Below are 64,503 nucleotides of genomic sequence, written 5' to 3' on the forward strand. Positions count from 1 at the left end.
ATACTTGGCTGACTATTTAAGAAAGCTATGTATGTCCGGATGGCTCAAGTGGTTAGAGCGCTGGGCTGTCGTAGCGGAAGGCCGCGGTTCAAATCTCACTGGCGGCGGTGGGATTTGTTATCGTGACTGGATGTCGGATACCAGTCGACTCAGCTGTGAATGATTACCTGAGTCATATCAGGGTAATAATCTCGGGAGAGCGCAATGCTGACCACATTGTCTCCTACAGAATACTGTAGTGTACCGTTTCGGTCTTGAATGAAGTGCTCTAACACACTTCCAGGCCCTGATCCAATATGGATTGTTGCGCCAACGATTATTGTTATTATGTGAAAAACGCAAAAACACATATCACGAAAAACGAAACCGTCTTCCCCTATCTAAGTATTTCCCTAAACCAGTTCACTTGTTGAAAAAAATTCTTATTGAATTAGGCTCACTGTCTGTCTTTTTTTTCCTTTTTTAAGGTTTTGTGTAAAACAAAACCTTATTAAAATCGATTCAATGTATGTCTGTCTGTCACACGCACTTTTCTCCAAAACGGCTAAACCGTTCCGAACGAAATTTGGTGGACAGATGGGACCTATGAAATCCCACGCATACAGCGAGTGGCATAAATTATAATAAGTAACAATAGCATTCTGGATAGGTGGAGTTTAAAGGGGGCTCCCCATATATTCAAAAAGGGATTCAAAAATTTTTTTCACCGGATATAGTCGTGTTTTAAAATCATCCTAGGACTTCCGAAGCATAGAGGATAATATTTCCTATACATGTGCTAAATTTCATGGAAATCTGTCCATTAACGCCAAAGTTATAGCGGTTCAAACTTGGCACTTTCGCGCGAATTAACTGCTTCCATTTACATGCAGCAAGTGGCGCCATTTTGCGTTAAGTTTAAGAGGGGCTCCCCATACATGTGAAAGGAGGGTGCAAATTTTTTTTTCATAAAATGTAGTCATGTGGGGTATCAAACGAAAGGACTCAATTAGTACTTTTCGAAACTGGTTCCATATTTGTATATGAATATCAATTACTCCAAACAGACATGTGTTTATGTAGGTATATAGTATATGCGTGACTAATTCAGATAGATATATTTGCACATTTAACCAGCCGTATCTAATATACGTACTATATATGTACATATGTATGCTTTTGTACACGAAGTAAATCGGAAATATGGATACGATCAATTTATATACGTACGTATATATGTAGAGTAATCGAAAATAGGCAGTTTGTTTCTTTATATAGAACAGAAAAATGTGCGTTGAAGTTTCTTACATAAGATGAACACAAAACCGTTATACCCGAAGCGCGAACTTCCGGTATTCCGACTTGTTTATACAGGGTGCGGCAGCATAACTTCCTTTTTTCTAAACTCAATAAGAACTATTGTATGCATCGGAAAATATTTATTTATTTTTTATAATGTAGGTACATGTCTAAAGTTTTTATTTATATTGTTTTGAAGATCAAATCTGTTAGGTGACGTCCCCCATTCTCCATACATTGCGTAAACCGATTTTTGGCGTTTGTCATGACTCTTGTTAGCATAGCAGGTGTTATGTTGGCAATTTCTTCTTGGATGTTGGTCTTCAAATCTTGTAGGGTTCTTGGACGGTTCACATAAACACGGGATTTCAAAAAACCCCATAGAAAAAAATCACAAGGGGACAGATCGGGAGAGCGTGCGGGCCATTCCAAATCGCCTCTAATTGAGATAAGGCGCTCTGGAAAGTGTTCCCTCAAAACAGCCATCGACGCTCTTGAAGTGTGTGCTGTTGCACCGTCTTGTTGGAACCAAGTGTCCCCCAAATTTTCTAGCCGTGGGAAAAAAAAATTCTGTAGCATACCGGTCCGAATTCACTGTCACTGTAACCTCATTTTCCTCAAAAAACCAGGGACCAATAATTCCAGCTGAGGAAATTGCACACCACACTGTGACTTTGGGTGAATGTGAAAGGCTTTTGATGCAATTCTCGAGGGTTGGTGTCAGCCCAGTAGAGCATGTTTTGTTTGTTAACCGACCCACACAAATGAAAATGGGCTTCATCGCTAAAAAAACAATAGCACCCTCGGGAACGACATCAAGAAGAAGCTCACACGCGTTCATCCGAGAATTGAACTCACGTTCTGAAAGTTCCTGCACTATCGCCACCTTATAGGGATGAAAATGAAGATCACGAAGAATTCTTCTCACAGAACGATCGGATAGTCCAAGGGCAGATGCGTGTTTGCGCGCAGAACGCCGTGGCGATCGCAACATTGACGCTCTCACTGCTTCAATGTTCTCAGGTGATCTAACGGGTCGAGGGACTCCAGTTCTTCCTTTTGTCGCACTTGCAGTTTGTCTGAATGTACTGACCCATGTAACAATTGTTTTGCGGTCTGGGACGGGAGCCAACGGGGCTAAATTAAAGCGATTCCGAAATGCACGCTGTGTTGCAATAACCGAACATCCGCTTGAAAAGTAAACCTCAACGGCGAAGGCACGCTCCTCACTATTCCAACGCATGATGGCGACTGAACCGTGTCGGTACAAAACTTTACAATATTCCCTCTTGAACGAGACCACTAGCGCTCCGCTATGACATCAACTAACTGAGTGGCGCGCATTTTAAAAAAGGAAGTTATGCTGCCGCACCCTGTATTTGGTTTTACACAGGTTTGGCCGTGACGACTCGTCAGCATACCCAACATGCCCAGATACAGAGCATGCAACATTCCCTGATCTTCTGGTGGAGCGCAAGGTTCAGTTGGAAGACAAATGGCAGGAATTAGTGTCATTCCTAACTAACCTGCAAAAAGAGCTCCGTATAGCGGAAAGGAAAAGGCGAGCGAAAAGCCAAATAGGAATGACAGCAAAATTGCTAATCGGCCCCGTGAAGTAATATCTAACGACAGTTCCGCAGTGTGAGCGGTTGAAGGATGCACTGGTGTGGTTTAGTACGTAGTCGGCATGTCAGTGGTTTCTGCTGATGTCTTTAGAAAATTTCACATTCTGCCTTGGCCAAAAAAAAGTTGTGCTTCCTTCCAGACTGGTGCCGCGTATAATTCTGTAAAGCAAACCCCTCATGTTAGGCATCATCCTGATATAGTTCAGATGCCCCTTGAAATTGATCTTCGCGTCAGTTATCAGCCCCAGGTATTTGATAACCGGCTTTGAGGTGATGATGCGGCAAGCAACATACATATTAATTGTATTATTTTTCCTCTTGTTCCGCCTCGTCAAGTTGAATCATCTTTAGCTATGCTTTTATGGCGCTAACAGTTTCGTTAGCTTACACTTCGACATCTTCAGGTTGTTGCGCGACGACAACTATGGCTAAATAATATACGAAATCTATTGTTGTGGCCTTCTTTGGCACGGGAATGACAAGGACCCCATTACACATAACGTTCCACAGGAGAAGACTCAACACTGAGTCCTGTGGAACTTCTGCTGTGACGGTGTACTGCTTACCTTTCCGTGGTTTGGTTTTTGCTCAGTGGTGGTGTACTTTCCGAGGCGTAACTTGTGAGGAGCTTACTCAAATAACTAGGGAAACTGGTTTTAGCCAATGAGCTCCCAGCTCGCTGAGTTGGACGGATTTCTGACGTCCAAATGCACAATTCCAATTGTCGCTCCGATACGCCATCTGTAGATTCTATGATAGGGAGAAGTCTATTGTAGATGACCTCCACCTTTCTTACCGTGTCGATAAGGCAAATCGGGCGGTGTGATGATGGATGTCCCGGTGGCAAAAGTATTTTGTGCTTCTTCCAACGTGTGGGGAAAACTCTTTCTACCATCCATGCTTCAAATATGCTGATAAACTACTTGGGTCTGGTTTTAACAACGAGTTTAATTGCTCTATTGGAAACCAAACCGTGAACTTTATTATCACCGATCCTCCGGCGAACAACATCTCCTCTTCGATAACGAAGGTATGGTGTAGACGTCCAACGCTTGTTTATATTTCTTGTGCTCCCATTTATTATATCGAGCAAAATATGTGAACAAGTCAGTTGTGGTGTCCGCCTTCCTTCCTTCCTGGATATAAACTCTCCAAGTGGTAAGAAGCCACAGACTTCGAATCCACCCGCGACCATGAGCCATCATGTCGCGGCCGAGGCGCGGATTTTGGAGGCCTCACCACGTTCATATTTGCCTATAGAGCAATCTATAGAAGGCATGCTTTCCGACTCAGTGGAAAGTTTGCATTTAGTGCCTACGGCGAAGTTAGCCAGAAAGGAAAGTACGGAAACTCTCAAATTGGGAGAAACTGGAAATCCGACTACGGCCGGCCCGTCCGCGGTACTACAGCCCAAATCTACCCGCAAGCGGAAGAGAAAGGCCTGGCAGAAGGGAACTTCGGCCACTAAGGAGGGGGGACTACAGGCTGAATCCTGCCTGTCAGAACCTTCTCCGCCATCCTTACTGGGAAGAGCGGAAGAACGGGAAGCTGGTGACGTGGACGCTACTGGTTCAACGCCAGTATGTGGAAATGGATCCAAGCGGTCCGAACACCGTGAACCTGGAAAGGCCCTAAGCCGACGGCAGAAGAGAGCACTGCGAAGGAAGATGAAGCACCTTGGGAATGAGGACATGGACGTGGCTGTACCATTAGGCGCGGTAACGCCCAGAGAAATCGGACGCAAGGTAGCGGAATCTCCGGCGGAAGGTGGGGATAAACTGGAAACCCCGGTAAGATCCACACTGGACGCACCAGACTCTTCAGTCAGCGGTAATGCGCGCAAGAAGCGTAAGACCAACACATCTGCTGTGGCCGACGCTTTATTGTGCTCCGCACCAGGGCTTACATCCACGCGTCTCGCGGGGATTAGGACCGGTGTGCCGGGAGGTGATCAAATCAGCGAGAGAGATCTCAATGAAGCTGGTCCCTCCCACAGGAATACGAACACGAAGGCGGGAAGGAAGAGGACGTATGCGCAAGCTGCGGCCTCTGTTCTGACTGCTGCCGTGGGAGTTTCCTCCAAGGATGGCAAAATGTCAGAGGGACAATTTACCATCCTCCAGGAATGCCTGTGGAAGAAAATGATGGAGCCTGGAACGAAGCCACGATTTAACGATCAAGGTTTTCGTGATGGGCTTCTACATTTGGAGTGCGCTGACGAGGCTGCCTTAAAGTGGCTCCAGCAGGTAATCCCAACTTTGAGTTCCGGCGGTCGGCCCAAGTTCACTATTGTGAACACTGAGCTACGCAGGACAGAACATGTCGGATGTTGGCTACCGGGCCCTCGAAGGAAGGCAGAGGACATCATCCGCTTGCTGGGTGAACAGAACCCGGGCATGGACTTTGGACACTGGAGGGTAAAGTTCATGAATGCCAGGAAGGACCAATCTGCAAACGTGGAGGGCTTCAACTTGGTATTCGAACTGGACCAACAGAGTCTAAATGTGCTCAGGGGAAGTCACCATATGGTGCTCCACTTTTTCCTATATAGACTGAAATTCAGTCATATCAGGAGACTGTAGGGCATCATCTCCATTTTTGAGAGCGAAGAACAATGATGGTCTTCGACTTACACAACATAGAGCAAATTGCAGCATCTTCGGTGCGCTCTCCCACAATGGAGACGTGCGCGGAGGATAGTGCATACAGGGGCGAAACCCCCGTATGGGGGCTCGCACTGGGGAAGGGACTACAGAGTGAATCCTACCTGCTAGTAACTTCTCCTACACCTTCCAAGGAACAGGCGGAAGGAAGGGTAGCCAGAGACGTGAACGAAACTGACTTGATGCCAGTTCGAGCGATCGAATCTATGCAACCCGGACACCGCAAACCAAGTAAGGTGCTAATTAGAAAACAGACGAATGCTCTGCGGGATGAGGTGAGATCTTTCGTGGATGAGAACATGGGAATTGCGGTACTCCCAAGTACGGCTTTTCTCAGAGAAATCAATCATGAGGGGATCGAGTCTCTGGCGGTACGGTGTGGGGGAAACCCCGTCATACGCGGACTGCCGCATACGCTTCTAACTGTTTTCTATAAGACAATAGACTAAGTTTATGTCGAAAAACATAAAGATTGGTCAAATCAACCTGCAGCATGCCAAAGCTCCCTCCTACCTGTTGGCAGCGAGAATGACAGAGCTACAGGATTTCCCCTATATCTTTCTGGTGCAAGAACCGTGGGTTCGATTTAACAGAATCTGTGGTATTGGATCAGTAAAGGGGGCTAGGATCTTCTACGACGAAAGATCCATAAGACCGAGAGCTTGCGTCCTGATGTCAAGACGGTTAGAGGCAACTATGCTGAGACAATATTGTTCCCAGGACTTAGCTACGGTCATCATACAATACCAGATAAATGGCGAGAGGAAAAACATCATAGTTGCCTCCGCTTATTTACCCTATGATTCTTTGTATCCTCCACCGACGCAAGAACTTAGGGATCTGGTGGCGTATGCAGAATCAAGTGGTCTCGAACTCTTAATAGGTTGCGATGCGAATGCTCAACATATTTGTTGGGGCAGTAGCAAATGCAATCCAAGAGGAGAGAAGCTATTTGATTTCATCACTTCAGCTGGTCTTATGACTGCAAACGTGGGGTGCGCCCCTACGTTCGTGGGACCGAGAAGAAGCGAAGTAATTGACCTAACAATCTGTTCCCCAAAATTGTTAGAGTTGATTACACACTGGCGAGTGCTAGACGAGGTCTCACTGTCAGATCACCGATATCTAGAATTCAATCTGATTATTGCGGGGGAACAGTCTGCAGTACAAAGACGGAACCCTAGGAAAACGGATTGGGCAAAGTTCAATGAACTTCTTGGTAATAAAGTACAGTTTCCTGGGCGACTAAGGACTCCTTTGGTGCTGGAAGATGAATTGAAAACTCTGAACTACACACTTTTAGAGTGTTATGAAGAGGCTTGTCCTATTTCCCGAGGCCAAAGCGGTAAAACGGTTCCTTGGTGGAACCGAGAACTGCAAAAACTCAGGAAATCAACCAGGCGACTTCTAAATCGTGCTTGCAAAAGTAACAAGAACGAAGACTGGTTAAATTTCAGGAACTCACAACGTGAATATAAGAGGCTCGTGAGGTGCTCGAAACGAGACTCCTTTAGAGCGTACTGTGAGGAACTGGAAGGCGAAAGGGAGACTTCAAGGCTGTGCAGAGTCCTCAAAAGGGATGAGTCGGCCAAGTTGGATTCTCTTAGAAAACCCGACGGTACTTTCACGAACTCCAGACTGGACTCAGTACAGACCCTCCTGGAAGTACACCACCCGGGGGAACGGGTGAGAGAGGTGGTAGGGGGAGAGTTGACGGTTCTTGCAACCCCTTCAACACGCAAGTGTTGCAAGAGGAACTGGAACACTGCGAAAGCGGTTGTTACCCTTGAAAAGGTGAGAGCTGCGATACTGTCCTTTGAACATTTCAAAGCACCTGGCATGGATGGCATCTATCCGGCAATGCTAAAGGAGGGTATGGAGCATTTAGAGCGACCTCTAAGAAATATTTTTCGAGGATGTCTTGCTCTGGGCTACGTGCCTTCTTCTTGGCAACAGGTTAAGGTAGTTTTCATACCGAAACCTGGGAAAGATGACTATTCTAATCCAAAGAACTTCAGACAGATCAGCTTGACTTCATTCTTGCTGAAAGGTTTGGAGAGACAGGTGGAGCGTCACATTCGTGGAAAGGCACTTAGGTCACACCCACTTAGTGAAAACCAACATGCTTACCAACGTGGAAAATCCTGTGAGTCTGCTCTTCATTCTTTGGTCACAAAGATAGAGGATGCAACTTTGAATGGTGAGTACGCGATGGGGGTGTTTGTGGACATTGAAGGGGCTTTTGACTGTGCGCCTTTTCAAAAACTTTGTGATGCCGCCAGAGCGCATGGTGTTGATGATGCTTTAATTAAGTGGATCCATGCTATGCTAACGCAAAGATTGCTGTGCGCTGAGGTAGGGGTCGATCGCTACCTGACTACGGAGGCAACGAAGGGCTGCCCCCAAGGAGGTGTGCTTTCGCCGCTTCTGTGGAGTATGCTGATCGACTCACTGCTATGCGAACTGCAAAATTTGCCAATACACGCTCAAGCTTATGCTGATGACGTGGCTGTACTTGCTGTTGATCGGGATCTTGGAACGGTGTGTAGGAATATACAGCGTGCCGTTGATTTGATAGACAGCTGGTGCCTTAGACATGGTTTGTCCGTTAATCCAAATAAAACCACAATGGTTTTATTCACAAAAAGGAGAAAACTGGATGGACTTTGCCTCCCTGAGATGAGGGGTACTACCCTTCAACTCTCCGAAGAAGTGAAATACCTGGGGGTTACTCTAGATAAAAAACTTCTTTGGAACAAACATGTAGAGGTAAAGATGAAACGAGCTCTCACAGCTTATGGGCTGTGCAGACGGACCTTTGCCTCGACATGGGGACTCAGACCTCATGTGGTAATGTGGATATACGTTGCCATCATTAGGCCGATGTTCGTATATGCATCCGTAGTGTGGTGGGTTAAAGTGAGACAAAAAGGTTTTCACCGTAAACTAGCTGCACTGCAAAGAACTGTTTGTCTGGGTATCACTGGTGCCATGAGCACGACATCCGGCGCAGCTCTGAATGCACTACTTAATTTGCAGCCCCTGGATATATTTATTCAAAGCACTGCAATGAGAGCAGCCCATAGGCTAATTCGATTAGATCTATGGGAAAACAACGGACGTGGGGGGCACAGAGCATTGGAAGAGTTACTGGGAGGACTGAATCCAGTTCTTACAATGCCTTCCGATTCTCGTGTCCCCATACATCTGTTTGGTAGAAGATATGTAGTTACCCTGAAGCGTAGAGAGGACTGGGAAGACCCAGAGGAATGCGTGGAGGGATATACGGAAGTCTTCTACACGGATGGCTCAAAAACAGAAGAGGGTTCTGGAGCCGGAGTCTACCTCTCGAATAAAAACGAGAAGTGGGCTTTTCCTTTGGGACAATATGCAACGGTTTTTAAAGCCGAAGTTTATGCGATCCTAAGGGTGGCAAACTGGGTGATTGACGAGCGGTTGAAGGGCAGGCGCATCGCAATCTGCAGTGACAGTCAAGCTGCACTGAGGGCATTGAGCAGTCCTTTGATCACCTCGAAAATCGTTCAGGAATGCAGAAACCGTTTGAATTCTATGTCTAGATTCAATACGGTGGAACTACTCTGGGTACCTGGTCACTGTGGCATAGAAGGAAATGAAATCTCGGACACTTTAGCGAAAGAGGGGTCAATCTCCCCTATGCCGGGACCGGAGCCTGCAATTGGGGTATCAGTAGCATTGGCTAAATCTGTTTTCAAAAACTGGGAACAGGTTTCCCATAATGACAGGTGGCAGAGCCTTAATGCTGCTCGACACACCAAACTTTTCCTGACAGAACCCAACATACGTACCGCAAAGTTTATCCTGTCGAAAAGCAGGAGGACTTGCAGGTGTATTGTGGGCATTCTGACAGGCCATAATTCACTAGCTGGGCATATGTTCAGAATAGGAATTACCGAAGATGATACGTGTCCCTCCTGTAATGAGGAAGCGGAATCCACGGAGCATTTCCTATGTCAATGCCCCGCCTATGGACGTATCAGGCATCGAATCTTTGGTGCCGATGTTCTCCAATTACGACGGGTAGCATCACATCCACTAACGGAAATCCTACGATACGTTAACGAATCCGGAATATTCCGTTAGACGGGGGACGCGAGTACAATGGGCCAACACGGCCTGAGTGCTCAGAAGCTGTAGCTTCTCCCCACCACACACACACACACACACACACACACTCCTGTCTCGTCGAAGCCGGCTCTTCCTCTTTCTAGTTGGAAAATCCTTCTTGCTCGAAAACAGGTTCTAATTATGCGTCTTATCATTTGCGCTACCTTGAAGCCGCACCACCGGGATTGTGGCCTCCCAATAGCATCTCTCTTCAAACTTTTTCACGGACCAGGCTTGATTTCCAGCTCCGCGGAAGCGTACATCGCCACGTGGCCCATTTTTGATCTTGAAGAAACTTGCCTGGTGTTCGCTTTGATTATAGCGCTCGCTGCCAAACCAGACCATTCTCGTCGCCAATATGGTGCTCACATTCATATGTCAAATCAACTATTGAGCACCAAGCATAGCTTCGCGAAAGCCTTGAGCAAAATGCGGCACAATCCACAGCTCCCATGTTGAAATCACCCGCTATGATTTTGGGGTGTCGACTTCTTGCACCCGAGACCAGCATATCTAGCATTTCCTCGAATTCTGCTATCGTGGCTCTTGGTGGAGGATATCAACTATATATGTAGATGCCAGCTATCTATTTTTGCCTTAATGAATCTAACTTCCGGAAACTCCATTGCTTCTTGGATGCCTTGATTTCCACACGCACATATTGCCGCCTTACCAGTTGCATTTATAGCCCAGGCACCGCTCTTATTGCCGCATCAAAGCCTGTTAATTATGCCCGCTTCTATTCTGCCTGGTAAGCTAATTGCGAGCTCTTTCAAGTCGACTAGTACAGACTGTTTTTCTGGGGCCTCGAGGAAGACCTCATTGGTCGTGACATTGAATTACAGTTTCCTGGTTTTTGGCCTGTACTTGTGTTTCTTTCCCTAAGAACTTCTCCACCTACCGGAGGAAACTCCCCGCAGCATCGAGCACGTATGCAGAATGGTGTACTTCTGCATGGTTTGAAGCAGAGCGTGCGAAAGTTCCAGGACATCAAGGGAAGCCGTAAGGGATTTAGGTACAATACCTGTAGCTGACAATATTATGGGAAATAATAAAAACTTGTTGTTTCTTTTTCGTTGGTGTGGGTATTTATTCTTGCAAATACCGATATTTCGGGAACCACTTGTTCCCTTCATCAGTGCAAACAAGTTTCTTGTTGTTATGGCGATCAGTTAGAACTTGCCGATCCCAATACATGCTGTAAGCAGAACTCTCAAGTATTGTTTGCGGCTAACATCGGTAAACCGGACATGTTCCCGTGATCAGCCGATGCTTGTATGCAAGGTTTTGATGGATCACCTTACACACAGCATTATGCCTGGTGATGTATTTCATCGGTGTCATAGCAGTACACCCAGAAATGAGATGATCCAACGCCGTACACACATTCTGCACTGGTCGCTCTCCACCCGTTCTTTCATGATGAGGTTTTTATAAGCTCGGGTGGCGACCACGCCGTCCTGAATGGCACACATGAACCCCTCCGTCTCAACAAAGAGATCCCCAGCACATAGCCCTCTGATCGACAAATGCAACTTGGTAAATGGTTGCCAAAGACAATTCACGTGTTTACCATCGAGTTCCATTCATCGATCCGCTCTTGGTCCGATTTCACCCCACTCAAAGAATTGAAAGATTGATCCTTCAAGTTAAATGGAGTCAGCCCACAGTCTGCCTTGTAGACAGCCGCATGCAAGGGACTTGCCTGCTCTTTGCTGTAAAAATAAATGCGCAGCGAGTCGACTTAGCGATGATGTTGTGCCGTCACGTCAACCACACCCTAACTCCGATGTCATGAGGCAGGTTAATCTGCTCCACAGTAGACTTTGGATGATGCATTCGGAATTTGGACATAGTTGTCTGGACGTTTTTCAGATCGGTCTTCGCACACGGCAATATTCCGAATGCATAAACCAGTGAATGCGCTTATTTTATTCTTCCCCGAGAGATGCGATTTCAGCACCAGCTTACACGTCGCAGGAATTCGGACAGCAGAAACAGCAGAAAAACGGCTAATTTTTACTCGATTTGGGCCATGTTATCCCATGCTGGGAAGCCATAGATCAGGATTGGTCGAATTAGTTTTGTATAGGAGGGTTTTGGTGGCAGGGAACATGGCCCGAGATGGGAGGAGGTTTTTAAGCCAGCTGGGGTCTTAGAAGCTTTGATGATAGCAGATTTGACGTGAGGGTTGGATCTAAGTTTGTTGTTGGCTGGGGAGAGAGGTTAGTGAGGGCCTGGGTCCGCTCGCATATAGGATGGTATAGTCAGCAAAGATGATCCCTCCTGATTGGGGGGAGAAGGTGTTAAAAATGTTGGGGCCTAGAATGGATCCCTGAAGGACTTCTGAGTTTACCGGGAAGTCGATGGAGCCAAGTCCACCAAAGCGCACGTGGCAAGTCCTGTTGGAGATAAAGTCTCCAAAGATTCTGAATAAGGGGAGGGGGGCAGTTGGTCTGAGTTAGTTTGTAGAGCAAGTCCTCTTTCCAAACTGAATCAGGTCTAAGGCGCAGGCTACGGTGCAATGCCTATTTTCCGGGTGATTGAGGAAGTAGTCTTGCAGGTAAAGGATTGCCTGTTGTGTGGTGATGGCGAGACGTTCGCTGATGGTGGGCGCACACTTCCGCAGGACAAAGTTTGAGATACTGTCGGGCGCCAATGATTTTTTATTTTTGGACCGGGTGGTTACAAATTCGACTTATTCTAGGGAGGTAAAGATCGATTGTGACTATATCAGCCGGGCGGCTGGGGGAAAAGGGACAAAAGTAAGACCCTTCCAAGCTCAACCTTTTATCGTTAACGGTAGTTGCGACCATCGAGTTCCAAACGGAGTCCGCGGGCGATTTGGGTCTGAATAAGTGGCTGAAGTAATCAAGACAGGCTGACATTTTTTCCGCAGGAGAGTGAAACTATGTGTATCGGGTAGTAGTTGACATTGAGAGAATATTTTCCCCTTCCAGCCGATTGATTAATTATTGAGAAAATTTGAGGGCCAGATTTGAGGGATTTGAGTTTATTGTAGGATGTATTCAGTCCAGACCGAATATCACCATTAATTTTGCTGGAAAGGTTTCTAATGATATCGAAGAGGAGAAGGCAGTCAGCGTGGCATCTGCTCCTAACTAGGTAAAATAATCGTTTCCTGCCCTGCAGTAGTCTGTTTCTATCGCAGACTATGAAGAGGGTTGAGGAAGAAAGGCACCCGTATTTGTAGAAACCAGGCTTTTTAACTGAAGCGTCTTTGTCTATTGTATTATAGCTTCGAAGGCAAAGTTGAGTTTCCATTTGTAAGTGTCTAGCTCATCGCGAATGCGCGATTTGTCCAGGGGAGGACCCAGTGCACTATGATAGATAAGTCGCGTTGAAAGTCGGCCCTGTTTGCCAGATTGAACGATCTGTATTTACACGGATGAAGGAGGGAAGGGAGAATTTGCTGTAGATGCAGAGAGAGGTCTACATCCGACTGTGGTCGGAATGGGCTGCCAAAAGAAGAGCAACTACTGACACTTGTCCGCGCTAAAGAATCGGAGTAATTGGAACCAATCGAAGAGCACTTTGTAGTTTTCGTTGTTAACTGAGTCGTCTCAAAATACGTACCTCGCGCTGAGGTCACCGCCGAAGATAAAGTCGTCGAAACTGGCGCGATTTACCAGAATTCAGATAGAATGGGTGTGAGGTGGCGGCCTGTGCCGCCCGGGTAGTAGAAAGAGAGCCGATTAGGACTCGGAGGACGTCTCTACCCCTAACAGGTAGTCTGACTACTGCTAACAGGCAGTTTGCTGACAGTGCAACCGATGGGATGCCGTTTGCCCTAAGTCCCGATCTCACTAGGATGGCTGGGCCTCTGCCCGCGTCATTGCGGAAAGAAATGTAACCGGGAGCATGTATTTTTACGTTGGAGACTTCCCCCAGTCTGGTTCCATTTGGGAAAGCGGGATTGGGATCGGAATCCTTGAGGAGCTTGTGGAGAGCAAAACGTTTGTAGTTAGAAATGAGCGAATTAGTGTTGAGCATGAACGCCTTCATTTTGGTTGTTTAGTAATTTGAAGAGGGATTGTAAGTACGCTTCGGGTTTGTCTTCAGGGGCAAGGTGGAGGTAGTTCTGGTAAAAGTCAGAGATTGAGTTTCACAGGGAGGAGAATGACATATTGAATAGGGATCTGGGAATGGAAAAATATGGGGGGCGATGAAGAGTTAAGGGTCTTACTGAGCCTCTAGTCACTGTGGCGAAAGAAGGTTTAAGTGAGATTGGGGTGGTCCGGTTGGAATGAGGCAAAGGGCTAGGCTGAGAGACACGATCAGGGGAGAGTCTGACAAGGGAGGGGGGGAGAACGGAGCAGAGCGGGAGTGCTGGATGCTTTCTTTTTACGTTGGATTGGTTCCAACCTACGGGGACATTTTGTGAATTTGGTTGGGTGACTCAATTGGCCACACTTTGGGTATTTGAGGGGCACCGCCGATTCCTTGTCGGCGTTGTTTTATACAGTCGAACGGGGGCAGTCCCTCGCGCACTTGACACATTTGAGGTTGCATCCGCTATTTGAGGAAACGTGGCCAAATTGTTGGCGGTTAAAACATTGGGTGATATCCCGTTTTCTGAATTTCTCCCAGCCGGTCCGCTGATGAAGTCTTTTGTTTAGTGACTACGAAAGAGGCTTAAGTTGGTGTCGTTGGCTCGTGCCCACGGGAAACGTGGACCGGCGTAACCTGTGGTAACTCCCTAATTTTCGTGTAAGCTGGTTCCGGGTTCTTAACTCACTGTGGGCACTGTGGCAAAAGCCCGATCCAAACGCAGGCAAGAGCAATCAGCTGATCGAACCATTCGCTTTAGCGAACACAAGCGAACTCAAAATATCAGTACCACTGAATATCAAGTATATTCAGCGCAGATACACTATGAGCTATGTATAAATGGGATCATTACGTATCAGCAAAGCTTAGATACTTGAAGCGCCAAGCTTCCAGTTCCCGACGTGTTATATTAAATTTCACTAAAATGGCTTTCAACGCGACTTGTGGAATAAGATGCATTATAATGTTGAAGTCAATTTATTTCAGGACTTTTTACGAGCAGCTGTCAGGGATTCTCGAGTCCAGTTTTCCAACAGCAGGTTGATAAAATTCCATTACACATTTGGTCGTTTTAACTTTGTATCTGATTCCTGCAACAACTTGTTGAGTTGCACATATGGGTTCAGCTTTTATCCTGAAATTAAAACAAACCGCATTCAAGTAAATCGTTTCGGCATCATTAAGAGCATCTCGAAAACTCACCTTTCTATCTCTGCCAAAATAACTGGCGGCAGTTTACCTATTGGAATTAATTGCGGTCCCCCCAATTTCCTTCCATGAGCCAGGTCGCAAAGGCGCACGGGCTGTAAAGAATTCCAGTTGAAGTATTTGAAAACAAGGTAATGGGAAAGAAGGTGAATGATTCCTCTCGTCTAATCCAAGGAAATGGAGGCCGTCAGGCTTGGTGATAGGTATTTCGAACTAAATTGTAAATAAGTTGCGGGATACACGGAACGAATGAGGCAAGGCAATTCAACATTTTGTGTGTGTGGTCGAGAGCATACGATATTCCCAGCTAACGGAATATCCCGGATTCGTTAACGTATCGAGGATTTCCATTAGTGGATGTGATTTTACCCGTCGCAACTGGAAAGATCGACACCAAAGATCTGATGTCTGATGCGTTCATAGGCGGAGCATAAACATAGAAAAGGCTCAGTGGATTTCGCCTCCTCCAGCTAGTGAACTCAGAATGCCTACAATACTCTTGCGAGTCGTCTTGGTTTTTGGACAGAACGAACTTTGCGGTACGCACAGGAAATGTTGGTGTATCTGGCAGCGTTTAGGCTCTGGCGCCTGTTGTTCTGGGAAGCCTGTTTTTGTAGACAGCCTTAGTCAAAACTGCTGATACTCCAATTGCTGGTTCCGTTCCTGGCATGGGGGGAGATTGAACACTCTTTTGTTGAAGCATCCGCGATTTCAGTTTGCTCAATGCCGCAGTAACTAGGTACCCAAAGTGGATCCGCCATACTGAATCCAGAGATAGAATTCCAACGGTTTCTGCACTCCTGAACGATTTTCGAGGTGATCAAAAGACTACTCAACGCCCTCAATACAGCCTGGCTATCAGTGCAGATTGTGATGTGCCTGCCCTTCAATTGCTCATTAGTCACCCAGTTTGTCGCCCTTAGGATCACATATACTTCAGCTTGAAAAACCGTCGCACATTATCCCAATGGAAAAGCCTACTTCTCATTTTATTCGAGAAGCAGACTCAGGCTCTAGAGCACTGTTCTGTTTTTGAGCCATCGGCGTAGAAGACTTCCACATATCCCACCATACATTCTTCTGGGACTTTCCAGTTCTCTCTACGTTTCAGGTACCGGTATGGAGGGTATTTCGGAGCCTAGGCACCATATAGTGACAGCCCCCTGATTTTTTTCAGATTTTTCGTTTGGGTAGTTTCTGAGAATGGGTTCGTTAAAAAAATGACCACTTTCAACCCCCCGTACTCGCCACTTTTCCAACAAATGTCGGAGCTAAGCCCGCCCTCGAAAAGTACTAATTTGATACCCCACGTGACAATATTTAATGAAAAAAAATGTACACCCCCCCCCCTTTGCATGTATGGGGGCCCCCCTTAAATTTAACGTAAAAGGATGTAACTCACTGTATGCATGAGCGTTCACAGTTCCCACCTTTCTACCAAATTTGGTGTCAATCGCTACAACCGTCTCTGAGAAAAATGCGTGTGACGGACAGACAGACAGACCGACTGGCTGGGTCTCCTGCCGACTACGAAAGCAGATAACTCTGAAAGGATGCTTCAGGTGTTTGGAATTTTGGCACGTGGCGAAAAAATGTACTAAAGTCCGACCTGTGTCGTAAATGCGGAAATAAAGGCCACATTGCAAAAGCCTGCGAAGAAAATCCCAATTGTCTGTTCTGCAGGCAAATAAACGACATTGACAGCGCCCATATCACAGGCAGCAGCACATGTCCGGTGTATAGGAAGGCGATCAACACTATGCGCAAATGAGGTTCCTACAGTTAAACCTGAACCATTGCCAAGCGGCTCAGGACCTGCTCTACCAGACGATATTGGAAGATAAAATCAACGTTGCTATTATCTGCGAGCAGTACAAAAATCTAGACAGTGGAGAATGGGTCGCGGATAAGAGCGGAAAGGCGGCGATATGGACATGCGGAAATCGGGCCATTGAAGGAACCACCAAGATCCTCGAGAATGGCTTCACTGGAGCAAAAATAGGCGGAATATCTATTTACAGCTGTTATGCGGCTCCAAGCCTTACGACAGAGGAGTTCCATTCTTTGGTGGAGAGGCTAGCAACAGACGCACACAACCATAGTCCTAAGATAGTGGCTGGAGATTTCAACGCATGGGCTGAAGAATGGGCAAGCCGAGAAACGAACGCAAGAGGACGTATATTACTCGAAGCTCTTTCTCATCTGAATCTTGTAGTGGCTAACACTGGATTTGTGAACACTTTCCGTAAGAGAGAAATGGGGTCCGTGATAGATGTCATTTTTGTTAGCGATGTTTTAGCTAAGGATCTGCAGTGGTATGTCAGTGACGAATATACACATAGCGACCACCAGGCCATCATTTTTTAAATCAGACATGGTAAAAGAAAGAAACGATCTCGGACGAGAGCTGAAAGGTGGGCAGCTAATAGGTTTGACGCGGAGATTTTCGGAGAAGTTCTGCAGCAAAATACAGCGCTTGAAGAAAGCGCAGAAATTAAAGCTTTGCAGATTGGTGAGAAGTTACGACGAGCATGTGACGCATTCATGCGAAGGTATGTTGTATCAAAGAAGCGAGTTCCGAACTTTTGGTGGAATTCTGAAATCGGAGAATGCCGCAAGGCCGGCCTCAAGGCCAGAAGGCGCAGTCAGCGAAATAGAAACCGATCTGGATACAAGCAATTACATGAAGAATATAAAAACGCTCGGAAGAAACTACATGTGGCCATCATGAAAAGTAAAAGCGAACACTTTAAGCGACTGTGTAATGAAGCTGACACGAACCCTTGGGGTGGCGACTATAAAACCGTAATATCAAAAGTTAAAGGCAAACGCTTCCCACCGATCTCTTCCCCTACTCTGCTTGATGAAATAGTAACGGATCTTTTCCCACAGAATGTGAGTATCGCTAACCTTCCCGCTGTCGGGGTAGACACCGATGAAGTTTCCATGGTAAGCGAAAAGGAAGTCCTCGAAGCTACGGATAAAATTGTTTGAAATAAAGCACCTGGCTTGGATAGCATCCCCAATAAAGCTCTGAAGGCAGCAGTCAAAATAGCTCCAAATATGTTTGCCGGGGCGTTCACTACATGCCTTAAAGAAGGACCATTTCCTACACAATGGAAGAAGCAGAAATTAATTTTAGTCCCCAAGCCAATCAACCCTTTGGGTGAAGTTTCGTCCTACAGGCCGATAGGCCTTCTAAATAATACAAACTGCAAACTATTCGAATGAGTAATCTATAACAGATTAATTCGAATTGCCGAAAAGGGTGGCAGGGTGGCGGTCTCTCCGAAAATCAGTTCGGTTTTCGAAAGGGGAGGTCTACAACGGATGCACTTGTCCTAGTAGCTAACACAGCTAAGACCACACTTGACGAGGGCAAATGTTATGCAGTGATTACACTTGATGTGAAGAATGCCTTCAATTCCGCTAGATGGAGCAAGATACTTGAGTCCCTAATTAACTTAGGCGTGGCGAAGTACCTAGTGCGTATCGTTGCCGACTTCCTAATCGATAGGATTCTTTGCTGCGAATCAGATGAAGGAATGAAATCCTACCAAATGACATGCGGAGTTCCACAAGGGTCTGTCCCTAGACCCTTGTGGATTATTATGTATAACGGGGTACTGATCCTAGACCTTCCTACTGATGTGGCCTCCATTGGTTTCGCGGACGATATTGGTGTGACGGTTGTTGCACGCCTTCTCGAGGAAGTCGAGCTCTATGCAAATGAAGCAGTCTACGAGATTAAATTCTGGTTAGAGAATGCTGGTTTACAGCTCTCAGAGCATAAGACGGAAGTAGTACTTATTACCAAGCGGAGAAAATGCACTTCTATGAAGATCAAAGTGGGAACGCAAACAATTTATTCCAAGCCTGCACTTAAGTACTTAGGCGTAATGATTGACCAGAGGTTGAATTTCAGATTGCATGTGGAGGGTGCAGCAACCAAGGCATATAGGTTGCAAGAATGCTACCAAATATAGATGGCCCAAGGCCGAGCCGTCGACTCCTTATTTCAAGGGTGGTCAGTTCGATCCTACTGTATGCAGCCCCAGTATGGGCAGATTCACTGGAAAATATAATAAATAAGAGAAAGATTTGGAGCTGCGGATCGCATAAGTGTACTCCGAACATGTTGCGCTTACAGAACAATTTCCAATGAAGCAGCTTGCGTGATAGCAGGAATGGTCCCGATTGAGATTCTGGCGAAAGAAATACAACGACTTTACGATCGAACGTACCGCTCCGGAGAATCTCCATCCCGTCGGCGACAGTTCGCACGAGCTGAAACTGTTGTGGAATGGCAAGAGAAGTGGGACGAGTCAGAAAAAAGCCGTTGGACTCACAAAATCATATGGGATATCCGGAAATGGATCGAGCGACCTCACGGCGAAGTAGGTTTCGACCTAACTCAATTCTTAAGCGGACACGGAGGCTATCGAGCATATCTGTATCGATTTGGGCGTGATAATTCACCATATTGCCCACAGTGTGCAAACATTCCAGAGGACGCAGAACACGTCTTTTTTCACTGCCCCAAATTCGAAACCCAAAGGGCTATATTAGAAGCTACAACCGGGGAGCACTTTACATCCGAAAATATCATGGAGCTTATGGTGAAAGCCAAGGGGATATGGATCGAAGTTGAAAAAGTGATTACAGCCATCGGAAAGAAGCTTAGGCAGAAGGAAGTCATCCGAAAGAATGAACGCGAGAGGAACACGAATGTTGACATGAGCGCATAATAAATTCTGATCCAGCCCCGCGACGTAATACTAAATGGGAGTCCCGTGGGGAGAGTTGAAGGAGAAGGAGGTGGTTTTAGTGGGTAAGAGTCCCACATGACTGTGTGGCAGGAGCCTGCGGTAGCTTTTGAAGCTTTCCATCTTCCATCGGAAAAAAAAGACAGACCGACAGACAGACAGACAGTAAACAGATTTTAATAAGGTTTTGTATTTACACAAAAAAGCTCTAAATGCACTGCGCAATTTATAGCGCTGGGATTTGTTCATTCAGAGCACTACAATGAGAGCAGCTCATAGATAAAATCGATCAGATCAGTTGGGAAACAATGGGCGCGGGGGGCATAATACGGTGGAACTTCTCTGGGTACCCGGTCATTGTGGTGTAGAGGGAAATGAGATCTCGGATGCTTTTGCCAAAGAGGGTTCAATTTCCCCCATACCCGGACTGGAACCAGTAATTGGGGTGTCAGTAGCATTGGCTAATGCTGTTACCAAAAATTGGGAACAATCTTCCTATAATGACAGTAGTAATAATCGTTGGCGCAACAATCCAATTGGATCAGGGCCTTGAGGTGTCTTAGAGCACTGCATTCAGGACCAAAACGGTACACTACGGGATAAGAGTACCCTATAGGAGGCAATGTGGCAAGCATTTCACACGCTTGAGATTATTACCCTGATTTTACTTGGGTACTCGAAATCACGGTACAAATTCCACTGCCACCTGTGAGATTTGAATTGCGATCTTCCGTACGACAGCTTTCTGCTCCAACAACTCAGCTATCCGGATACAGGGTGTATGATAGGTAGCGGAGCCCTCATGCTGCTAAGAACACCAACGTTTTTCTTTCAGAACCAAACAAACATACGTCGATTTTGTAGATATTCTGAGTGGCCATAATTTACCAGCTACGCATATGTTCCGAATAGGAATTCTACAAGATGATTCGTGTCCCTACTGTAATGAGGAAACGGAATCAATGGAGCATTTTCTACGTGAGTGTTCCATTTACAAAAAAAGACATAAGCTTAACGGAAATCCTGCGATACATTAACGAATTTAGGATATTACATTAGATGTAGTAATATGGATCACTAGGGTCTGAGTATTGGAGGACATTATCGGGTAAGGCAGTGTCCACCAGAACGCAGACCTCCGAAAAGCTACTAGAAAGGAGGTGCATAGGAGATGGGAGCAATGGTGGGATACTTCCGAAGAAGGCCGTTGAGCCATACGCTGATCTCGTATATTGAGAGATGCCCGAGCGGAAGCATGGGGTATTAAACTACCAAACACAATTGCTTACGAGTCATGGTGGTTACAGGAAGAATTTGCATGGCATAGCATTGAGCGAGTCCCTAGCCTGGCCTGAATGCGCCGTTACACTCGACTACCCAGGACATATTATGTTCCATTGTTCGAAATTTGCGGATGAAATAGGAAAGTTAAACGATGCTCTCGACGTAGTTATCGCACTTCACAGTCTTGTGGCAACCGTATTCTGGGCAAGATTGCGAAGAGTAAGGATGTCGGTACTGTATAGGAGCTGGAAGAGGCATCTTGTTAAATAACAGGTGATTTTCAAGAGATAGAACCACAGACGTAACCGATTTCAGGATGAAGTCAAGCTGGAAAGATGAGCAGCGTTTGGATGGATTCGGGGTTCAAGTAAGCCCTGCAAATAGCAAAGTTGCAACACCGGCGTCTGCCCTGGACGAAACCGTCAGTCTTTCTTTCTTTTTGTATACTTGGGTGCTATGTCCCAAATGAGAGATACGTGCACCAAACAACGAGGGACTAAGTTGCTCTCCATTTGATCCGGTGCAAGTGGATTTGGATTTAGGGTCCCTCATATCCCAAACCAAATACTAAAACTTTGTTAATAGTGGGATTTTCATCGGACTTTCCAGAATGGTGCTTCATGCTATGACCTAGATTATTGCAGGATGAATTGAAGGGAAGTTTACAATATGTTTAAAAAATGTGGTAATGCGAATAAGTGTGAACCGCGCGATTATTTACATTTTTAGAAGACCGGATTTGAAAGGAGTGCTCGAATTATTTCAAACTATTGCTTAAATTATCAGAAAAGGGAATGTGATTTAAACGAACCCGTATTGCTGGAGTGACAGTAGCAAACACTGCACATAGCACCAAAAAAGCCAATTTCATTTTTGAATGCAACTATTTTCGTCAACAGCAAAACTGAATAAAGACAGGCAAAAAGGTTAGACCCTTTATATGGTCCAGAATATTGATGGAAACTCTATTAGTTCGGCCGGTAATATATGCTACAATCTCATTCGGCACAGATGATCCGCAAAAATATGGTAAACTTAGGAGAAATGTGAATTTACCATATTCAATCTAATTAAATTTTTTCCGCTATTCAGTTCAGAATATAAGGTTCGCGAAAGTGCTGCAATAAGTCCTGGTGCAGTAATTGCTGGTTTGTTTCGGATTGACTTTGTGTTATCTCTAAATTCACGCTTTAAAATTAATTTCACCCCGCCCCCTCGTCTCTCTTCTCTCTGCATTATAATATATGTGCATACCATTTATCAAAAATCTTAACGATTCTTTATCCTTGCAAACGGAGTAGATTGGTGACCAATGAAAGATGAACTGCCGAAAACTTTCAATGACGACTACCAAAAGCGACAATGACAGTTGGGTTGGTTGAGCATAAGACTCTCAATCTCATTGAACAAGGTCCCAATCCCGGTTCAAGAAGGTGCACGGATGAGTCATTATAAGTTGTATAATACCCAAGGCAGACTTATTGGTTACGACGTTTGGCAATCGTACTAGGTAACCAATTGAGTGAGTGTTGCTGGATTTATGCTTACGGCAACCGGTCTGGACATTCCAGTCCAGAATGAAGCGATACGCAGTTAACAATCAATCTTCCATTGGCAAAGGAGTCCTTAGGTGCCTAGACAGCTGCACTTTATTCCCACAAAGCTCACTGGAATTTTTCCAATCTGTTCGCCTGCAATGGACAGAACAAATTCTAAGTAACGGGTTTCTAACAGTTAAACTTCGACTAGGACTCACTATTCTTTAATCAACTCTAATATTTTTACAAGGCAAATTGTTAAGCCAATTAATTCAATTCGTCTAGGCCCAATGAACGTAGGAGCATACTCCACGTTCGCAGTAATGAGACCAGCTGACGTAATGAAATCAAGTAGCTTCTCTCCCCGGGATTGCATTTACTACTCTCCAATACATATGTTGAGCGGTCGCATCAGAATCTGTTAAGAATTGATTCCTGAAGAATTGATACCTCCTTCACCAAGATGTTTGAAAACAAGGCCTCCATGTCGAATGACATTAGCCGTTCATTCGGTGTCGTAAACTCCGCATCCTTCAGTTTTCTGATGACGTCCTTTCCTGACAATAAAAATAATCGTTGGCGCAACAACCCATCAGGGTTTGAAGGGTGTTAGATCACTTCATTCGAGAACGTAACGGTACACCACAGTACATCGTAGGAGGCAATGTGGTCAGCATTGCGCTTGCCCGAGATTATTACCCTAATTTAACTCAGGTGGATTCTCTCAATAACTTACTACGGTCATCACCACCAGCACTCCTTTATCCTTTACGTAGCCGTCCGAGCCGAAATGCTTAGCACTTAGTGCTAGTATTAGGCAAAATCCGGCATTTGCAAGTGCAGGAATTTGCAGTCCTGCAGATTACTCACTGAGGAAGCTATCCCCACACCTGACAGTTAGGTATAAAATGAAAATCCAACTATGAGAAGAAGAAGGAATTTAAGGTCCGGTACGGATAACCGGCGGGAGTCGTCTGACTTGGTGACTGGGTCGGGTTCTCGTAATGGACAGCATGGCGTCGAAACCGCTAGTCGTGGGGCGGTTCGACGTCTAGGCGCCACGACGACCAGGAGCATTGCTCTGCCTGCTGCAGCAGTTTCGCCATAATCTGTGGCGGCCACTTCAGCAGGTTCGCATAGGCAGCGGATGGAGTGGACTGAAGAAATGAACCTCTTCATCATCCGCCCCTACTACGAAATAATGACGGGGCGGGTGCAACATCTTACCGCCCTTATGTCACCAGAGATTCGTCGAGCGTTTCCCGCAATTCGCGCACGTGACTGTGCAGCGAGTCGCAGACCAGTACCGCTTTATTACTCGCACACAAGCCCAGCTACCATTAGGGAGCGGATTCGACTTGAGGTCATCGGGGAAATTGGTGACCGAGAGTCGATGGGCGCAGAGACGGCGGCATCAACAACACCACGCCACACTGCAGGCAACAGCTTCAGTACTCGCCGAAGCACTCTTCTCCACCGTCCAGCTGTGATTTCCGGTGGGGGTCGGGACGAATTCCAAAAAGCGTGTATAGAATTCTTGGAAATGGATCTTTTGCATAGACCATGTATTCCCAGGTCCTATGCATCTTCAGCAACTTCGATAGTCCTACCTCAAATCAATCATGAAGTTTCAGCTCGGCTGTGTGTTGATATGTCGCTGCTGCAACTACAATGACTCGTGTATTGCGGTGCAGTTGCCGCTGTCAGATTGCACGGTCAGAAGATTCGCTTTCGCGTTATTGGTTCGAGTAACCGAAGAAATCCACTATGGAAAATTCATCTGCAAGGTTGGCGAGACTCACTAAAGCAGGACATTGCTAGGCTGACTCAACTTAGCCCTGAAAATACCAGCAGATGGGTGAAGAATAAAGTGCAGAGGGTTTACAGGAACTAAGCCATCCCCAGTGAAACCCATAGTTGAAATTCTGGACACACTAAAGGAGACACTTTCTGTAGTCGGTTACGAGGGTATGGCCAAAGTCATTCCAGACGTGTCTAGAATGCAACATACACGAGCACCCAAGCGGAATTTTTTCAGATCTCTGAAAGAATCCCAACAAAGGGTCCAGACAGTACAATTTTCGTTGACGGAAATGGGGTGGACTTTGGGGTTGCCCGCCCAGCATGCTGAGTGGATTATCGCCGAAGGCACCCGCTATGCCAATGCACATGAATTTTGCGGATGTTACGAAGTTCGACGAGCCATAAATAGCTCGAAGAACTGGATCGGGTGCAGAATTTCTGGTATAAGAAATTTACCAGCGTGCATCGTCTACAAATCTACAAATTCATAACATCCATCATTAGTGGAAGGGATGTGTGACAATCTCGGCGGATGCCGGATTTTACCTAATACTAGCACGAAGTGCCAAACGCTGCTGATAGTGGCCGGTGGTCGGTTAGTGGGAGAATTCGTCGAGAACTCCCCGTAACATCGAGCACGTATCCAGAATGGTGTTTTTTTGCAGGGTTTGAACCAGACTGTGTGAGAGTCCCTGGACATCAAGCGAGGCCGTGAGGAATTTAAGTGCAATACCTGCAGTTGACAATATTACGAGAACTACAACCACCCGCTCGAGGCAGTGGCTCATAGTTCACCTTCTTCTCCACGAATTTCCGTTCAATGTTGCTATTATGGGGAATGGCAACATCAATAATATACGCGGTGCGAGAACCCCGTTATATATCACATTCCGGAGCAGAAAGCCCGACACCGAACCTTGTGGTACCCTCGCTGTGAGTATTCATAGCTCTGTTCGACAGGTAATTCTCGATTAGATTAGCCAAGTCACCAGGTGCATTAATTCTAGCCCTTTAATGCAGCCCCAGTTGGCGGAGTTGAATGTATTTTTTACATCTACCGTCACCACGGAGCAAGCAAGGATTGGAGCAATTTATTGTAGATGATGCGCTCGAACATCTTTCCCATAGGGTCCAACAAACATATAGGCCGATGGGATGCTGGGTCCCCCGGTGGCTTGCCGGGTTTGGGCAACATCACCAGTTTTTGCGAAAATACGCCTTCCGCCCTGCATGCCTCAAAGGTATTTATGAAGCAATTAGGTTTGGTCCCCACCGCCAAATTCAGCGCTTTACCTAGAGTCTTGCCATCCCCGATTCTTCCACAGATAACCCGAAGTTCCTTTTCGGTAACGCGGGAAATTACATCCACCTTGAATTGGGCCTCCGTTTGATACCTGCTCCCTGTATGATATGGAAAGAGCGACTTTTGCCCCTGCAACTTCTTCTTAACCACCCTGTAGGCTATGCCTACATGCCAAATAGTGCAGCATCTCCTCGTATTGCGCACGTGTTGCGCTGGGAGGAGCGTAACAGCTGTAGACACGAATCCTGGCCAACTTTGCTCTGACGAAACTAGCTTCCGGAAGTTGCATAACTTCCTGAATGGCATGTCTGCCGCACGCCCATATTGCTACTTTACCGGTCTGGTCCCTGGTCCAAGCACCACCACCGTAGTTTCGATACAGTTCGCAAATAATGGCAAGGCCAATTCCCATCTCTCGGATGGTCTATAAGAGGACGTCTTGCGCCGCCTCACAGTTGTTGAGATTGGTTTAAATCAATCTCATTTTGGATCTCTCCTGAACACTGGACTGCTCTTGCCAGTAATATGTCGGTTGTCGATGCACTCTTTTCCTTCGCAAGGCATGCATTTCAGGTCAGCTGTACACTACTTGGCGATATGTCCCTCTTCTCTACACTTTCTACACCGCTTTGATCTATCATGGGCGCTGGTGCGTGCTGCAGCTATGTGTCCAAGGTCGAGACACCTGAAGCATGTCTTCATTTCCACTCGCTCTCGACCAGTCCATCTTCACTCTGCTCGCCGTTAGTATTGTAAACGCTATCTCTGCTGGCAGACTGATAACTGCAGTCTGTGTTTCCCCATAAGCCTTTCGCATCGATTTGACTGCCGACTCCTGTACTCCCGGAAGCTCGAACACCTTTTCCAGTGTTGTTTAGGATAATGAGGGATCCTAAGTCCACATCCACTTGATGTTGGACCGGACCAAATGGAGAGCAACTTGCTCTCACGTTTTTTGGTCCACGGATCCCTCGTTTGAGGCATGGCACGCAAGCATTTTAAAATAGGGACTAACAGTTTCATCCAGGGCAGAGGCAACTCATCAGACGCTAACTCATCTCTGCCCTGGGAGCAGCGCGACCGTAAGTCGCAACTATTCGCGGTTTCGCTTAGATATAATTCGCACCCTTGGCGTGTTTTTGCAAATATATACTTGACATGGCGTGACTTACGGTCACGTTGCTCCCAGGGCAGAGGTGAGGCAGCGTCTGATGAGTTGCCTCTGCCCTGGACGAAACCGATTGTCCCTACCTTTTCCCGTGCTTCATTGTCAGATTTAGCGCCCATGTTGCTCGGGAGGCTCGTGCGAATCCTATTGTTGTTTACTTTTCAGAATCCGGTGTGGACCCACGTACCGGCAAGGCCACGTGAATTTTGGTGTAATCGCACATGAGGCATCGAAGCGCTCAAAGGACTCCCCCACCCCCCACATTACCGGGCCTGGCTAGTACAGAAACGTGCACGCACGTGTCGACGCAGCACTTCGATTGAGCTTCAGTATTTGCTGGCGAACCTTCACGGTCTATTTCGCCATACTTTTAGGTTGTTGGGATAGTTCTCCTTTTGCGGTTGACTCCGGTCAGCCAAGATAGTCTTCTGACCACCGTCAATCTTATTTCTCATTACAAAATTTAAGAGGTTTTTATTTGCCATTTTCCTCTATTAATAGCTAAAATATCAGATTGTTCAATAAATTTTGCAGTTCGATAAAAAAAACACAATTTTATGGTTGGAAATACACTTTATTGTTCAGTGTAGTCTCCGTGAATATCAATACATAATCTACATGTTCCAACGAGAATCAAATTTATGAATTCCATCCCTGCAGTGAGAATCTGGAAGGACTGAAAAAACACGCTTTCACAGCTGTTATGACCTCATCATTTGATGAAAAACACTTTCCACGCATGATTATTTTAGGACTGGCAATAGATGGAAGCCGCTAGGGGTGAATATGTTGAATGCCATTGTCAAAACGTTCTTGTGACACGATGTATTGTCCTGATAAAAGAGAATTTTTTTCTTCTGCAAACCTGATCTTTTTTCATCCATGGTGATGAATCGTCATACAAAATCCACTTTATCCCTTCGAAAAAGCTCTAAATATTGCTGAGAAAGTCGCATTGTGTTTTTGTTCCATTTTTAACGAATGCGGCACCCATTGTGCACACTCCTTTCAGAAACTCAATACTTCAGCCAAAATATTGCTTACACTGCCCAATGAGATGCCTAGGTTTTGTGTTTCCCTATGTGCGGAGCATAACGTAGTTCTCCATTGGCTTATAGCATTGACCCGAGATATTGAAACCGCTCAGTTCTGGGCAGAACAGCTTAATGCCATTGCCAGAACTCAGCGATTTAAATATCTCGAGTCAATGCTATCAGCCAATGGAGAACTGCGTAATGAAATTGTTTCACGAATTAATGCAACCTGGTTGAAGTGGCATTCCTCAACTGGTGTTCTTTGTGATCGACGTATCAGCGCACGTCCCAAATCTAAAATTTACTGCAATGTCGTCCGTCTGCCGCTCTCTATAGTTCTCAGTGTTGGCCGACTATAAAGGACAATGAACGGCGTCTTGCGGTAATGGGGACGAAGATGTTGCATTGCACTGGTGACGTGACACGTTTTGATTACGTCTGAAATGAGCATATCCGCGATCGACATGGGTTTGCACCGATCGTGGAAAAACTGCAAGAGAGGCGTTTTCGATGGTGTGGTCACGTAAATCACGCTAACGAGAATTCTACAACCAGTATTGGTCAGAACATCGAAAGCGTCTTATTTGTCTGGCTTAGGCTGCTGTTAATTAGCACGAAATTGATAAGTTTGAACTTCTATAACATAACTCTGACACTAATAGCTAGATTTTCATGGAACTTGGCATGTGTATGCACGAGACTGTCCTCTATGTCGGTGCAAAATTTGCTGCACCTAGGATGAACTCAAGGGGAATTTTTTAGTCAATTCCTAAAAGTTGATAATATACTATTAGTAAGTTTATTTGAGCAGATACCGGAATGGGACATCTCTCGAAGATTAGATTTCATATAGGTGTTTTACACAAAACCTTAAAAGGGCTGCAGATAAATAGATTCTTCATAAATGCGACTTTAATATTTCACGCGAATGTCAATTATTTCGGGTAATTATGACGTGAGTATCTGATTTGCAAGGCTTTGGAAGCAATAAATTCGCGCGAAATTGCTAAGTTTGAACTGCTATAACTTTGGCGTTAATTGCCAGTTTTCGACCAAATTTAGCACTTATATACGAAAAATTGTTCTCTATGCTGGCACAAAATTCGGAAGTCCTAGGATGAATTCAAGGGGGGTTTTTCAGTAAATTTCTAAAAAGCAGTAATATACTATTAGTAAGTTTTTTTGAGCAGATATCGGAATGGGACATATTTTGAGGCCTAGATTTCATCTAGGTGCACCACCCTGATTTTTTTTCGGATTTTTAGGTTGGGTAGTTTGCGAAAATAAGTCCTGTCTCACTTCAAGTGCGTACATTTTGACTCCTTATTCACGCACTTTGCAATTCACACCCCAAACTAATGTCAGTTTCGGAAAGTATAAATCGAGACCTTTCATTTGATACCCTACACAACTATATCCGGTGAAAAAAAATTTTGAATCCTCCCTTTGCATGTATGGGGAGCCCCCGTTTAAGCTCCACCTAAATTTATATCGTTTTGGAGAAAAGTGCGGGTAACAGACAGACAGACAGACATTGAATCGATTTTAATAAGGTTTTGTTTTACACAAAACCTTAAAAATGATCAGAAGGTTCTTGGGCAAGGTGAACTACTATCTTCGTTTCCTGCCTAAAACCGCTCAATATCAGTCCCTGCTCAACGCCTTCCTGCCTGTACCTAAAACTAAGCAATCGCGAGCAAACAGCAACGCTACACTCCTGGCTTTGATTCAACAGGAAAACACTCCTAGTCGTGTTGTTTGATCCCTTGGACATCGCAGTAGGTGCTCTTTCCCAGAAGGTGAACCAAATTGGCAGTTCATCGAGCGTGAACTATTAGCCGCGTATCTGAGCATCGAACTTTTCTGTTTTTCCCCTGAGGACAGGCGGCTCACCTTGTTCACAGAATATGAGCCTTTCAGGTTCGCCTAACGGCAAAAAGTAACAAGACTTCTCGTTTACTTACGACATTCAACACTCGATGGATTAACGGACTCTGAGGGCGAACCTCACGCTATTTCATACTTGCCTGAATATTTAAGAAAGCTTCCTGAAAACGTTGCTGTGCTATTTTAATGCGGAACTTCGTGTTGCCTGTTATTAAGTACTCTAACTAAAAATTCTTCAAACTGTTATAGAGTTTTTGTGACCTCGTTAATTGCCATTATAACGTTTTTAATTAAAGTCCCACATATTTTTTCCAATGTTTTTCTTCACAAAAGACAAAACAGTCTTCCCCAAACAAAGTATTTCCCTAAACATGTTCACTGTCAGTATCTTGCTTGTAATTTAATAGCTGTACGACAGTTGTGATAGATTAGTTCCTTTGAGATACATATTCTTCTGAATTGATGTCTTTTGTAATGATACAGTAATGCGGTTGTAGTAAAACTATCACCCGAAATGGTTCTTTCAGCGTATGTGCTTCAGGACATATCTGGTTTTTATAGTATATTTCACTAAAATGGCTTTAAATGACTTGTGAAAGAAAGATATACTATATTACAACGGTTGTGAAGTCAATTTATTTCCTGGCTTTTTCCTCGCAGTTTTCAGGGATTAGCGATCTCATGACGCAAGCAAGTTCGACAAAATGCATTATACATTTGGTCGTTTGGACTTTGTATCTCAATCCTGAAACAACTTGCTTAGTTGCACATACGACTACAGCTTTAGTACTGAAATAGAAATAAATACTATTTAAGTAAATCATTTCGACAACATCAAGAGAAACTGGAAAACTCACCGTCTTATCTCTCCTAAAATATCAGATGGCAGTTGATCAAATCCAATTAAATGCGGTCCTCCCAATAGATTGTTATGAGGCAAGGAACAATGGAGGGGCTGGAAGGAAATCTCTTTAAAGTATTTGGAAACAAGTTGAAGGGAAGAAGAGGAATGATTCCTCCCGACCAATCAGAGAGAACAGGGGCCTTGCATCTCTTTACCGAACGAAAGGGCAAATGAATATGTTACAGTACAAGAAAAATATAATTACTTATATACGAGTAAACAAGCTGAAATTGGGATGTCTCAGGTGGAAAAGGTTTTATGGTTTTCTTTATTATCGCAGTCCTGACATCAACGCAGACTAATGGGTCTACGAATTTAATGTGATACATCATCAACGGTGCAACAACCAGTATCCGGTCTAAGCCTGCCTTAATAAGGAACTCAAGACATCTCGGTTTTGCGCCGAGATCTACCAATTTGATATCCCTAAAAGCTGTCTTGCGTCCTGATCTACGCCATCGTTCCATCTCAGGCAGGGTCTGACTCGTCTTCTTTTTCTACCATAGATATTGCCCTTATAGACTTTCCGGGCTGCATCATCCTCATCCATACTGATTAAGTGACCCACCCATCGTAACCTATTGAGCCAGATTTAATCCACAACCTGACGGTCATGGTATCGCTCATAGATTTCGTCGTTATGTAGGCTACGGAATCGTCCATCCTCATGTAGGGAGCCAAAAATTCTTCGCAATTTTTCTTGTTAAGAACCCAAGTCTTCGGGGAATATATGAGGACTGGCAAGATCATTGTCTTGTACAGTAAGAGCTTTGACCCTATGGTGAGACGTTTCTAGAGGAACAGTTTTTGTAAGCTGAAATAGGCCCTGTTGGTTGCCAAAAATCGTGCGCGGATTTCATCGTGTGTGCAGCCCAAGATCTCGCCACACGTGCCGCCTGCTCGATCTGGATGAAGGCAGTTTGTACGTCTCAGGTGGTTCTTCCACTTAGACCTGTAGTTAGATGGACTTGAAGAGGATCGTAACCTTTGCAATTACCTTAGCATCATGATTACTTTCTCCAGGGGCAGGTTGAAGAGGACGCATGATAGGGCATCCCTTTGTTGTGGACCGTTGTTGAGGTCGAATGGTCTTGAGAGTGATCCTGCTGCTTTTATCTGGCCTCGCACATTGGTTAGGGACAGCCTAGTCAGTCTTATCAATTTCATCGGGATACCGAATTCTCTCATGGCCGTGTACAGTTTTACCCTGGCTATGCTATCATAGGTAGCTTTAAAATGAAAAGATGGTGTAACTGATGTCCATATTCCAACTGTTTTCTCATCGCTTGCCGCACAGAGAAAATCTGATTTGTTACTGATTTTTCTGGAGTACGGGAGGGCGTATGGGGCTATCCGGCGTTGCAAGATAGCGGCGAATATCTTATAGATGGTATTCAACAACGTAATACCTCTATAGTTGCTGCACTGTGTGATATCTCCCTTTTTATGTATGAGGCAGATAATGCCTTTTGCCAGTCGTCAGGCGTTGATTCGCTGTCCCATACCTTGAGCACAAGTTGATGAACCACTTGGTGTATTTGGTCGCCTCCATATTTAACCAACTCGGCTGTAATTCCATCGGCTCCTGGCGACTTATGATTTTCAAGCAGATGAATTGCACGGACTGTTTCTTCTACACTTGGTGGTGGCAGTATTTGTCCGTCGTCTTCAGTTGGCGGGACCTCCAACTCGCCGATGCTCTGGTTGTTCAGTAGTTCATCAAAATACTCAACCCATCACTCCAATATGCTCTGTTGGAAATCAGATTTCCTTCTTTGTCTCGGCAGGATGAGCATCGAGGTGTATAAGGTTTCATCCTGCTGGCTTGTTGGTAAAAATTCCGCGCTTGGTATGGTTGCTCCCTGTAATTTTCGAGTTCACAGACTTGTTGGTTCTCCCAGGCTTCCTTTTACCGCGACTTTACACGCTTCTCCGCTCGCCGGAGTTCATGATAAGTCTCTGCGCGTGCCCGCTTTTATTGAGAATGCAACATTACTCGGTATGCGGCATTCTTCCGTTCCGTGGCTAGCTTACATTCATCGTCAAACCAGCCGTTCCGACTGTTTTTGCGGCTGGGGCCAAGTATGTTTAGTAATAAATTTTATTTTACAACTTGTATTTACAACTACTTTAATTAAAACATTTTATTTTACAACCTTGCTGCACCACATATGTTTGTGGCCGTATTTATGATAACATTCTTCAGGTGATTCATCATTTGAAGATCATTTGTTGATGCTTAATCTCCAGGATCTCTGCTGGCTACGGTTATTGCGGCATCCATTTCGCCCTTATAGGTGTCGCGGAGGGCTGTATTGTGGATGACTTCAGTGCTAACTCTCACCTGATTGTCAGAGGTGATTCTGGGTGGTGTTGTTATTCGAGCTCAGAGCACCATGCCAAAGAGATAATGGTCCTAGTCTATATTGGCCCCGCTATATGTTCTGACATTCATCAAGGCTGAGAGGTGGCGGCGTTCGTTCAACACGTGGTCAATTTGATTGAAACTGGTCCCGTCTGGAAAGGCCCACGTTTGTTTGTGGACCGCTTTCCGCGCAAACCAGGTACTTTCAACAACCATTTCGTGTGACACCGCTAATTGAATGATCCGCAGTCCGTTATCATTTGTATTTTGATGTAAACTGTGGGAGCCAACGTATCGCCTGAATACGGGCTCCGTCCCTACTTGGCTCTTAAAATCCCCAACTATGATTTTGATATCATATCTAGGACAGGCTCTGAGGGTTCTTTCTACTGCCTCGTAGAGGGTATCCTTCATCGAGTCTGCAGTCTCTTCTGTAGGGACGTGAACGTTAATGAGGCTTATGTTTCCAAATTTTCCTCGCAAGCGCAGAGTGTTTGCTTATATTTTCAAAGCCGATAACAGCAGGTTTCATTTTTTGGCGGACTGAGAAGCCTACTCCGAGTGCATGGTTTACTGAATGACCGCTATAATATATGGTGTAGCGACTCTTCTTCAGAAAACCGGTCCCTGTACAACGCATCTCCTGCAATGCTGTTACATCAGCCCTATATTGCGACAGGGTATCGGCTAGTTGCTTGGCAACTCCATCTCTGTACAGGGAGTGCACGTTTCATGAGAAAATGCGTAAATCATAAATCCTTTTCTGTTACCGCGTTTGTCATTGTAAAATTCATCCAGTCCGAGACTCCTGTTGTGTCTTCGTAGCTTTGGTTTTCCGTGTAGGGTTGTCAGTCCTACCCAAGCCCCAACCTGGAGGACCAGCTGGTACAATTTGTCCCGCTTTTAGGCACGGGAGACTCGCCTTCATCCGTCTGCAACTTTTCGTTAAAAAAGAGCTCCCAGCGGTCACCACTTGAAGGTGTAGATAGGGTTTGGCAGTAGAACTGTTGATGTTGGTTCAGCAGGTGTTTCCCAGGTTTTATGCTCCATCGTGGGTACTAATCCACGTTTCGCCCTGGGGCCAATACTACCCTTTGACCAATGTGATACAGATATTCTATAATAGCTCGGAGTGCAGCGAACTCATAGGAAAAATATGGCTTTGGTATACTTTATTAAGAATAGCCGGATTTGAATCAAACTTTTCAGTATTATATTGTCTATGATGACTTGAATCCCTGGATTTTTCAATTTTTAGAACGAACTTTTGGAACTGTAGTTTTTGTTTGCTTTCAATTCCGACTTAACACTATTTAGTGACCAAGCCAATGGGCGATGGTCAAGTTGGGGTGGCACGGATACTAGTGTGCGTTGTTGTGTGATCCCGCTTTTGTAGACATAAAATATCAATTGTCCACACTTAAGTGAGAAGCAAGAAATGGTCAATAGAATCGAGAGCTTTGGACGTCGTTTCTTATATTTAATGGCTTCTCAAGAAAGATGGTGAATTCCAACAAATTGGTCACAGTGGTGCGACCATCAACCCATGCTGCTCTTTCACCATGAGCTGACCGAATTGAGACGAAGGGCAGTCTTTTATGTATCTTTCAGAAATTTTGGAGAACGATGGATGCTAGTAGTTTTTGGCCGGGGTATTGTCACCTTTTTTGTGACAAGGTAGTGTACGAGCTTCCTTCCTCATGTCCGTAAAAATACCTTCGGACAAGCTCTTGTAATAAATTATAGTAAGGAGAAGGAAGATGTTCGATTTATATTTTTTAGAAAGAGATTCGGATTGCCAGCGGGATTGTAACCGCCACTAACGTCAATGTTTCCAAGAAGGAATTCGACAATAGAGGGATTCATAAGAGGAATGGAGGGTATACTAAAAGAGTAAAGACGGAGAAGAAATGATCTCGAAGCAGTTCATAAGCTGATTTATAGGAATAAGAAGTGTGATTATCCAACTTGACATTAACAGCGGGAGAAGTTGTCGAAGAGTATAATTTGCGGACATGTGACCATAAGAGTTTCAATTTCCGCCACTCAAGAGAGCGAACCTTCGATGCTATTTAAATATTGGGAATGTGCATTTTTGATCAGAACTTTCGCAGACGAACGTAGAATTATAAACTTTGTCCTGTCTTCGGCATTACCGAAACGTTTAAACGTCAGACGAGCTTTGCGTTTCTCACGAAGAGAATTACAGACCTCTACAGTGAAGCAGGCAGGGGTTTGTGTAAACTGGGGTTAGAGAGGGGAACGAAACAGGGAAGAAAATTTTCCAAAATGTCATGAAATACTAAAACAGCCTGGTTGGATGCAAGATTTTCTAATAATAGTGATGCTGAAATAGAGTAGAGGGGAAAAATGTCCAAGCGTTATGTAGGAAAGCTACGCGAGATACCCAAGTGATCCCTGCCCTACATAAGTCAGGTCAGAACATTTAGAACCAGAGTATGGACGGAATTCGTAAACCGCTTGGTGCCCAACAAGCAAAAGAAAAAGACTTCCTCAACGAAGACAGCTATTTGTTTTGAGAATGATGGGGTCCTAAGTCCGCATCAACTTGATGCTGGACCGGACCAAATGGGGAGCAACTTACACCCTCTAAGACAGCTAATTCTGCGAAATTCCGGGGAAGCCTGGTAGTTCCTAGATTACTACCTCAACATTAACAAAAGGCTAAGAATCGGCAATTCGTAAACACGAGCAATGGTAAGTTGGTAAAAAAAAAGATCCGTCCGTATCTACAATTATAACCCTCGTTCTAGTGCAACAGTAGCGCAATATGAGGAGAATCTTGACAGGTTGGCATTGGACGCTGGAAACCGCAACCGCAAAATTATTGCACATTTGTGACGAATTCGAGTGACGATCAACCTTAACCAAATTCAATTTAGGACTTTCGCGGAGTTGGGTATTGTCAGCCAATGTTGGATGGATGCCACCTTCCGAGGTAGGATTTGGGTTTGATCGTCCATTTGGCTTACTTGAGTACATGTTGGCGAGAGAAATATTCTGGCGGATTACACCTTCAGTAACCATCAGTCAATTTTTCTCGACATTAGAAATGGAAGAGGCCAGAGTCTAATAAGCAACAGAAGTGAAAAAAATAGTATAGCTGGTTGGTCCACCGGAGTTTTCGAGGAGAAGATATTCCTGATGACTTTAAAAGAAGGTCATAATTTGAAAGAAATGGTGCTGATGAAGGTGGGAGCTACACCAACGAAAATTGAGGCATTCCACTCTATAAAGCCGCAACGGCGTTTCCTCTACTGTAGAAAACTAAGCTACTAGTGAAACGAAGAAATCTCACTGTTGAGATCATCGTATCTCCGAGCGAGGAGGTTTTCCCAAAGGAAAAGAAATAAGCCGGAGGATGGCAAATTAAAGAGCTATCCTCGAAGGGGGTCATAAAAAACCAGGAGGGCGGTCCCTACAATGTATCGCCCCAAATGACGTGCCCGGGATTTTTGGTCAAAATAATTTGTAATTTTTTCCCTACAAAAGGAAGAAAGTGAAGCACCTTGAATAACCTGGGGCCCCTTGAATAAATTGCTTTGCTCGGATAATTGAGAGAGACTACTTAGCTCTGAATGAAACTGTTAACGGGAAGAATATACTGTGACACCAAGTGTTCCCCAAGGGTCAGTATTGAGGCGCCTGCTATGTATCATGAGCGTATTATGGAGTGCTTGTCCCTCATGTACCAGAGGAGGCAACGGGAGGGTGGCGGTAGTTGCTAAGCACCCCGGGGACCAATGGTTAAACTTGACCAGCCGGACGAAAAGACAGAAGCACTTCTTATTACCAATGGCAAAAACAAAAATATTATCAATTATGAGGTCGATTGAGAATCGACCTTAAGAGATGGGTCGGGCGAGAGAGTAGTTCCTTACGGGACCCAGTTGTTACAGAAAGTATTTGTATAGCTTCGTGTTGAACATTTCCCCTGAGTGTCCCGAATGCACTGCTATATTCGAGGACCAGAGCACAATATGTTCCATTGCCTGAGATAAAAGAGGGAGGGTAAATGACTCCCTCGACGTATATCAGTTATCGTATCACTTAGTCTTACGGAGGAGATGCTGAGTCCAGCAAAAGGGACCTTTCTTGATTGGAGACTGCTGTCATCGAACTAGACATAGCGAGTACAACCATATTACACCAATTTTGAAATGATCGACATCGGGATTCCCTCAGGCACGAAGAACAACAAAAATGTCGAGATGCTGAGCAAGGTTGGGAAGAGTAAGGATGCTAGTAGTGTCGACGAGAGGGAGGAAAAGAACCTTGCTAAATACCAGGGGATTGTCGACGAGTAGAATCACAAGCGCCTGGAAAACGAGCAGAAAATCAATCCTGCCGCATTCGAGCGCAAAGGATCTGAGGATGCGGTCAAGTAGAAAAACAAAAGGAGCAACGTTTAGGAGGAATTAACATCCAATTCCTTGTAAACGTAAGCAAAGCTGCAATAGCCGGCTGACGGAACACGCACTACGAAACTTTTCGGCGATGCGGCCAGGTGTCACCTACGGGTGAGCTTGGAGGATGGTAGTTCCGTCAGTGACAAATTGGCGCCACGGGTATGGATCAACGTTGAGGCCAGGCTGTCGGTTCCTCTTGGGTGGTCCATGGGTGTTATATCATAGTATGCACGCATCAGATCTCCTGGGATTTTCTCAGTTCATGCGTAGCTAACATCGCGGCGTAAACTTCAATATTTTCCCATACAACGAGATTCAGAGGAGACCGGATGCTCGCATCTAGTTTCCGAAGATTTTCCAATCCTTGAGTCTTTAAAATCCCTAGATTTCCCTTTTCATAGACGACGGGTTGGTGATCAGGAAGGAGGAACCTCAAGTGAAAAACCAAACTTCCTAACCTGCGTAAATGGATGACGACTTAGATCCAATCGACGCTGTGAACAAGGTGATGGGGAAGTTGATGATCGACGATCTGGCGATTGTGTAATGCCAACCATGTTTTCGAAACAGCCGAAAAGGATTGTTCTGTAGTTTGTAGGTATTTTTGGAGCTGTATTTCACTTAGGTATGGATTGCGCTGGTATGGACGTAAACACTTGCTTCTCATGCCAAAAGGTGCCAGGTGCAGCAGTCGGGCAAGGATTTTCACACGTAGAGATTTACCCTCCAGTGGACTATGCGGAGGCAAAACTTGAGTATTACAAGGAATAACCGAATCAGGCACGGAAGCTTCAACAACAAACCATTAGGAAGGAGTGTATACATGCGAATGCCCATCTTGTCGAAGTACAGAGGGGAATTTAATTGAAGCGATGTGTTGAATATCTTAATGAATCGCACAACAAATAAAATACCGGGGATTAGGGGATTCCAACACATGTAAGAATATCCTGATCTGCATGCATTGAATAATGCGATATGATGCGTGATATAATTTGAAACTACTAAAATTTTATTAATAGTGGGATTTTCACCGAACTTTCCAGCATGGTGCTTCATGTTATGACCTAGATTATTGCAGGATGAATTGATGGGAAATTTACAATCAATTCAAAAATGTGGTATTATGTATTAGTTTAGAATGAGTGTGCACCTTTGCGAGATTATTTAAATTTTTGGAAGACAGGATTTGGGAAGAGTGCTAGAGTTATTTCAAACTATTTCTCAAGATATTAGAATAAGAAATGCAATTTAAACGAACCCATAATATTTCAGGAGTGACAATACCAAATAAGGCACATAGCACAAAAACAGCCAATTTCATCTTTGAATGAAACTTATCTTCGTCAACAGTAAAAATGAATAATCACAGGCAAGTAGGTTAGAACCTTAGTATGGTCCAGAATATTAATAGAAACTCTCTATTAGTTCTGCCGGTAATGTATGCCACAATCTCATTCGGCACAGATCCGGAAAAATGTGTTAAACTTAGGAGAAATGTGAATTTACCATATTCAATCTGAATTAATTTTCTCCACTTTTTAGTTCAGAATATAACGTGCACCAAAGTATTGCATTAAGTCCTGATGTAGTAAATGCTGATTCGTTGCGGATTGACTTTGTGTTACCTCTAAATTGACGCTTCAAAGTCACCTATGTCATCTCTCTTCCTTCTGCTGTGTAACATAGGTATATATATATATATATCAAAAATTGACACAATGGTAGAGTTTATTGACCACTAGGCCCTCAATCTCAATGTAGAAGACGGTCCCGAACCTGATTGAGAAAGGTGGAGGGACGAGCCATTATAATTTGAATGGTGGCGCAATACTCAAGGCATTGGTTACGACCTTTGGCAATCATATCAAGTCACAAATTGGCTTTTGAAATGTTCCCAGAACGCCTATTTTTACCAACTTGACCAACATTTCAGTATTCCTGTCTGGGGATAAATAGGATAGATGGTGGGACTCCAGAGAGAGAAAGAGAGCACACACACACAGTTCTATTCCACTGTACTCCATTCCTGCAATAAGGCTGCAATAGCGCAGAGCAGTAGAGAAAGTGTGTGAGCGTCTCGGGAGGTCGTGGGTGGTGCTGAAGGACATTTCAGGTAACCTCGGGCATGTGGTTCATTTGATTGAACGTGGTCCCGTCTGAAGAAACTTTCTTTTGTTTGTGAATTCCTTTCCGCGGAAGTTAGGTACTTCAAATGGCCATTTCTAGTGACACTCCTAATTTGTCGCCAATTTATTTTCTGAATACGGGCTTCGTTCGGCTCATTCTTCGCAAAAGGTGTCCCTCTCCGACTCCGCGGTTTCTGCTGCAGTGGCGTCAATATTAATGAGAGAGTTCGTATCGGCTGCTCGATTTGGATAGACGCAGATTGTGCAGCATATTTATTAAGGGACCACAATTTAATGTAAAGAAATCTTAGAACAGTTTTATTATTTAATTATGGAAATGGAAAGTGATAATTTCATGTTTCCTTTTATGTTCAACTTTCTCGGCCAAAACCAACGAAATGGATAAGATCCCGCTACCCGGCCGTCCGCACGTCCTTTCTTAGTTACCGGTGTGTTTGCCTGGAGCACTTATTGTGCTTGGTGCTGACAGGAACGTGCAGAGGGTATCAAGTACCACTCCTCCACAGCACTCCAACCCTAGCTGAAACCAAAGGATTTCGCGAAAAACCCGGTGGCGTGGTGATTTGACTACAGAGGCTGATGTATGGACAAAAAAGACACGGCGGTCACTCTTTCTTCTAGTGACGTCTGCCTCCTAGAACAAAGCTTTCAACCTATCTAAGAAGACCGTCCGGGCATGTTTCCAATGTCCAGTTTGGTAACAGCATTCCGTAACAGGCACAATAATTCAAACGTAGTGATCACGAATTAAGCTCCTTTTTGCGAAATTCTCAATATTAACAGAGATATAAGCGTTTAAAGTTTTTCCCAAGATTCCTCCAAAAATTGACAATTTTCCTGGCACTCAGACCCCAACCTTTATATCATTTTGAAGCTCGGACCCTCCCCCGAAAGTAGTGATCACAAATTAAGCTCCTTTTTGCGAAATTCTCAATGTTAACTTGGATATCAGCGTTAAAAGTTTTTCCCGAGATTCCTCCAGAAATCAGCAATTGTCCTGCCACTTAGACCCCCCAACCTATATACCATTTTGAAGCTCAGACCCTTCCCCGAAAGTAGTGATCACGAATTAAGCTCCCTTTTGTGAAATTCTCAATATTAACGGAGATATAAGCGTTTAAAGTTTTTGCCAAGATTTCTCCTAATTTCGGCAATTTTCCCGGCACGCAGACCCCTATTTTCCTGGCAGTCGGATCCACCGACCTATATACCATTTGGATGCTCTGACCATTCCCCGGCAGAAGTGATCACGGATTAGGCTCCTGCTTTCAAAATTCTCAATAATAACGAAGGTATAACCTCAGTCCTTCCTCCGGTAGTAGTGATCACGAACTAAACTCTTTTTCTCAAAATTCTCAGTATTGACGGAGAAACGGATGTTCAGTGTCCGTCAAGAAATTCCTCCACCTTACGGCCATTTTCCCGGCACACAGACCTCTTCCCATATACCATTGAAAAGGTCTCTACACGAGGGATCACAGTTTAGCTCCTTTTCTTGAAATTCTCAATGATAAGGGATATACGGGCGTTTAAAGTTTTTCAGAAGATTCCTCCACTTTATGGCCATTTTCCCAGCACCTAGACCCCCTTGGAGCTGCTGGTTCAAACGCACTTTCCCTCCAGCGAGGAGGACTGTGAGTCAGAACCTTACTTGGAGGGTTTGCGGCAACCCCAGCTGTGCGAGACTATCAAATCGGTAATTACCGAGGATAGGATCGGCTGGGCTATAAACAGCTTCTCCGCATACAAATCTCCAGGCCCAGATGGCATAATGCCAGTCATGCTACAGAAGCAGCAGGAAAGGGTTGTGCCGTGGCTTGTTGAGATTTACCGAAGCAGCACGACTTTAGGATACGTACCGCAATCCTGGAGGCGCGCACGAGTGGTTTTCATACCGAAAGCTGGCAGGCGCGGTCATGAGTCCGCGAAGGACTTTCGACCAATCAGCCTGACCTCTTCCGTGCTGAAAACCCTAGAACGCGTCCTGTACATTCACTTAAGGACGATTATGGGGTGAACGCCTTTCTCTAAGTCCCAGCATACCTACCTCAAAGAAAAATCCACAGAAACCGCCCTCCACGAAGTAATTGGCACGGTTGAGCGGTCGCTGCAGTACAAGCAGTATACCCTTGCTGCCTTCTTGAATATAGGGAGCTTTCAACAACGTCAGTACCAACGCCATCAAGGAAGCCTTGACCGGTATTGGATTGGAGGGGTATCTCACGCATTGGATTATATCCATGCTGAGTACCAGGATAATCCAGTCCGATCTGGGAGGCAACCACTTGACCAGAGCTGTGAACAGAGGCACGCCCCAGGGTGGCGCCATCTCACCGGTTCCCTTGTTAATAGTAATGGACAAAATTTTACGTACATTGGACAGCAGCGGGGTGAAGGTGGTGGTGTATGCCGACGACTTGGTGATATTATTATCAGGGATGTTTCTGTCCATTATGAGCGACATCATGGAAGGAGCGTTGCGAAAGGTGTGCCTGTGGGCCGCACGATGTGGACTCAGCATAAACCCAACTAAAACGCAATTGATGCTATTCACCACCAAGACAAGGATACCTGACTTCCATCTACCACGGCTGAATGAACAAAGATTGGTTCTTTCCTCTAATGTAAAGTATCTGGGAGTAATCCTGGATCCTAAGCTAAATTGGATGTTGAACATAGAACTGAGGGTTAAGAAGGTCTGTAAGAGAACCTTTGCAAAGAAATGGGGTCTCCGGCCGAGGATGGTTCTCTGGATGTACACTGCTGTAGTGCGTCCGATCCTGACGTACGGCTCTATTGTATATTGGCAGGCTTTGTAGAAGAAATACACTAGAACGAAGCTTAATAGGATTCAAAGAACCGCGTGTCCAGGTGCTACCGGGTCTCTATAGTCCTGCCCGGCAGATACTTTCAATGCACTCCTGCATCTCCTCCCCCTAGACCTCTACATCAAATATGTTGCAGCGTGCAGTGCCGTCAGACTACGTGAGTCCGGATGCTGGACAGCGAAGTCCTACGGCCACAGCAACATTCTAGATGAAATACCTCGAGAAATCTGGGCATCCCCCACGAACTATGTCACACGCAAGCTGAACTTCACGGGAAACTTTGCTGTGGACCTTCCAACCAGGGCAAAGTGCAAGAACGGCGGTGTGTTGCAAGACTATGATACGGTATTCTTTACAGACGGATCAAAGATGGCCTGTGGAGTCAGCGCGGGGGTTTTCTCGAATACACAGACATCTGTCCGGCTGGTGGGGCAGTGCAGAGACACGCTCAACCATCTGGGCGGCATGGTCAAGGTCACTCTCCTCTGGGTTCCCGGGCATAAGAACATAGACGGAAATGAGTGGGCTAACGGATTGGCCAGGCAAGGCTCTGCTCTTGACAGTCCCTCGGCGAATACAATCGGTGTTCCGCTAACTTCTGTCGGGGGCGGAGTCTACCGCACTACCTAGCAGCCGCGGGCCTAAGATGGCGAAGGCTTACAAGCTATGCCAAGTCAAGGAGAATTTGGCACGCTTATAACATACCCCGATCACGAGAGCTCCTGTGCCAGACGCGTGCAAATGAATTCAAGATTACGGCGGTCTGCACGGGGCACTGGCCCAAAGGGGACCATGCCGCTAGGCTCGGCATACCTTACAACTCGCATTGTCGAAGCTGCGGAGAAAGAAGGGAAACCCTCATGCACTTTCTTTGTGATTGCCCAGCTCTGGCTAGAGTCAGGCTGCGGACACTGGGTAAACCATTCTTTGGGGACCTCAGAGAGATTTCTAGCTGCAGGGTCAGAGAGCTGCTTTTCTTCGTAAATGCTACGGGCTGGCTCTGAAGATCCGAGCCGGCTGGACTCTGCTTCCCTGCTCCCATAACAACAGTCACGGTCTTAGGAGTTTGTGGCATCAAAACGGCGCACGAAAGCGCTAATTGAGCTCCTCGGAGCGGCCACGGATACCTACCTACATACCCAGACCCCCCCACCCATATACCATTGGAAAGGTTTAATTCTCCTCTAGATGAGTGATCACGAATTAAGCTCGTTTTCTCGAAATTCTTAATACTAACGGAGATACGAGCGTTTAAAGTTTCTCAAAGCGTTCCTCTACTTTACGGTTAATCAAATTAGTAATATTGTCGTTATAATTCGAATTGCGTTTCATGTGTTTAGGTGTTTCAAATACGAGTGGAATCAAGTAATCGATTAGTTCCCCGTGATAACCTGGGCTTTGCTATATAATGAACCGAGTTTCGTATCCTAGATGCCATTGTTCTGGGATTTATGGTAATTTATTCTCTCTAAAAGTTTTGAACACTGGAAAATGAAACTGGTTATCTTAATGATGTGTGCATTCTTCACGCATGCACTTGCTGAATACCAGGTATTTATTAGACCTATCCTGCATCCAGTAATTTAAATTTGAGCGTTCATTTTAGATCTCACCGGTTATTTTTTGCAAATGCGATTTGAAAATGCAACTACCCAGATAATGTGCTGCTCCGTGGAAGGTCTTTTGATTTCATTCTTTGTCAGTATGAATGTGATCGGTTCCCACGGTTATTTCAACCGATCTAGTTACCGTGGGTTGATTGTTCAATCTCCTTTTAGAGCGCCTGTATACTTATTGTTTCGTGCGGACTCCTTGTTGGCTTTTACGATCTTTAGTTCGACCAGAAAAATTTGACCTTGCGATGGCTTTCTATTAAACAGACGAAGAGACTTTCTCTGCGCATGATACAGGAACAGGACTTCATTCTCCCTCTCCTGGTTTTACCGGTTCCTTAGATATTCCGTGGAGGATATTCGCGAGTCATACAGCTAATTTGAACAGAATCTAAGGTTTCCTTCTAAACTACCAGAAAAACTTTTAACTTTGCAACTAATACCCTTTGAACCTTCATCTCACCTCAGATCAGGAAACGGCATGTTCAAGTAAAATAAAATAGTCCCATCTCTCTATTACCTCTCTATTACCTCCCCCTCATTACCACCCCCTTTTAACACAGAATTCTTCATAGTGGACGTTCTCACATCCTTTGTCAAAATATATTTTGTCATATTTCATCGGAAATCTTCAATACTTACAGTGGCAATGCAGAATGTCTTACGAAGACGGCGAAGAACCTATTAAAGAAGAGGACATCCCACCAAGTATAAAAGCAGACTTAGTTAGGTACATATCTGGCGTGTTATTTACGTTCGTCCAAAATTAAACTTTTTTTATTTCATTTTAGCTTTGGAGTCGAATTTCAATGCGGAGGCAAAAATGCCGATGGAAGCGTCTATCACATTGAGACGACCTCTCATTGCATAGTCAAGTATATACTAAAAGAAAGTGGAGAGTATTACCTAGAAAAGGTCGATAATAGTCGTGGATGTGAGTCGTGGGGATAATTAAAGTTTATATTAAAACATGCGTTGTTAGGTAGAAAGTCCCTTACAACTGAATAGTGAACAATAAAACAGATTTTCGGTATCCTCAATACTTCTAGGCGAAACTCGAAACCACCGTTCTGGTACCGCTTAATAAGGGTGGTGCAATCTTTAATTGTTCCTGTTTCATTAACTTCACGGGCTTCAGTTAGTTCATTACCTATTCGATGATTTCCTGCTTGGAACGTTCGCAGGCATTATCAAATACGCAGATTCATTGTCGAAGAAGAGAAACTCTTCGTTTGTAGTCTGAGGTGGCCGGGCAGCTGAATATGGAGTACAGAATCTTCTTCCTCGCACTGCCTACATATAGTCGAGACGTCCCCTCCACTTTCTTCGTGTATAAAGAGCAATGTCCTGTTAAAAGCCCTACAAGGTTTTCCACGTCCCACTTCGTAAGGGAACCAGAAAATTGTCCCTCTAAATAACCGGGTTCTTTCACGAAAGCGACAGGTAGATAGAGTAGGTTCTGTGGCCGTTCCGAGGTTGCCAATTAGCTCTGTTTTGCGCCGTTGAGAATGAAAGGTGCCCTAAGCTCGCCAACCACTTTATGGCGAACCGGATCAATTGGAGAGATACTGTCTTCCACTTTTCTGGTCCATGGACTCATCTTCTCCGGCTAACAAATAAGGTTTAAAAACATTCAAACATGGATGACGAACTCAGGGTGCCCTCCATCCTGAACAAAAGTTACTGCAGCTGTGGCTGGCTTAAGCCAGAATTTGCGTGCGCTTTTCAAGTTGGATATAATAAGCGAACAACCAACGCCCTTGAACCACTTCGGTCACGCTGCTACCAGGGCAGAGGTGATGCAGTGTCTGATGCGTTACTTCTGTCCTGGAATAAACTGTAGTCGTCTGAACAGCGGAGCATAATCCAGCCGGATCAGACCCGCTGAACCAGACCGTAACTTTCACGAATGATAGCGGCTCCCCCCGTATACAAATTGAAATCTCTCTCTCTATCTCTCTCTCTTAACAATTGCTTACCTAGCGCTCGCAGGCTGGCCCTAGCTAGAGTCGGGCAATCGCAAAGAAAATACCTGAGGGTTCTTAGCCCCCAGTTGTATATTTAGTCTCCAGGATCACACCCACATACTTTATATTGAAAGAAAGTACCAATCTTTATTCATTTAGCCGCGGGATGTTGAATGCGGTTACCCTTGACTTGGTTCCCAAAATCTAACTGTGAAATGTCCTAAAACCCCCGGCTGATAAGCACAGAACGCGCAGAAACTACCCTCGGCTCAGGGCCAACTGGAGCTGCAATACCTTTCCCAAAATAGTATGAAGCCAGCAGGACTCTATCCTAAACAAGGTCAGAATTGGCTTGAAGCCTAATGACCTACCTGTCCAGTGTAGGAACTAAGACAGGCACTTTTCCTATCCGCAACTCGACTTTTATTTCAATTTTGTGTTTGCAAAGGAGGATTCTTCCCTGACCGCAGCTATGCGTCTATGTCTGCAGTTCGGCTGGCAAGATCATTGTCTGGACAGTAGAATCTTTGACCCTATGATTAAACGTTTCGAGCGAAATAGTTTTTGTAAGCGGAAATATGCTCAGTGGCCAGCTTCTAACCATGCGCGGATTATACCGTCGTAGCTGTTATCGGTTGCGATTTTCAACCGTAGGAGGAGGAGGAAGTATCGACGGTCTCAACATTGTAGTCTCCTGTCTTTATTGTTCTTGTTTGAACAATGCAATTTGATGTTATTAGTTCTATGGTTTTTGGTACTGACGTTGCCACCATGTACTTCATCTTGCCTTCATTAATGTGCAGCCCAAGATCTCGCGCCGCTAGCTCGATCTATAATTGCTGCACCGCCTGATATCCCTATATTTATGCAATAGAGCCCAAACATAACAGCGGAGTGACTGGAAGTCCGATGCGCAATGCGTTACACAAAAAAAGTTAGAAAAATTGAACTTCTGCGATGCGTGACAGATAAGTATGTTGCGTCATTTGCGGCGCTTTTCGTTTTTGGCTGCCATTTTTGAATGTAATTAATTTGATTGAATTCGTTTTGAGAAATGCGGAAGACACTATTTACGTTGCAAATGCTAATTATTAATGTCACTTGCGTCGTCTTCAGTTTTCGGTACTTCCTAATATTTTGGTTCTTGAGCAGTTCATCAACCACTCAATCCATGGTTTCAATAAGCCCATTCTGTCGAAAGTCAGATTTCCCTCTTTGTCTCGGCAGGATGAGCATCGAGGGGTATAAAGCTTCATCCTGCTGATTTGTTAGTAAAACTTCCGCGCCTAGTGGTACTTTTCAAGTTCACACACCTGTTGGTTCCCGCAGGCTTTTTTTTTCATCTGTAAAGTCGTTTCTCACCTCGACGAAGTTCGTGATAGGTCGCCTACCGGCATTCTTTGAAAGTACAGCATTACCAGCCATACAAAATTCTTTCGTTCCGTTGTCAGCTTACATTCATCGTCGAACCAGCCGTTTCGACTTCTTCTGCGGTGATAACGTCCCTGCCTCGCGGTCAGATCAAGCGGTGCAGCATCATCGGTAGATCCAACGAATTTTCTTTGCCGGACTAGGCATTTCAAGAGCACTTTGAGAGCGCGCGATTTTATTACAGCGGCGGTCTCCACAGCACCCTATCGCCATCTGAAATCTGAAAGTTTCAGCGAGAGTCCGATCCCTAACTCCCTCCACTCGGCAAGTCGAACCGGACGCGCCGCTCGCGGTTTCGCCCGGAAGAAGTTGTCTCGCGGAAGAAAGGTTTCAGGGGAGTTATCGAAACCTTCTTGAGCGTGCCTCCGAAGTCAAGGATAAAACGGAGGGGACCTCGCTTAAAGACTTTGTGAGGTCCTTCGTAGAAAGTAGCAAAAAGTGCGCCCACAACGCAAGGTCCCTCGGCAAGCAAGCGACGTTTCTCGCATAGTTGGCGGGAGGCAGTAGTTTGATCCGTCCCTGAGCAGACGCAACAGGACGGGGCCGATTGAATTTATACTCGACCGCACGTCGAGCCGCTGGGGAGTAGAAGATTCTCCCCGTATACAATTTCTGCGGGGCTTACAACAAATTCCTCGTCCGTAGGCCAACTAGGATGACAAGCAGGACTTGCGACCAGGATGGATCGTCTTTCGCCATTATTGCGGCCTTTAGCGTCCTGTGCATCATTCGAGCATCCTGTTAAACTGAGGGTGGTAGGCAGTTGTCCGGTGTCGTTTGAGTTTGCCTAACTTCGAGAAAAGGGAGAATTCAGACTGCATTCCCTGGTCAGTGGTGACGATCGCCAGCACACCAAAGCGTGGAATCAACTCTCGACAGAGGGCCTCGGCATATGATCGTACTGTAATGTCTTTTAAGGGAATCGCCTCAGGCCAACGCGTGAACCTATCGATGATTGTGAGGCAATACCTGAAACCAAGCGAGTCTTGCAATGGGCCAATGGTGCGAGCTACATGGTGTGGAAGCGCTAGGTGGACCTGGGGAATACACTTACTTACTTACATGTTTTGAGGTTTTACACTTCTGACATGCAATGCACTATCTGGTCCAAGAATTGATATCCTTGTTCATAGACGGTCAGAAATATTTGGCAATGACTAACCGGTTCGTTGTCCGGATGCCTGGGTGTGCGGGATGATGAACGGCGTTAAATACACGCTTGCAGAAAGCGACAGGAATGTATAGCCTTGATCCCTTTTTTGAGGTCACAATATAATTTTGAGATCGAGCCGAAAATGGGGTGCACCCTGAAAATGTACTTGAAGTTACTCCTCAGACCCTGAAGAACTATGTCGTCCATCTGCGCCTCCGCGGTTGCCGGGAATTCAATTGTGGCGGGAATCTTGACCTCCTCAATGCGTGATAAAGCGCCAGCAACCACGTTGTCTTTTCCAGACACGTGTTAGATGTCGGGGTGTGGCCGAGGAATCTCACCTGCGGTTGGAGGAATTTACACTTTTCAACATTGAGAATAAGACTGGTCTCAAGGAGACGTTGAAAAAGCACTCGTGGTGCGCTATATGCCCAGATTCTGAAGAGGAGGCAACCAAAATATCATCCATGTAAACGAAACAAAAGTTTATGCTTCGTAGAACAGAAGGGATGAATCTCTGAAACGTTTGCGCCTCATTGCACAGTCCAAAAGTCATTCTGTTAAACTCGGCTAGATCCAAGGTAGAAAAAATACCGCTACCAGCGAGAGAATGCGTAAAGTCATGGATGGGCGGTATGGGATATCGGTCCGGAATAGTCTGAGCGGTTAGGCATGTGTAGTCGCCACAAGGTCTCCATTCGCCGTTTGTTTTAAAGACCATGTGGAATGGCGAAGATCAACAGCTGTCTGCCGGTCTGCATATACCCTTGTTGAAGAGCTCTTCAAACGCTTTCCGCACATCAACGACCTTCTGTGGTGATAAAGAATGCACCTTAGAGAAGATAAGTAAGCAGGTGGTGTTGATGTGGTACTGAATATCATGCTTTACTGGCTCAGAGAGGCTACGCTCGGTAGCTATGTTGCGATATTTTTCAAGAAGTGCACGAAAGCGGGGGTCGACGTCTTCGAAAATAATGGATAAAGTGTCGAATGGTCAGATCGTCCCTAATGACGTAGTGGGATCAATAAGGGACCTGTGTTGCAGATCCACTAACAACCATAGTGGCACTGAGAGTCTGCGCCCCAAATGGGAGTGTTAACATTTGCTATAATGAAAAGCCACGAATACGTGTGTCAAAGTCCCAAACTCAAGTCCACTTTCCTGTAGCCATAAGTGCGAATCGACGATGAATTTTCTGCCGCCAATTTTAAAGCCTGTACCGTTCATCGATGGCACTTGGGTACAGGGAGAACCGAAACCTCACCGCCTGTATTAACCAATTAGTTGCGTCTGCTCAAGGCTTTGTAAACCGAAAGGCAACGTAGTGTTGTGCTTCGGGTAACTGTCGCCAGGGTTCCGACAGGTTTAGTTTTTGTTGCAAAGGCGCAAGGGGTGGTACAATTGATGGCTTTTCCGCGAACGTTCGGCGGTACTAGCATAGCCCGGTACCTGTCCTCCTGACGACCTACTACCCGAACGCCTATTGCGAGGAGCGGATCTCAATCTGTTTGCGAGCTTCGTCCCGGATGGAGAGCAGCAACGGTGTCGGCTAATCTTGTTACAGTAAAAATATATATGAAATGTATGAGCGGGGAAATCCCAATGCTCAAATAAAATTTGTGGCGTAGAAAACTGCTGCCACAGAAATCGACGCTTCTTCTCGGTGGGATTGCCGGCACGACGATCGACCTTCTCCTTGATCACATAGAATTTGCAGGCGGTGTGACAGTCCAACGCTGGGGTGCAGCCACTCGGGGTTTGACCAGAGTGATTGAGCACGATGTTTGGATTCCACAGAATGCGATGCTCTTCAGGGTCACCGCTATAGTGATCGCTAACTTTTGTAAAATATTTTGTAAAAATGAAAGAATTCACATAAAATCAATCTTCTTTTTCTTCAGCCTTTGTCCCGTGCACAAACGGGGTCGGCTCGTCGTGATCAGTTTCGCCATTTCGCTCTATCAAATGCCTGATCTGGATGCAATCTCGAGGGTTTTAAATCACCATCCAGCGTATCAAGCCACGGTGGTCTCGATTATATCTAACCAATGTGAGAAAGAAGAGGAGAAGGTTCTGTACTTCATATGAAACCGGCGAAGATTTATTTTTCTTTTCTTCAACGAAGAGAAGAATCTGCGCACTCACTGTCTCTGGACGATATTCTAATTCTAAACACCGCAGCCGATTTGCAGGAATAGTACAATGCGCATAATAAAAGGACTCACTGCTTTTAGCTACCACTCTTTCGACTAAACTAAACTAGCTAAAATTAATTCTATTATTATGAATACAACCCAAGTTTATCCTCAGGGTGGGATACCCTCACCCCTAATACAGTGCGTAGTTGATCAACACATATAAGAGCTAACAAATACTGGAATTAAGGTCCAAAGCTACGCTAACGATATTGCCTGACCCAAATAATAATGGCCAAATACGAGGACACCAAACCTGATGCGGAATTACTAACACCTGGTGCAAAAGAGCGGGTCTGCGCCTCAATCCAGCGAAGGTCACCCTAGTACCATTTGGCGAAGAGGAGAGGTATAAAACTCGAGAACTATAATACATTAGACCAAAAACTACTCTGGAAAACAAATAGCTGGACTGAATTTAAGAAAAATGCTAAGGCTTTAGGATTTTCAAGTCGATAGCAGGAAAGAAATAAGGATATACACTGTAAGACTAGTAATTTTATCTATGGAGTGGTAATCTGAGCAGATAGAATCGAACTCAGCATAACAGCCAACGAGTTACACAAACTTCAAAGATTGGCTTATGTGTTCCCATTTCCAACAATATCCCCGGGAGGTTCCTCTGGGATAGATTCCTCTTCATCTTCACAATATAGTCATAGTGGCACAATATAGTCTAAGGTTACCAAGGGAGCAGGAATGGCGCTATACGGGCCAGAATCCTTTTGTGGAATCGGACAGGGGTTCGATGAGTGTGATGCCAAGAAATGGAAAGGAACGGTTGAGGAAACTATATAGGCTGAACATATCAAGAATATAACAATTCAAGATGCTCTAGAATGAATACGAGCCCAACTACCCGTAGGAGTATTTAAACCTCATCAAGAAACGACTTAAAATCATTGTAGGAATACTCACTAGTCATTGCAGGCTAAATTACTACCCGAGGAAGCTAGAGAGCAGAGTGAACAAACTTCCATACATATTCTGGAACAATATCAGCACTTTTACAAAGTAAGTCAGCAAACTTGTAAGAATACTTAATACCAAACGCCAGGCTGAAACTCGTAGAAATAGGAAACATCTTAAAATTTCTGTCCATTATGTCGATCCGGTATATGATCGGCATACTATAGTTAATAAGTAGACTGTAACCATGAAAAGGACACAAGGACTCTTGTGTCTCCAGGACGCAGTGCAACTTCCCTTCATTAAACAATTTTTAAAGGAAATCAGAGTAGTGGACTGGGCCCCCTCAGATGTAGATAAAGCACACGCTGTTCCTTCAAGCGAGATCAGATTCCAACTCTCCAAGTGATAAGGAGTCACAGACTTCGAACCTTCGAAGTGGAGATATTCAATGACACCTTTCCTCAAACACCTTGACTACGCCGTTTGCTCTCTCATCGGGTCATGAACCTTGGCCAAATGGCCCTAGATTTGGAAAGAGAGCCAAATGCAGTGGGACTGAAGGTAAACACCAAGAAAACCAAGGTTCTTAGTCTGACGGGTCATCGCACTCTACCTATCTGCATTAATGGGCAGAGTATCGAATGCGTGGTATACCCCACCACCAAGTGGTGAATGGCAACAATATATATATATATATATGTGCGTGTGCCAAAGCGTCTACTGGCAACAAGGGTGGAAAATTGCAAGACTGTCCTAATATGGTATATTTATAGTAAAAAAGCGATGAGTTCGTTTTAACAATATCTGTGGTATTAGATCAGTAAAAGGGGCTAGAATTTTCTTCAATGGGAGATTCTCTTTCTATAACCAGGAGCTAATTGCGGCCAACTTACAGTACCAGGTTAATGGCAAGAGGGGAAACGTTATAGTTGCCTCTGAGAGAGAAGCTGTTCGATTTTTTCACTTTAGCTGGTCTGATGACGCGAACTTAGGGTACGCCCCTACGTTAGCATGTGGGACAAAGTTTCGTTGTAAGTTCAATGAGCACCTCGGCAACAAAGTGCAGCTCCCTAGGCGATTATGGTCTCCTTTGGGGATAGAGGATCAATTTGAAACTCTGAATAGCACACTTTTAAAGCCCTTTAAAAAGGCTTGTCCTATTTCCGGAGGCTAATACCGTAAGACGGTTCCATGGTGGAAATGAGAACTGCAAAGATTTAAGAAATCAACCACATGACTTCTAAACCGTGCTTGCAAAAACGATAAGGATGAAGACTGGTTAAACTTCTTGAACTCACAGCGTGTTCATAAAAGGTTCGTAAAACGTTCGAAAAGAGACTCCTTTAGAGGATACTGTGAGGAACTGAAAGGTGAAAAGGGGGGCTTCCAGGCTGGGCAGAATCCTCTTAGACTCTCTAAGAAGTACACCACCCGGGAAACCTCTCAACACAAAAGTGTTGGGGGGAATTGGGTCACTACCAGAGCGGTTGTCGCCTTTGAAAAGGTGGAAACTGCGATAATATCCTTTGAACACTGAAGCTATCTACCCAGCGATGCTAAAGGAGGCTATAGAGCGCTTAGACCAACTTCTAAAAAATATTTTCCGAGTATGGCTTGCTCTGGACTGCATGCGTACCTCTTGACAGAAGGTTAAGGTAGTCTTCATACAGAAGTCTGGGGGCATGACTATTCAAATCCAAAGAATTTCAGGCAAATCAGCTTAACATCATTAAAAAAAAAAAATTTACAACGTACCGACAGCTAAACTGGCAGAAAAACCATTTCCTAGCCGTGAAATAGTCGTGAAGTGAATCGTAACTTATACTTAATTTTATAGACGGCAGATTTGCACTATTTTTAGTAATCGCACTAGGCGATTAGTGAGAAATCGTAAAAGTAACAACACCTAAGAACCGAGTAATGCTTCTTATCAGACGGTGAAATTTGCATTAACCTAGTTCAAAGGTGAGACTTGTTGTTAAGTGCGGCGAGCGGTTTATTTAATCGATATGAATCTATACGTCAATTATGATATATTCCACTGCAAGGATAAAAGCTTACTGCAGTTCCATATTATCTGCAGCTCAGACAGCTGCAACGAAAACATCCAATTTCTTTGCTCCAATTGCTTTGAACTCTGTATAACTCTCGGAGAGATAAATTGGTTGGACCTCAATCTCTCAATACGAATCCAGATACGTCACGGGTAGGGTAATCTGTTGTGCTAATCTCTTTCCATGTTAACTCATCATTTGTGCAACCTAAGTGTGATGAGGCACAGTCTTGTTAAAAATATTAAAGAAGTAGCAATACAAAGCAAAACACTGAATGCTCTATGGTCGACAAAGGAGACGTATGAAACAGCTGAATATTGTGCCCTTCGTGCAAGGATCCCGACTTTTCTACCTCGAATTTGTTTTCTGTAGGCAACGAGCTCATGCAATATTAGAATAAGAAATCACCTAAATCTCGTTTCATTTAGATTTAGCACAACCAGAAATGTCAACGTATCCTCAGTGGACTTATCCTTAATAAAAAGGATTCAAAAGCTTCACAGCAACCTCAACTAGTTCAAAAGATATCACCAAATGAAATGTGCAATATTTTCGCAATTATGGTACATACAAAATATGAACGCATCATTCCCCTATCATAAATAGCACTAGATAATCCATTAGTTCCCTCTGATAACCTAGAATATAAATAGGACCAAATTACCTTCCTACATGTCACTGTTTAGTTCGGCCATAGTTGATTGTTCCTTTGGAAACTAGGTCTTAATCACATAAAGATGAAGTTAGTTGTTCTAGTGCTGTGTTTAGTGTTAGTCAATTCTGCAACTAATAAAACTAAGCCAACTCAGAAAAAAGTAAATTTAATTCAAACTTTCATTCCACAACAGATCTACACCGGTTCACCATCATCAAGGGCGCAACAACCGGTATCCGGTCTAGACCTGACTTAGTAAGGAACTTCGGACACCCCAGTTTTGCGTCCCCTAATTCAATATCCCCAAAAGCTGTCTGGCGTCCTGACCTACGCTATTGCTTCATCTCAGGCAGGGGTCTGCCTCGTCTTCTTTTTCTACCATAAATATTGCCCTTATAGGCTTCCTTCGGAGGATTCATGTCTCGAACGCGGCCAAAAGTTCGCATTTTTTCTTGCTAAGAACCGAAATCTCCGAGGAATACATAAAAACTGGCAAGATCATTGTCTCACAGAGTGAGAGCTTTGATCCTATGGTGAGACGTTTCAAGCGGAACAGTTTTTATAAGCTGAAATAGGCTCTGTTGGCTACCAACAACCGTGCGTGGATTTCATCGTCATAGCTGTTATCGGTTATGATTTTCGACCCTAGATAGGAGAAATTTCTAACAGTCTCGAAGTTTTAATTTCTTTGCTTTATTGTTTTCCCTCGACCAGTGCGATTCGATGTTGTTGGTTCTTCTGGTCTTTGACGCAGACGTTCCCACCATGTAGTTCGTTTGCCTCCATTAATGTGCAGCCCAAAATCTCGCGCCACCTGCTGTGTATCTCGGGTTGTTCTTCATATAATGTCAATTTCGTCACCGTGAGGCACTAGTTGTGTGGGCATGAAGAGGATAGTGCCTCTTGCATTGATATCTGCATCGCGAATCACTTTTTCCGGAGCTGGGTCAAAGAGTTGTCGATATTGAATGGTCTCGAGAGTGAACAATCAATTTCGCTGGGATACCGAATTCTCTCATGGCCGTATACAGTTTGACCCTGATTATCCTGTCATAGGCGCTCTGAAAGTTGATGAAAAGATGGTGCAACTGATGGCCATATTCCAACAGTTTTTCCATCGTTTGCCGCAGAGAGAAAATCTAATCTGCTGCTGATTTGCCTGGAGTGAAGCCTCTTTAGCATGGGCCAATGATGTTCTGGGCGTATGGGGCTATCCGGGCTAGCAAGATAGCGGAGAATATCTTATAGATGGTACTCAGCAATGTGATACCTCTATAATAGCTGCACTGCGTGATATCCCCACTTTTTATGTATGGGACCGATAATGCCTCGTTGCCAGTCATCAGGCATTGATTCGCTGTCCCATGCTTTGAGCATCGGTGAATGAACTGCTTGGTCGGCTCCTAATTTAACCAATTCAGCTGTAACTACGGTTTTTAAGCCGATGAATTTCACGGACTGTTTCTTCTATACTTGGCGGTGGCAGCATTTATCCGTAGTCTTCAGTTGGCGGGACCTCCAATATGCCCATTCGGTCGGAAATCTTCCACAAGAAGGTGTGATGAGTATCGTTCACAACTCCATTGCAAAACATACAACCCGGAGGTCGTTCCTTTCCAATGATGTGCAGGTAAGACTGAAAACATCAATGCTTACTTAACAACTTGGCAATGAAATAGTCGGTCTCCCCATGCTTCCGATTCAGCCACGCACCTAAATGAACCGCGCAGTTGATCTGCCTCTAGTTTCATTTTGCCAAAAGAGTTGCCACTCGTCTAGGGTGCGTTGCCGTTCTTCTCATCTTCACATTCTTCTTCCTTGCACTTGTATTTGACTCTACGCTCCTTAGCAAGAAAGGCAACGGGGATCACTCCCGCAGTAGCCATCACGACCGGTTGAAAGACAGTGCGGTACCCAGACGCAAAGCCCCCAGACTCGGTACTTGCGCGAGGCGCTTACGATATACCTCCCCTCCCTTAACTCCAACTGCAGTCTTGTTCGCTATTGCTTTGATCTGGTGAAAAAAGCTCATCTTTGAGTCAAAAGTCAATCCAAGATACTTTACCGTTGTTTTTCACTCGATTATCGACTCACCAAACGACATGGGACGCTGGGTCGGAATTCTCTTTTTAGTCAGGATGACTACTTAGATTTTTTTGCAACGTTGAAACTATGAGCAGTAATCCATCCGCTTACCAGTCGCGTCAATATGTCAAGTCTGCTTTACACCTGTTCGACAGTGCGTCTAACAACAAACGCCGTGACATCATCTGTATAACCGACCAAGCGCAGCTCATCTGGCATGTCAAGTTTAAATAGACTATCATAGGAAACGTTCCAGAGGTCTGGCCCTAGGATGCATCCTCCTCTGACCCTCTAGCGCAACAAAGAGCAGCGAGCGGTTCCTCAGATAGTCCCTCAATATCCGTAAAAGCGGAAAGTATTATCTGGTGCGCCTAGAATGTCTTTCCATCTTACGGAATTAGAGGCGTTTCTGACATCAAGCGTTATGAGGAGCACCACCCGTCGAGCTAGGCGGGTATGTACCTCCACTCGATGAACGGCATCAACAACTTGCATGACAGCATCAACTGTAGATGCCCTTGCTCTAAAACCGAACTGGCGTGGGGATAAGTTTCCGGCAATGCGTATCGCTTCAACGAGTCTACTTCTGATGAGTTTTTCAAGCACTTTCCCAGCAGTGTCAAGCATACAAAATGAGCGGTATGAAGACGGCAGTTTGTAAATGAGCCCCCCACGGGTCCCATTCACCTCTTCGACCAGATCCTGCCAGCAGTGAGCTCTGCTCCTGTTTATTGCGCTGCAGAATATTTTTTTGTCTGATCTGTACTCTGTCATTATGCTAATTGCATTCCCCCAATCGTTCTTGAAACCACAAGTCCTGTTCTCGCCATCATTTCGAGAATTCGTTTCCCTCTGGAGTCTGGATGAGGCATGCCCCATTAAAATGTCCTGGCATTAAAATCACCCCCGACCAGTATCCGCCACTCAGTACCCAAGATAGCGTCCTGCAGAGCGTCAAGCCTGCGACGAAAGTCCGGCATCGTCTCATTCGGTGTTACACTAAAAAACGTTACCCTTAAACACCGAACTCAGACAAAGCCGTCCCTTAGGCCTTGATCAGGAACCCTAAGATGGGCGCCGTCCCGAACCCAGATGGCACCGGTACCCGGTAAGTCGAAATGCCAAAAGGCCGGGGTGGGGGGTTCCAGGGTAATAAGCAAAGCGTTCTACCCCAGAAGCATCTTGACTGCTTCAAAGAACGTACCTTTATTTGTTGTCCTCGGGCCTAATTCGACGAAGTCGAAATCCTACTCCACTACCCTTTGTTTTTCGAAAGCAAGACGCTTCTGCTCCGCTATCTTCAGGCTTGATCTTGTAACGGATTTCACTGAAGACTTCCGCATAGGTCTTGCCTTCCGTTCCTTCGTGTCCGCCTTAATTTAAAGCAGAGATTTTTCTGATGACGGAATGTGTTGTTGCCTCTTGTCCCTCTTCGCCTTCTTCTTTGGAGCTCTGGAGAGTACCTGAGTGAATCTCCTGCAGATGTCCCTACCTTCTTTTGTTTTTTCCCCAGTTCGCTCTGCGACAGGCTATCTGCGATCCGTTTAGCGCTAGAGGTGTTCTCACCGCATTTTTGAAGTATCCTTCGCGGAGCTCGAAATTTACTTCCGCTCCGCAATCCGGAGACTATACCGGTCCTACAACGCCCTACAGGTTGATGCTTTTGACTCAGTCTCTCTCCTTCTTTAGCTTTGAACGTTCGGTTCACTTGCTCCTCTCTCTCTCTCTAACGACAATATGTAACAAGGAATTTGTTTTCTGTATATTGGCTTAATTAAATAAATAAATAAATAGTCAGTAACGGGTATGCCCTCAGGGACAAAACCCCTACCCTAGTTCCCTGAGGCCTGACCTATGATTAGCTGATCCCGGAACTTACCGACGGATCAGCGCTCGCTCGGGGCAACGCGGTCTACTAATACCGACTCAATGCACACTACCCGACCAGAGTCCCAAAGTGGCTCGCTCCTGATACACGCAACAACTACCACCTTAGCAGAGCTACAATCACATCACCCCGTCGATGTCGTGTATCGGTCATTAGCAGTTCGCTCTTCACCAAGAAACTTTCCCCATACTACTACCTAGGACGCAGGTATTATGCCAGCCAGGGGGTCAGAACTACTGACTCGGACGCTTCGGGAACGCCACGGACGGTTGCGGCAACTCTCCTTTTCAATTAAAGAAGTTGAGGTAGTTCCCGACTCTCTTACTTCAAATGAATGTTCGCAATTAATTAGCATCGCGGTTCTATTGTAGTTTTCGTCGATCTATCGAGATGGATATTCCGGGGAGAATCTTGGGTAGCGAGTTATCTTCAACATGGATGAAACCACCTTACTATCGAAGCCACTTTTTCTGCAGTTCAGATACTTCACCAACATACTGTCATCGGACAACCAAGTGAAAGGGACATTCTACATACAATAGGAGCCTCCTCCATCATACATCTGACCAAAGTATTTGCCACTTTCACGGAGGGCTCTTCCTCTACACCAAGCTTTTTCTAGCAACTAAATTACACTAGAGTGTCCTGGCGAGAGTAGCGGAACGCAACATCACGGATCATCTTGGATTTGTTGAACCGGTTGCCCTGTGTTCTTCACAGCTAGTACAAATAGCTTACCACCTAAGCAACTCTTCATATCTAGGCTAGTATTTAGTGTTCTAGGTCTTCTAACAATACTGTTTTCTAACACCACCACTGCTCTTCGTCCTTAATCAATCTGATACACCGTTGGCTGCTATTTACTCTGGGGTACAGCGCGTCAACCGGCATATCCAGCTAAGCAATTGTCACCCCTCCTTAATGTGTTACCTATCCATTGCCACTTCCGCCTTCCGACCACATCACTCACTGGTGTCACTCCAGACCCAGTTCTTCGTTTGAGATAGTATCAGACCAGCGCTGTCCGATGATACAATGCAAACAGGTGTAAACGAATGCTTGGAGCTTTTGAGTAACAGTGGAATTCATTATGTCACTCCCATATAGCAACACAGAAAGGACCCTAGCATAGAACAGTTTCAACTTGATCTTGATGTGATGAGATGAGGTTCTACAGTTCTAGAATTTATTTGGGTCATCCTCAACATGATCTGGTTGCGTAGGAGGATGGTCAGCCATGGTATCAAACGTTTAACATTTCAAAAGATCTAGCGATTGAAAGTACCGTCAAGCCTTCTGCTGAAAGACGCTACATCTTCCTTCCCCTCTATATCACGTCTATAAACTCCTCACCCTGTAATGACGATATTCCAGATAACTTACCTTTTCACTATTGTGGTCAATATGTTTTACTAATGATCCAAAACTTTTGCAGCCGAGATGTCAAATAGTTTTCAATGGTTTCAAATCTGTTGACCCACTCAACCTGCCACTAATCGTAATTGAAGACCTAGTGAGGTACGTTATTGGCATCATATATATAAGCATATGTAAAAGAGAATTTACCCTTACTTTAGCCGCGATATCGGGTACTTGTGCGGCGGAAAAGATGACAAGATGAGCATCTATCTCATTCAAACAACCACAAATTGCATACTAACATATAAACGAAAACCTAATGGTGATTACTATCTGTACAGTTTCGAAATAACTGATGGATGCCCAGTATGGCGAATGTGATGGCCCGTCATTCGGACACCCTTTTTAAAAACTACTTATTTATATTCATATGTCTACCAGGGACAATAAAAGGTTAATAGACAAGGGGTAGCTTTCTCCAAACTACAATGGGAGTCCTGGATGGATGCCGACTCAGGACTCCCAGCATTCTCAGCAAAAAAAAAATACAATTTTTGGTTTTAAACGTAAATGTATATTACGGGAGCGACAAAGCTTTGTACTGAAGAAGGGGGTAAGTCACTCCCGAAATATATATTTATGTTTAAAACCAAAAATTGTGTTTTTATTTTTTTGTTGAGGATGCTGGGAGTCCTGAGTCCCCATCAACTTGATGGCGGACTAGACCACTTGGAAAGCAACTTACTTCCTCTCTTGTGGACACGGACTCCTCTTTTTGGGTTAAACACCCAAGTTTATCAAAAATCTCGACTGACGGTTTCGTCCAGAGCAGGACTCCCAGCATCCTCAACAAAAAACGGATTCACTTCAATATAATTCGCACTCATGTCGTGTTTGCGATTATATATAAATGGAGCGACTACCACCTGTCGCTACTCTCGGTCAGGTTGCTCCCATGACAGAGGTGAGGCAGGGTCTGATCAATTGCCTCTGGCCTGGACCAAACGGCCAGTCAAGATTTTTGATAAGCTTGAGTGTTTAAAAACATTCTCCATAGCGCAGTTTTGTTCATCATGTTGTCCTCTATGGATGTGAGTCCTGACCAAAGGAGATGCTAAATGGTATCTATGCTATCTGAAGAAAGGCGAACTGAAAGACATCCTTAGAAAGGTTCAGGATAGACCTAAGTCTTCAGCAGCATAACCAGAGAAAAGGGGTAGGAAAGGAAATCAGCCCACAAGAGAGGAATGCTCCCCAAAAAAGCAATTCCGAACCCAGGTAGGTTAGAGGCGAAGGTAGGAACCGCATCAAAGCAGCAAAGCGCCAACACACTGTGTATCATTTTGAAACAGCGCACGAAATTTTAATCTTCACTTCACCTAACATGCAAGATGACGTAAAATTTCACGTACTGCATCGAGGTAAAATCACTGAAGAATTTGAAGACCATGTGATCTTTCTCCAAACTCAACGAATACGCTGTTTACTCTCTGAGTCATAGACCTTAGCCGAATGACTCTAGATTTGGAAAGAAGACCAAGAGAGTCGGAATAAAAACAAACACCCACAAAAACAATTTTCACAGTCTGAAGGGTCATCGGACTCTCCGTGTCTGCAATAATGGGCAGAGCGTCGTTTCCGTCACTCATCGACACTTCATCGGTGCACACAGTTTCCGGTGGACCTGTTGATCGGAAGACGAAAGTGACAGTGGATAGGTCACAGATTAAGGAAGGGCGACAATCCTCTGCTGGCTTCAATATGTTTGTTTTTCGTCACAATGTTAGCCGACGACAGAGACCAGATACAGAAAAGCAAGGGCAGGCCAAACCGAACCATCACCTCCCCGCAGACAATTTGGAGTGGCATTTATCGTGGACAACAAATTCAAAGAACGAGTCATTGACTTTAAAGCAATAAATTAATGACTATATATGTATACATCCGTATAAAAACCAAATTTTTTAACGTATTAACGCTGTATTCACTTTGGCTTGCCGGTCGTAATTCAGTAGGCGAATGCTCCAAAGGTCTAATCAGGGCGATCAGACCCGAGTCTACACGGGGATTCATCTGAAGTGGTGATTAGTCACGAAACCTTACCAGGGGTATACTGGTACCATGAGAACCGGGATAGCCCCTGGACTCTCATACTTCGGGTGAACTCCTGTTGTATGTGAGTACAGCTCGGTTGTTTGCGGTTGGCCCCCTAGTGGGAGCTTCATGGGGGTTGTGGTTATGCTAAAGCGAGAAGTAACCCTCGGGCCTCGGCGTGGTGTTGCGTTTCAACACGGGTGCCGTACTCCTTAGTTCGGTAGAGATTTACGCAGGTCTTGCATCCACCAGTATGAATGCTAAGCCATGCACTTGGTGTAGACTGGTACCGTTGTTACTTATCACAGTGGGGCTCCGATTGTGGTCACAAAATTAATCCGTGTCTTAAGAAGACCGTCGGATTAAGTTTCCGCGACAGGTACCCACGTAAAACACTCAAGGGACTCACAGCCTTCTAGCGACATAAAAATAGTGTTAGGGGATTGCAACTTAAAGGCACAGCCTCCATGAAGACACGAATGACACCGGATATCGATTTCGTTAGGACAAAAGGGACATGGGCATCGACAGATGGTCGTCCATTCATTGAAATTGACCATATTCTCGTCGAAGAACAAGCTGCAACCAGCATTTCAGATGTAAGGTCACTGCGTAGTGCCAATCGTGATTCTCACCACATGTTAGTAAGGATGAAACTTCAATGTCGACTAACGAAAACAAATCACTCGAAGCAGAGCAGGAGTAAGGATGATCAAGAAAACAACCTAGGCAACCCCGACGACATCAAGAAAAGACGCACGGAATACTTTAAGAACCTGCTCAACCCGATGAAAGCGCCTGCGAAAAGTACAGTTTTAACGAACCCGGAAATTATAAAGAACACACCAGACAAACCTCCTTCTATTGACGACCAAAAATTGAACAACGCCCCGGGGTTCACTGGTATTCCAGCTAAACTATTACAGAGGGAAGGAAATTGCTTGGATAATCTACTCCATATCCGGCTTTCTGTAGAAGAGCTGCTACACCATATATTAAAGCGGCCATCCAGTAAAACATGTGCTCGAAGTAGGTTTCTTAGTCAGCCAAAAAATGAAACCTGCTGTTATCGGCTTTGAAAATATAAGCGAAAGGCTATGCACTCTGCGTTTGCTAGGCAAATTTAGAAATATAAGCCTCACAAACGTTCACGCACCTACAGAGGAGACTGCAGAGTCGGAGAAGGATACCTTCGACGAAGCAGTTGAGCGGAGCCTCGAAGCCTATCCCGGATATGATATCAAAATCATAATTGGAGATATCAATAGTCAGGTAGGGACGGAGCCAGTATTCAAGTGATACGTTGGCTACCATAGCTTACATAAGGATACCAATGATAACGGTCTGCGTATTACTCAGTGTATCGCACGAAATGGTTATTGGAAGTATCTGGTTTACGAGGAAAGCGGTCCGCAAACATACATGGGCCTCTCCAGACAGGATCACTTTCAATCAAATTGACCACGTGCTGATCGAAGAACGCCACCTCTCAGTCTTTATGAATGTAAGAACATATAGCGGGGCCAATATAGACTCGGACCACTATCTCGTTGGCATAGTGCTCCGAGCTCGAATTACGACACCACCTACAATCCCCTCGGACAATCAGGTGAGAGTGAATTCTAAAGCCATTCACAACCCAGCCCTCCGTAGAGAGAGAGACTTTTCACGAACTCTGTCGAGCGGAGAAGGAAATTCACGGACGGAAAAAAAGAAACCTGGGAGAACCATAAGAAAAGCATAAGGAGCAACCGCACCAGGCACGGAAGTTTTACCAACGAGTCAGCTGGATGAAGCCCTATACATCTGATGCTCATCCTACCGAGACAAAGAGGGAAATCTGATTTCCAACAGAATGGGCATGTTGGAGCGATGGGTTGAGTACTTTGATGAACTACTCAACAACCAAAACATCGGCGAGTTGGAGGTCCCGCCAACTGAAGACGACGGACAAATACTGCCACCATCAAGTATAGAAGAAACAGTCCGTGCAATCCATCGGTTTAAAAACCATAAGTCGCCAGGAGCCGATATAATTATAGCCGAATCGGTTAAATATGTAAGCGACTGATTACACCAAGCGATTCATTAACTGATGTTCAAACTATGAGACAGCGAATCAATGCCTGACGGCTGCCAACGGAGCATTATCTGTCCCATACATAAAAAAGGGGCTATCACGCAATGCAGCAATTATAGAGGTATCAGATTGCTGAGGACCATCTATAAGATATTCTCTGCTGCCTTGCTAGGTCGGATAGCTCCATACGCCCAAAACATCATTGGCTCATACCAAAGAGGCTTCCTTTCCAGGCAAATCAGATTTTCTCTCTGCGGCAAACGATGGAAAAACTGTTGGAATATGGACATCAGTTGCACCATCTATTCATCGACTTTAAGGCCACCTATGACAGCATAGTCAGGGTAAAACTGTACACGGCCATGAAAGAATTCGGTATCCCAACGAAATCGATAAGACTGACTAGGCTGACCCTGACCAATGTGCGAGGTCAGATAGAAACAGCAGGATCACTCTCGAGACCAGCGACATCGGTCTAAGACAAGGGGATGCCCTGTCATGCGTCCTCTTTAACCTGGCCTCGGAGAAAGTGATTCGCGATGCCGATGTTAATGCAAGAAGCAC

The 64,503-nt window shown here is 45.0% G+C and overlaps 4 protein-coding genes across 5 annotated transcripts; 2 read left to right on the forward strand and 2 right to left on the reverse strand.

Annotated features, from left to right (window-relative positions):
• Positions 1-14,745: 14,745 nt before the first annotated feature.
• On the reverse strand, positions 14,746-21,991 carry LOC119646664. Of its 2 annotated transcripts, none has more exons than XM_038047193.1 (3): positions 21,854-21,991; positions 14,987-15,087; positions 14,746-14,918 (listed from the first exon to the last, which is right to left on the reverse strand). In XM_038047193.1, exons 1-3 carry the CDS (start codon positions 21,911-21,913, stop codon positions 14,777-14,779), a joined length of 303 nt encoding a protein of 100 aa, XP_037903121.1. In that variant the 5' UTR covers positions 21,914-21,991; the 3' UTR covers positions 14,746-14,776. The 2 variants fall into 2 exon arrangements, with proteins under 2 accessions (XP_037903121.1, XP_037903120.1); XM_038047192.1 differs by having other exon boundaries at positions 14,987-15,093; positions 21,857-21,985.
• An 8,275-nt stretch (positions 21,992-30,266) lies between these two features.
• Positions 30,267-38,884, reverse strand: LOC119646350. The gene is made up of 3 exons (XM_038046784.1): positions 38,736-38,884; positions 30,633-30,730; positions 30,267-30,564 (listed from the first exon to the last, which is right to left on the reverse strand). The coding sequence occupies exons 1-3, from the start codon at positions 38,796-38,798 to the stop codon at positions 30,411-30,413; spliced, it is 315 nt and encodes a 104-aa protein (XP_037902712.1). The 5' UTR covers positions 38,799-38,884; the 3' UTR covers positions 30,267-30,410.
• A 4,994-nt stretch (positions 38,885-43,878) lies between these two features.
• On the forward strand, positions 43,879-45,098 carry LOC119646317. Its single transcript, XM_038046738.1, has 3 exons — positions 43,879-44,003; positions 44,710-44,795; positions 44,857-45,098. The coding sequence occupies exons 1-3, from the start codon at positions 43,944-43,946 to the stop codon at positions 45,014-45,016; spliced, it is 306 nt and encodes a 101-aa protein (XP_037902666.1). The 5' UTR covers positions 43,879-43,943; the 3' UTR covers positions 45,017-45,098.
• A 9,365-nt stretch (positions 45,099-54,463) lies between these two features.
• On the forward strand, positions 54,464-60,371 carry LOC119661696. The gene is made up of 3 exons (XM_038071142.1): positions 54,464-54,593; positions 59,842-59,924; positions 59,984-60,371. The coding sequence occupies exons 1-3, from the start codon at positions 54,516-54,518 to the stop codon at positions 60,144-60,146; spliced, it is 324 nt and encodes a 107-aa protein (XP_037927070.1). The 5' UTR covers positions 54,464-54,515; the 3' UTR covers positions 60,147-60,371.
• The last annotated feature ends 4,132 nt before the right edge of the window (positions 60,372-64,503 follow it).

This window comes from Hermetia illucens, chromosome 1 (genome assembly GCF_905115235.1).
Source record: "Hermetia illucens chromosome 1, iHerIll2.2.curated.20191125, whole genome shotgun sequence".
NCBI lineage: Eukaryota > Metazoa > Arthropoda > Insecta > Diptera > Stratiomyidae > Hermetia > Hermetia illucens.

What these genes read in the sequence shown, in the direction of transcription:
- LOC119646664 (XM_038047192.1), bottom strand. Translation starts at nt 21,913, where the DNA reads ATGAAATTGGCTTTTTTGGTGCTATGTGCAGTGTTTGCTACTGTCACT. An exon ending in CTACTGTCACTCCAGCAATA is followed by an intron (nt 15,094 to 21,856) that starts CGGGTTCGTTTA and finishes AACTGGAATTCT; the next exon opens with TTACAGCCCGTGCGCCTTTG. An exon ending in ATTTTGGCAGAGATAGAAAG is followed by an intron (nt 14,919 to 14,986) that starts GTGAGTTTTCGA and finishes TTTTAATTTCAG; the next exon opens with GATAAAAGCTGAACCCATAT.
- LOC119646350 (XM_038046784.1), bottom strand. Translation starts at nt 38,798, where the DNA reads ATGAAATTGGCTGTTTTTGTGCTATGTGCCTTATTTGGTATTGTCACT. An exon ending in TCACTCCTGAAATATTATGG is followed by an intron (nt 30,731 to 38,735) that starts GTTCGTTTAAAT and finishes ATTTCCTTCCAG; the next exon opens with CCCCTCCATTGTTCCTTGCC. An exon ending in ATTTTAGGAGAGATAAGACG is followed by an intron (nt 30,565 to 30,632) that starts GTGAGTTTTCCA and finishes TTTCTATTTCAG; the next exon opens with TACTAAAGCTGTAGTCGTAT.
- LOC119646317 (XM_038046738.1), top strand. Translation starts at nt 43,944, where the DNA reads ATGAAACTGGTTATCTTAATGATGTGTGCATTCTTCACGCATGCACTT. An exon ending in ATGCACTTGCTGAATACCAG is followed by an intron (nt 44,004 to 44,709) that starts GTATTTATTAGA and finishes CAATACTTACAG; the next exon opens with TGGCAATGCAGAATGTCTTA. An exon ending in ATAAAAGCAGACTTAGTTAG is followed by an intron (nt 44,796 to 44,856) that starts GTACATATCTGG and finishes ATTTCATTTTAG; the next exon opens with CTTTGGAGTCGAATTTCAAT.
- LOC119661696 (XM_038071142.1), top strand. Translation starts at nt 54,516, where the DNA reads ATGAAGTTAGTTGTTCTAGTGCTGTGTTTAGTGTTAGTCAATTCTGCA. An exon ending in CTAAGCCAACTCAGAAAAAA is followed by an intron (nt 54,594 to 59,841) that starts GTAAATTTAATT and finishes AAACTTTTGCAG; the next exon opens with CCGAGATGTCAAATAGTTTT. An exon ending in GTAATTGAAGACCTAGTGAG is followed by an intron (nt 59,925 to 59,983) that starts GTACGTTATTGG and finishes CCCTTACTTTAG; the next exon opens with CCGCGATATCGGGTACTTGT.